Here is a 72,089-nt window from a genome sequence, read left to right as displayed (position 1 = left end):
TTGGGTCGTCTGTTACCCACTGGTGTGGAGGTAGTTAGACTGATACATTCCTCAATAACCACGTGCCCGTTGGCTGAACTTGAGCAGAACGTGGAAGAGAAAAGCATGGAAGTGCCACCTAGGATATGGGTAATGGTGGCCACACCAAGAGTCCCTCCCCGATACCTTTTCCCATGGCAGCTTAGGTATTGCTTGTTGTAACACCCTTTACCTGTAGCAGGCAGAGAATGGTGCAAGGCACGTTATAGATGCTGGAGTTCAATGTTGAGGGCTTCAGTTGTGTTGCATCTGGAGAAAGGGTTAAATGCCTCCGAGGCCGCCCGGCTTCCACTGTCTCCTGGATCATGTTGTCTAAAGGCAAGGCTCCCTGCACCACGGCCAACCGAAGAGGTATCCTAATGACAGTATAATTAGAAGTATCATTGTGGTAATGATTCTTTTCATCTGGAGCACCGGCTGCACAGAGAGGGCCCCTCATTCAGCTCCTTCCACCTGCCTGTCCTTTCGCTCTCCCGGTGTTTCCCCCAGGTCAGCAGCATGGGGTTAATACCAGGTGTTTGACAAGTCCTCAGACTTGGGGCTCATCAAACTAATTAAAGAGAAACACATCCAAATTCTAGTGAATTATTTGACTCTAAAAAATGCCTCCCATTCATCTGGCTTGGGGGGTTTGATTAATGAAGATGACAAAGGCACCCTTGTCCCTGCAATCCACAGCCACTTGGTTCGGGTTCAGTGGGCCCAGGCAGAGGCATCCAGGCCTAAATCTGGTCTTTCTTACCTACTTAAAAATCCAAAGGGTTGAGAAGTTTCTGATGTTATCAGACCCGCTGAGGCAGGAAAGGAAAGACAAAAACATCTTGATCCACTAAGTTGAGGCGGCCAGGATTTATTTGTTTAACTTAAATACCCCTTAGAAGACTTTCCCAGTGTTTATTTGTCACACGTAGAATAATCTGAGACATTGGGAAAACATTAGATTAATCAGTGCGTTTTAATATCCCTAAAACCAATAAACCCTAAAGGATGCCCTTCAGAGAGACCTGCTCAGTACCTATCCCCAGGCCCCCAGCCCCCCAGCCCAGGACTCTCCAGGCGTTCCCTTCCCCCTGAGCAAAGCCTCGTTGGTGGAATATAGGATGAACAAGGACCTAGGAGGATCTTATGTGAGAAGGAAAGCAGAGTTTTTTTAATTCTTAACGCGAGCGATTTGTTTTAATCAAAGGATTTTTCTTTCTTATGGATAATTAGGCGTCCAAAGTACACCTGGGAGAGAGTTGTTTGCTGCATTAGGGAGACACGTCTGCATAATTAACTAAGGAAAGCATCTGAAGAGAAATTTGAGCATTTAGATTACATTTAGATTAAAATGCATATGTTCCCGCCAGGTTAAAAATAAAATCCAACAGTCAGCTCTACCAATAAATGTACTATATTAAACAAAGCATGGATGTTTAAGATGTAGCTTTTAATAACGTTAACCAAATTCATCATGAGATTATGGCTTTAAAACCCATAAGCCATAAATTCCCTCTCCAAGTCTCCAAACCCTAAAATGCCAAATTATCCAATCCAATATCTACCCACCTGATGCCAAGACATTAAATGACATTTTAGGATTATCTTTAAAATAATTACGTAGGCATTTTTACATCATTTTTAATTCCATCATTTATCTGAACCTGAAATAGAGAAGAGACATTTCCTTTCGGCACGTTTCTCTTAGAATTTTGGAACTTATTTGGGGAAACTTCAATGTCTTGTTGATTAAAACTCTGTAATGAAAAACATCCCTTCCCTTCTGCTTTCAGGCCCAATGCAAATCCAGGCTTGTCGATACCATCTCCTCAGCTTTGACTAACAATGAGAATTATTGTGTACCTGAGAAATGAATTCATATCTGCAATCGACGTTCAACAGCTTTTAAATGCAAAGTTTTGAACTTAATCAGTAGATCCATATTCAGGTAATTCTCTTATTGATCTGGAAAGAAGAGCAACTCAAGAAATAGAGTCAATAAAGTCACTTAGGATAATGTGTCCTAATGGGGGTTTTAAGAAATGCCAACTCTGCAACATGTTCACTGGTATTGTGCCAAATAAAAGTAAAATTATTTTGCTTTAACGCATTAATATAAACTAAATTTAAAAATATATTGAAAAGTGAAAGCGTAAATAGCTTTAAAAAACATCCTCCAGGTAAGCAAAGCAAAGCAGCTTCCTTCACTACAGGACTTCTCAGGGCCTTTCCTATCCCAACATGCACAGGGAGTTTCCTAGAGGAACAGAAAATGAATCACATTCCAAATTGACCTCCAGCCCCTGGCACATCTGGTGTCCCTCTAAAATACTTGAGATACGTTGGTTTATGGCAAGTTTAGAGGGTCTATGGTTTCCACTGAAAAACTCTACCCCCAGAAGCAAACCTGGTGCCGAACAGGTTTATAGAAGGAAAGATGCTTAGGAAAAATCTCAGTTTGAAAAAATTCATCAACGTTTGAAAGGTTCCCGGTGTGAAGTTTACAAAAGAGTTTGGAAGCAGATTCTCTTGCAGTTGGTTTAAGTAAGCTACCTTGTTCTCGTTTGCGAAACTCTCCTTTCTCAAGTGGACTCAGGTTGTTCCAAAACCCAGGCAAGGATTTGCAACTGGCAAGAAAAGAACCCAAATGAATAAAGGTCTTGTTTCTTTTTTTGATCCTACCATTACCCTATAAAGTCCCTAAAAAACAGGGAAATGTGGCAATTTAGGTTTTTTTTTTCAATTGAATGTGAACACTGAAGGTACGATTGTTGAGGGTAAGTCAGCTGGAGGCTTTCGCAAAAATTACTCTGAAATTCCCCTTTGATTCTGGCTCCACAGTATAGAATCCAATCAGTGCCAAATGTCAAGTCCCGGGTTGCATTTCCCTGCTTCCTTTTAACGTGAAGAATTGGATTTGGGAACTCATGGGTTTTCTCCTGGTAATGTTGAAATCGAATTCATTGGTGAGCATGTTGTAAGACACAATGAGAAAACTATTACCTAAAGGCAGTTGTAAAAGTTAAAAAAAAAAAACACATTTTTTAACCTTTATTTTGTTTCCCTTTTTGCTATAGGACTAACAAGCACAAACTCCACCCCCTTAATCAGCCTCGGAAAGAAATCACTAATGTCTTAAAAAAAAAAAAAAAAAAACACCAAATTTTATCTTTCACTCTAATTTCAAAACCCAAGTAGTTCTTTTTTTTCTTTCTTTCTTTTTTCTTTCGAGAGTCTTCTTTTACCGCCTAGGGAACAAAATCCAACTGTGGATTCAAAATGACAGATTCTGTGGGTTTTACTTCTCAGGGATGATGTCATTTGTGGGGAATTGTTGGGTAAACCATACACTCTTTCCAGAAACCTGCAATTACCTCTCTGAATAAAGAGATCAATGTCATGTTTCTAGAAATAATGGCTAATGATACACCTCCCGAAAGGAAGTGGCGTTATTAATTACCTCACTGTGAGCACACAGTTTATAGACAGCTCCGAGGGCCGCTCGCCCAATTAAGTATAATGACTAAAGCTTCGGTTGGTCCATCTGCACGGCCTTCTAGGTTAACAAGCCCACAGCTTCCCAAGACGTGTAAGGCCCCTGTGCAGCGAGGAGAGCCGAGGAGCGCTCAGAGTCCTGGGGGATTGGGTGTCATTGAGCGCAGGACCGGGAAGCCCACGCCTTTGTACTTTCCATCCCTCAGCTTTGTATTGATATTGATCGCCCCTCCCCCCAATTTCCACGCCGAGGCGAACTCATTCATATTGCACGTTAAGCATGTATTTAAATGTGTATAAATGTATTTAAAGTTTTAATATTGCACTTATGCACTTATATAGAGATTACGTAAGTGTAAATATATAAAATTTAAAATATTATATTTATAATCTCATATGTAACTATTAAAGTACATAATATATAGTAATTTATATATAATTATGTCATAAATTTATATATAAATTATAAAGGTAATTACATAACTATATATACATATCCTTATATAAAAATATGGCACGTAAAAATATATTAACCCCCACTGCATATAAAGTGACAAGAACAGCACTGTATAACCCAAGGCGGCCAAGGTTAGAAGCTGAAATTTACCTCACTCAGGAATAAAAACACCAAAAATTTTAAAAAACATACTACAAATATATATGGACATATAGATACAGGGTGTCCCCCCAAAATGTATACACACTTGAACAGCTGATAGCTCAATTTGGAAAGTGAAGTGTATTTTAATAAACACTGCCTTTAAAATTATTCAAAGTGTATGTATACATTTTTTGGGGACACCCAAGATATAGGGACACCCCAAACACACACACACACATTTATTATTATTAAATGCTGTCATGCTTTCAAGTAGCCAGGTAGGCCGCTTACCGAGCCCCTGCAGTAAATCAGTGTTCCAAAGGGAGCTTGTCTTTTAAGGGATATGCTGTCTCCCGCCATGGCAGCATCAACATCATCTATCACAACAATCCCAGTTTGCTTTTCCTAATTGGCTACAGGGGCTGCGGGCTGAGCTCTGAGCGAGGACATGCAACCCTTAGGATGGGTTTTCAAGGACCAAAGCGGAGGACACCTGGGCCCGGGACTGGACCTCATTCCAGGCTTCCAGTGGCTTCAGGCGGTCCCAGAGTCGTGCTCTGACATGGGCCGCAGCTGGACCCAGCAGCATTTTTGCATTTTTGGTTCTCCAGCACTGAGGATTTCTCGGCTGCCCTGGGCTACCCAGCCCCCTGATTTATGACTTCCACAATGAATCAGCCCCTCCCCACCCCAACCTGGAGGTAATACCACCTCCTCCCTAGGGCTTGGGTGGATTAGGGAACCCTCTGTACAAGTCTCTTTGAAATCCTGCAGCGGAAAGCAGGGGGCTGGCCTAAGGTCTGGGGGCTTCCTGAGCAAGCACAGAATGGCCAGTGCCATGTCCTTACCGGAGCAGGAGGACGCCTGCCCTGCCGGCTGTTGCTTCACTTTAGGTCACTCCCAAGGTCAGAAACATGGTGATTCACCCAGGACAAGAGGCCATGCAAAGCCCTGGCCACCCCCTGCAGCAAAGACCCCTGGCGACTTCAGTCTATTCTTCTTCAGCTCTGCTACAAAGATCAGGACCAGGGTGCAGTGGGGCAGGTGGAGCTAGCAACTAATTAAAACTAAGCACGTGAACCTGCCGGAGTTTTGCTTTTGTTTTTAAGCACTGTCACCCATTCCATGTCTTCCTTCCTCCACACACACACACACACACACACACACACACACACACACACACAGATTTGCAGAGAACTAGCATGTGCCAACCTGTGAGAAGGAATGATGAGGCAAGACTGGAATCCCACCTTCACCACCCCGACAGTGACCTTGAACAAATTTTTCAACCTCTATGAGCCTCAGTTTGCCCGCCTGCAAAATGGGGACAACACTCTCTATGTCAAAGAGTAGCTGTGGAGATGAAATGAGATAACAAAATACTACATGTCAAATGCCTGACCATTTGCCTGCCAGTTAGGTACTCAGTAAATGTGTGTTCCCTTAGTCCTGCTCCGAAAGGTTGCTCAAAACTTTGTTCCTGTTTGCCACGAAGTAAGGAGGTGTCACACTCCACAGCTCAGGAAATGCTAGGCCCTCCATGGCTCCTGACTGGGCCAACAGTGACTTTTTCCTTCTGGCGGGTAGGCAGCTGGTGTTGAAGAGGAGTTAGCGATATTGTGTGTCTGTGTGTCAAATGACTATTCACCCCAGCGTAGATGGCAGGCAGCCCCTCCACTGTTTTAATTAATTTACTCCGATGCTTTCATCTGAATCTGGATAGCATGAACATGACCCAAACTTCTCTTCTAGAGAGACACTGGCATGTGCATCTCAGGAGACATGGACAAAATGTTCACAACAGCGTTGTTTGTGGAACAAAGTTTAGAAATGCCTGAAATCCCAAGGACAGCAAAGTTGACAAAGGGTCAGATAGTTCTTCAATGGGAGACTATGCAGCAATGAAAAGTAATGCCACGTTTCCATCAATCCTAGAAACAATATTGCGTGACTAAAGCATGCCATAGAATAATATGTAAGGTATGGCTCTGATATAGAGACGGTTACAGTGGCTCAGCTCACTCACTCCCTCAGCAAATATTTATTGAGCCTCTACCCCTGCTAGGTGCCAAGCACTGCCCTGCTTGCTGGTATCCGAGGGTGAGCAAGATCAACACAGTCGCAGACCGTGGCTAGCTTACAATCCAGCAGGGAAGACCAAGAAGAAAACAGACAAGCCAGCAGTAAATAAAAAATTACGCTTTCTGTGGCCAACAACTTGGAAAGAAACACAAAAGACGTGAAAATAGAGAATAACCAAATTGGGGAATAGTACACTTTAAGTTGGGGGATGGAGAAGGCCCCTCTCGGGGGGCTCTTTGAGTTAAAAAGGATGAGAAGGGCCTGGAGAAGTGAAAGGGGGAAGGTTCTTCTGAGAATTAGAGAAGAAATGCCTTGAGATGGACACATATCTGGCACGTTGGGTAAACTGAGCAAAGCTCTATGCCAGGCGTCCTCAAACTACGGCCCACGGGCCACATGTGGCCCGCCGAGGACATTTATCTGGCCTGCCGGGTGCCACTGCCTGTCCTGCTTAGCAGACGACTCGTCCCAGGCCCGCAGTGTGCACAGGAATTTGTTCATAGTTGTTTTTTTTTTTTAAACTATAGTCCGGCCCTCCAACGGTCTGAGGGACAGTGAACGGGCCCCCTGTTTAAAAAGTTTGAGGATCCCTGCGCCGTGGGAGGGAGGGAGGTGGGAAGGCCTGAGTGGGCAGGTGGACACGGTCCAGATCTCACAGCCCCCCTTCCATGTTGTGCAAGATCTCTCCCGGTGTATGGGCCTAAGGACCACGTCAGCCTCCTCCTGATGTTCTTGCCAAGTGGCGTGGGCCAGCACCAGAGGACCAGTCCTCTGCTCAGACTCAGAGGGGGCCCACCGGCCAGTCCTTTCCAGGCTACACAAGGCTCATGCCAGGGACTTGCTGACTTCCAATCTGATGGACACACAGCCTCCTGCGGGCACTGTCAACACTCTCTCGGGCCAAGGGCATCTAGATCCTTCCCAAATGTTATCTGGGGAGCTGATGTTCAGGGAAGGTGGGTAGACTGGCTAATCCCCATGGTCAGCAGGCCCCCAAGCTCCTAACTGCTCACCACAAATTCCCCTTATGGACACGGTGTCATCAGGAAGCAATCAACTGTCTCAGGCCCCCGTTCCAACAGCCCGGCTCTTCATGGAACCCGGAGGAGGCCCCGTGTCACGGCGGACCCATCTGGCCAGCTGAGGAGGAGACGATCCTGAGAACGCAGAGCTGTGAACAGAAGGAAATGAAGGGGTCTGTCTGGCTCCTTCGGGGCAGATGGAGAAAGCAATGCTTTACCAATCATACCCAGACCCTCCTGCTCTCTGGGCTGGTGGCTGAAGTCCCATAGTCGGACGAAGAGCACCTGAAGCAAAAGATCTTGATGAGAAGCGAAGAAATGCTTAAGGGCGGCTCTGACTTTTCTATTATGTTTTTTTTTTTTTTCCATTATAGACATTAAAAAAGTCATGCCATGGAATAAAGTGTAGGAAACGTTTTAAACTGTAATTTCACTATCCTACTAATACTGTCTTCTTTATGTAGTTACTTCTAGTCTTTCCTCTTAAACTTTTTTTACATAGTTACAACCATATATGCACATACTTGTTTTTAAACTTTATATTATGTCATAAACACTTTTCCATATTCCACCCAGACTTTATAGCCAACAAAATAATAACGGCATCGTTATATGACCAAATAAATGTGCGGTGATTCATCTAAACAATACCTTTCTTTTGGACCTTTGAACGAGTATAGTATTTTACCAGTGTGGATAACCCTGCACATGCACATGACTTCTTTCTCTCGAATTTTGTTGGAAATTTAATAGTGCTAATTTTTAATAGATTTTCTCATGCATATGTGATTGTCTCTCCTTTACAACCGTCTGTTTTTTTTTGTTGTTGTTATTTTTTATTTTTTTGTAGAGACACTTCTAAATGCAAGCAGTTGAGTGTGAAGCTGCCTTTTGGTGAAACATCAGCTCTCGTAATGACTTGTGATGCTAAAGGTACAGACGTGGTTTTGCAAACGTCCCGTCCTGACCGATCTGCTTTTTCTTTGTGGACGAGAATTTGGGGGAGACGGTATTTAGTCTCATTTCCTGCATCAACTTCTCCTTCTTAAATGATACCGTCTCTCCTTATGCAACTTCAGAGACTGAAGAAAGCAACCAACCTTCCCTTGGGAAGTGCGGGGAGTGGAAAGGGGCCTGTCCTTAGACGCAGTGGCCTGTTGCCTGGAAAGGAGTGAAGTCCCTCCGGCCAGCGTGGTGGCACCTGTGGGTTCTGCCCTCCCTGGAAACAGCCCACACGCACACGGTTCTTAATCTGCTGGTGAGAGGCATCCGCCCCTTAGCAGGCTTCAGACAAGGATAAGCAACTTCCCTTCCTTCGAAATCTGGGTTGAACAAATCCTTAGCACTTGCAAACAAGGGCACCCAAAACCCACGTATTCTCTTAACGGGCTTGCTTAGAGAATGTCCCTGAAGGTTTTTTTTTTCTTTTGAAGCAAGTTTTAAAAAGGAGGTGGGGAGGAGGTCAAGGGGCCGAAAGTTTCCCCTTGGACAATTCTGTTAAGATTACCTATGCTGCCTGGCTGGCATGGCTCAGTGGTTGAGCGTTGACCTATGAACCAGGAGATCATGGTTTGATTCCTGGTTCAGGGCACATGCCAGGGTTGCAGGCTTGATTGAGCGTTGACCTATGAACCAGGAGATCATGGTTTGATTCCTGGTTCAGGGCACATGCCAGGGTTGCAGGTGGGGGGCGTGTAGGAGGCAGCCGATCAATGATTCTCTCTCATCATTGATATTTCTATCTCTCCCTCTCCCTTCCTCTCTGCAATCAATAACATATAAAATACATTTAATAAGTAAACAAAAATAGGTTGCCTGCTCCTTTTTCTAGGCTCTCCTGCACAGATGGAAATCTAAAGCATGTCATTTCTGAGAATGACTTATACCAATCTACCCATAGCTATCAACAGAGAATTCATGTTCCTATAAAACAAAAAGTGCCAAGGAATTTACTTCTTTACTGTCAAATTGAGAGTTGATGGAAGAAACAGCCAGGCGATTAATTATATTTAGGAACCATGCATCTTGGCTTTGAAGTTAAATGTATTTCCCTGTGGCTTTATATTGAGAACAGCTTTTATTAAATTCAATTACTTTTCCCTCTGGTCTGCTCCATAAAGGTGCGCTCCCAAAGAAGGGTGGCTCTTAACGGAATTATTTCCACTGGAAACGCAGAGGACCGAGTAGGGTCCGTCACTAAAAAGCGTTAGTCCTTCATAAGCAGAATCACAGGTGATAGGGTGTGTTTACTTTCTCATCAGCTGGCAAAACAAATAAGAGAAAATGGAATGGTCTCCTTGCCTAGATCACCACCTAATGCTTCATCCTTTCCCAGAAGGGACCACCTCAACGCATCCACCAATCCTTGGACCATAAGACTCCTCCCAGGATGCTCCCAGAGTTATGGCTTGTTGGCATTGGAAAGAACAAAGAGCAAATGGCCCGGAATGGTCATTGGAGTGAAAGTCACCAATTCTAGACCGCTGCCTCTAGCCATCCGAGACCTGATCAGTTCAGTTCCCGGAACCTTATTCCTTTATCTGACCAGCAGGCACGATAACTCGTGCCCTCGCCATGCCATATGGCTGTTATGAGGATCAAATGAGATGGTGAGATAATAAACAAGTGATAATTGCAAAGCATTGGCAGAATAGTTAATAATAATTTATGAACCAGCAAATTTCTGTTCTAATGTCATTTAAAATAGACTGTGGCTTTGCTGATGAATTGTCTTGCCCAAGTATGCTCATTTGTATGTTGCTTTTCATAAAGAATGACTTTCTCTCCCTGAGCCACACAAGCAAAGCTGTTTTTAAAAACCTAATATAATATTTAGTTAGAAAGTGACTGCGAAAGCTGACTGCATCATCGGCCAATCAGGTGGCAGCTCCCAACGGGGCATTTTCTAACCAAAAGTATAATGTATTTCTGTAATAAAATGACCGATTTTACAAGTCCCAGGCATTGCTTTAAAAATGGTTGTATTAGGATCAAAAGCTTCAGCGCCACCTGGGACCAATAACTGGTCTGTTTCCTTCAGAAACGTCACCTACGTTAGCTCCAGTCCTACAGTTCTGGCTTAAGAAATTAAGAAGCATGAAAAGCACAAGGCAAGTCCATAGGGCCTGTAGAAGAATTATGTAGGTAAGATTCAATATTACAGGGAGGTAATTTCCTGCCCCCCCTCCCAGTTTGTTACAGAAAGAAGCCAAGGTTCCAGCTACAATCAGCTTCCCTTCCACCAGCAACACACTTTCAGATGCTCAGCAGCACAATCTACAAGTGGCCTGCCTCGGTGGCCTGGCCAAATGCCACTGGATTTGTTTGTTCAGAGTCATGCTGTCCTCCCTCCGTGTTCATCGTTGATACTATTGGGGACATGAGCTCCAAGCAATGCCGGTGTCGTCGGGCACATCATGACCAGTGCTTAGGGAAAACCTCCTTAATGACAGATGGCCATTGAACTGCCGCATCAGGACTTCCAGTGGATGGAACATATCTTCTGGCACTTTCTTTGGGTACCTTGGACCTGGCTACTCAGTTGGCTTGAGTGAAAAACTTAGACACTCAGATGTGCTGACATCACAACACAGCAATGAAATCACTGAAAAGGTGTGTGGGCCGTTCAGACAAAGGGATCAGGTGGGCACCGGGGACAGTTCTGAGCTTAATGAAACACAGTATGACCAACACGGAAGGAAAAGCAGCCACACGGGTGGCATCTCATCATTATCAAATGATTTTGTTGATTGTCTACCAAGTGCAATGAGTTTACCTAAGAGGCTAGGGAAAGACATAAGAAATCTATGGGGGTGAGCTTCCTTAGGCAAAGACCATATCTTTCCTGTTAACTTATGTCTCCATAGGGAAAAGCATAGGGACCAATATATACTAAGTGTTCAATAAATGCTTTATAAATAAAAGAATGAACGAACTACCGATACTTAGGATGTTAGGGGTAGGCCTCCTCCTCTGAGATGAAATGCGTACACATGTCTAACCTCTCCCTCCCAACTCCAATCGTCCAAAAATATGAACAAAAGCAAACCTCCTTATGGAACTAAGGGTGCCAATCCCTTACCAAACACCTCCAGGCCTCTTTCACCTGGAGGCTACTGAGACTGGACTGAAGGAGAAAATCAAGCCTCACTCTAACTGCACTTCTCGTGAGAGAGCAGCATGAGCAGGAAGGAATTGATGAGCCTTACCATGTCTCCATTGATAGTCCCCAGTTTGAAGGTCAAGGGCTCCTATTGGGGTCAAAATCATGAGAGGCTGGCCCAGCAGGGTTCCTTCAAGGGCAACAGCCCCAACAGAAAAGCTGAAAGCTGAGGTGACTCCCCAAAGGGTTGGAAGACATCAGTCCTCCCTCTAATCCAGATTTATGCAAGATAACTTCAGAAGGGTTCATATTAATGAAGATTCAAGAGGACACAGAATCTGTAAAAACAAATCATTAGTAATAAGCCAAGATCCGGAAAGAGTATAGGGACATTTAAAACATAATTGCTCCATGGGGGAAAAAATTTTTTTGATAGAATCATTTGCAAGAAACTCAATAATTTAAGAATTCAAATTAGCAACATAGAAGAAAAACTCAGTGACTGCTCAAGGCCACACAGCTAGAGTCAGGATTCAAATCCAAGCCATTGGCTCCCGAGTCCATGTTTTTAACCAATATCTTGTCTTCCCCATCATTCAGAATTCTCATGCCTTATTGCTTTCACTCAAATTTGGGGGGGGGGTAACCAGTTTAATAACTTCCCTTAGTCATATGACTGATGATAAAAGACGGTAACAAAGGCCAACAAAGAATAGGCTCTATTCTAAACCATTAAATATAAAATTACTCATGTCATACAGAAACACTGTGGGGGAAATGAGGCTTGGAGAGTTTAAGTAATGAGTTCAAGGTCACTCAATGAGCTAGCATGGAAGCCTGGGCTTGAACCAGGTCTCTTGAAGCCAGATCCCATAACCTTGGCCACTAGTCTATGGAAGGTTTATATTTTTTGGTCCCTTGATCACGCTTAGGTCTCTCTCAGGAAACCTTTCATTATGCTAGGGGTGCTAGGTGCCCAGTATTTCCCCAAACTGACGCATCAACTGGCTGGTTTCTTTGGAATCCAGTGTCAGATGAAACCATGAGATAGGAGGACTGGCTGGATTCTGATCTATGTAACAGAAGGCCATGATAAACTGGCTTTGCAGAAGAAAGAAAACACCCATGTTATATGCAGCATAAAACTAAGGTGTCATACGACATGCAGGGCACAAGTCAATGGAGTCCAAGCAAGATACCAAGTGAGGAGCATAATACTGCCATCTTAGAGCTGGGTTCAGGCATAATATTGCCACCTTAGAGCTGGGTTCAGGCATAATATTGCCACCTTAGAGCTGGGTTCAGGCATAATATTGCCACCTTAGAGCTGTAGAAATTAAATAACACCCAAATTAAGGAAATGCCATGTCAAGTGAGACAACGTGGTAGGGGAGGGAGCACGTGGCTATTTGTGAACCATGAAGTTCAGTGCATGTTTTGGTGGTGGGGGGTCAATGACTGTCTCACAATTGGCATAATCTTAACCCTTCTGATTCTGAACTCTAACCATTTCACCCCACCACCCCTCACTGTTCCTTTCAGTCACCCATCTCAGGAATGGCCTCATTGTCTACCCAAGTTCTCCATTCAAAAAATAGTTATTCTTTTTCTCTTCTCTTTTTCCCTCCCTGAAGTTTTATCTGCAAAGTCTGGCAACTCTACCAACCACCCAAGTAAGTCCCCTGAGCTATTCTCCGCCATGGCTCTTGTTTGTTTCCTCCACTCACTCAGCACGATGTTCAAGTGTATAGTGCAGCCTTGGGCAAACTACGGCCCGCGGGCCGGATCCAGCTGTTCTATCCGGTTCTCTTGCTCTCCCCTCCACTCCTTTACTTTGAATTTATATTAGTTCACACAAACACTCCATCCATGCTTTTGTTCCGGCCCTCCGGTCCAGTTTAAGAACCCATTGTGGCCCTCGAGTCAAAAAGTTTGCCCACCCCTGGTGGTATGCCTGCCTATTAACGTCTGTGTCCCCACCTACACTCCACGTTCTTTAAGGGCAGGGCCTCTGTTTATTTTATTCATCCGTTTATACTCAATAATTAGCACAGTGCCTAGCATATCACAGAAGCTCAATAAGTATTCAACAAATGAATAGACATGTATTATTTTAGCTCAAGTATCCTCCTCTCTTAAAAAAAACTTCTTCAAGGTAACGTGGCAAGTTTTCACTTACAGAAAGTACACTTCACAGACCAAAGCAGTCGAGTATGTAATCATAATCCATTTAGCCCAGTAATTAGACCTTAATGTGATGAAATTCAGCTGACGGTGCAGAAGAGACGAGGTGTTGAGTAATGCAAACACCACCTTGCCACCTTTCCAGATGATGAAACCACGCGCAAAATAAAACAGGAGGAAAGCAAGGATGAAGAGAGGCATAAAGGGGAACCCACAGCAGCAGGAAGTTCAGGCCAGAAGGTCAGGAGGGAAGAAAGGTAAAGACTGAGGCTAGTGAAATAGGAAACAGAATAATCCCCGGCAAGGGGGTGCCAGGAAGAAGCTGAGAGCACTGGGCCGAAGCAAAGACTATAGAGAGAGACACTTTGGAAAATCAAAGGGTCATTAAAAAAAGCAAAAGTCAAATAAATAATAAAACCTGCACTGGTATCCTGATAAATGTAACCGACACATCCCACGGAAAGGTCAGCGAAGGAGGATGCTAAGAGACAGAGAAAATAGTCAAGGCGAAGAGGTTTGTGTTCAGAATCTGATTTGCTTGCTTATTTTTAAAAGGAAGGTGAGCACAGATGTTCAATGACATCAATTTCCCAGGAGTGGCTGGTGCCTATTTGCATACCCTCAAATAAAAATAAAGAGAACTCGCTAAATTCCTGCCCTATTTAACTGTGGCTTTTAAGACGGAGCAAAAAAACATGCTCTCACTGAGCAGTGATGGCATAGAATTTAGTATCAAATCGTCAGTCTTGCTTTTGAAATGGTCTTATCATTTCCTGATGGATGCGGGGTTGTTGGGTTGTATCTGTGGTCTAGGGGGAATTAGTTTAGTTACAAATTCACTCTAAAGAACACCTTCATCCAGGGCTTGCTATGGAGGATCTATGACGCAATGACTTTGTACTGGTTTGTAATGTACTTGTAATGCCATAGGAAGTTCTTCAAGCAAATGTATATACTGCTTGGGCCAAGCAAAATATAACATTCTTATGTCCTAATTTGGTCCACATGTCACCACCATACCATGTCATCTGTGTGCACACACGTGTGCACATGTGCGTTACATATTTTGGGGAGGGATGGTACTTTAAAATGCAGAGATTTGAGGTGGTCATATTCAATTCATAGTGCACTACTATTCCATACACTATTCTTTTATGCATGGCCCTCTGTCTTGTATTTTTAAATTACATCATTTATTCCTCATTCTCTACTTCCAACACCCATCCCATCATATGCAACCACTCCGATTGACTGCTTTTTGTTTGTATGTTTTCTTATGTTTCTGTATATTGTTAAGTTCCACAATTGGTACTGTCACATAGATCTTATTCTGTTTCTTGTTTTTTTGGTCAAGACTGTTGTGTTTTGAAGTCAATGTCTCTTGCTGTGGAGCATCTTAGGTATGCTACATAGCTTCCAGTGCTGCAGAGCATCTAAGCAGGCGTCCTCAAACTACGGCCCGAGGGCCACATGCGGCCCACCGAGGACATTTATCCGGCCCGCCGGGTGCCGCTGCCTGTCCTGCTTAGCAGCTGACTCGTCCCGGGCCCGCAGTGCGCATAGGAATTTGTTCATAGTTTTTTTTTCAAACTATAGTCGGGCCCTCCAACGGTCAGAGGGGCAGTGAACTGGCCCCCTGTTTAAAAAGTTTGAGGACCCCTGGTAAGGTATGCCCTACCATGTCTGGCCTGCCCACACTTCCAAGTTGCCTCTAGGACCAACTATGACAAACAGTAGTGCAATGGACATCCTCGTACCAGTTCCCTCATCCTTCGGGAGCCTTCAGAGCATGTGCTTGGGATAGACCTTGAAAGGCAGAATGTTGAGTCACAGGCTCACAAGCTTCCATGCATAGCACTGCTTGCAGTCTCACCAGCCAGTGCCAGGAGATGCCTGTATTCCCACATCCCCAACACTCGGCAACATCCAACTTTGTTCTTCCAGCCTAGCGGAAAGTGAGACTCCATTGCTCTATGAAACCCAATCAGTACATCCAGAATGACACAGCCATTTTTCTTGGGAAGCTCAAAAGGCTTTTAAAACTCTTTGGTGTTCACCTCAGACCTGAAAGGTAGGTGAATCTCCGCATGTTAGAGTCGACTCATTACACCCCGAAAGACAAGACCCAAATCTTTGAGACTTACGCCTCCTAAATTCTGACTTCCACCTGCTAGCAAGGAGGGGTGAGGACTGCCTTTCTCGGCATTGTGCCTCCCCTTATTCAGCTCAGCCATCTTATCACTAGCACATACTTCTTGGGTGGGAACGAGACATACTTTCTAGTGTGAGGTTGTCAATTTCATAAAAGTTGTATAAATAGATATCCAAGCCTAGTTTTCAAAATGACCCTTCTCAAGTGACTTTAAAAGAAGAAAAAAGAAAAAGTGCCTGGCTGGCGTGGCTCAGTGGTTGAGCATCCACCTACAAACCAAGAGGTCAAGGTTCTATTCCTGGTTAGGGCACATGCCTGGGTTGTGGGCTCGATCCCAGTGGGGGGCGTACAGAAGGCAGCCAATCAATGATTCTCTCTCATCATTGATGTTTCTACCTCTCTCTCCCTCTCTCTTCCTCTCCCTTCCTCTGTGATACCAATAAAAATATATTTTGAAAAGAAAAAGTCACAGTCTCAATTTGAGATGGAATACCCTCTGGACACAGAGGTCACTGTATACTAACAAGAGAATAATGTGATTATCTGCTCCAGGCCTGAATGCTACGGCCTTATCATCAGAGAAGTTATTTTCTTTCTCTCTAGAATGCTATGATATAATCCCCTAACACGGAGGTACTTAAATCCCCCGCCCCCCTCGAAGAAGCAGGAGTGATTATTGTGGATGATAACAAATTAGTCAGCATTTAGTGCACCAACGTCACTCCCATCAACCCACAGAGAGGCCTGCCTGTGGGCTGGAGGGGCTCAGCTGCTACTGAGGCCCCGGGCTGTTGGGTGTGTGGTGTGTTTTGTTTTCTATTCTGACATCACAAGAATATTATGGGTAACTTAATATTTGCTAAAATATCGAAAATCCCTCTAATTGAATAAAGTTACTGGAAAGCTGCATAGATTTCAATGGTCTTACGAGTCATTTACTAGAAAAGATTGATTTCTTTAAGAGGATCCAGCTGTAACTTGCCTTGAGCACTGTGCAAATTCTTTAGGGGAACGGATGGCTTTTTCCCTTGTCAGTCCAGTTGAAAATGATACTCAGTGGTTCTATCAGTGGGGAAAACTTGTTTAAACACATTCAGAATGCTGCTCCTGTTTTTATTGAATCTAATCCTCCTGCTTCCCTTGTTAGGAAGGTTTTAATAAAAACACAACCAAATTTGTTCTCTGTGAGCTGTTCAAAACCAACAGTGATACAAAGAGGACCCAGATAGTTCTGCCTTCATTCGTATTAGAAATGCAATGCTACTTATTCATAGGACAGAAAGCTAATACCCGAAGGGATCAAAAGGAGAGTGAGGGAGAGCTCTGCTCCCAATTAAAATGAATACAATTGAATTTCATAAGCCTAGACTGCAGGTTGCTCGGGACAGAGACCACGTCTTAACTTTCCTTATAAACCCATGTCCTGGGAATGAGCCTGGCTGCCCACAGATACCTGTTGATTGACTTATTGGGACTGCGGGGGCCACAATAAATGACACCCTTTTCTCCCCAACCTGAGACACATGGAGGAGCCCGACAACTTCAGACAAAAATACCAACTTTATTAAAGATAGAGCTAAGTTAGAGGGCATGGCTGTATTGTGTGTCTAGAGTGGGCTTCGAAATTCTTCATCCTGAACTAGACGGGGTTGGCCCCTCGGTCAGGGGCAGCTCTGGCCAACTACAGGCTCCCCTACAGATGTGGGGCCTGCCCATGAGCCCACTGCATGACTGCGATGCCCCAGGATGCATGCATCCTGCCGATAGGCCACCTGGAAGGATGCTCAGCTCCCTTCCCAAACCTGCCCATCAGGTAAGCTTCTGCCAGGGGAGGGTCAGACAGAAGTTGAATGTGTTCCAAATGATTTTCCCTTCAGGAAGCACGGTGATCGTTAGAGCCCTAGAGCTGGGGAAGTGAATGCTTAGTAAAATGGGGGAGAAACGTGGTTTCAGAATGATGTTTTATTATCTGTATGGGCTTCACCAGGGCTAGACTTTCAACTCTATTGTTATTGTGGTAGCAGAGTCTAACTGTTGGTAAATAGCTCTAACTAACTAAAATTCATGTCATTACTTAGATCCATGTTATATTTTATTTTTTTAAACATATTTTTATTGATTTCAGAGAGGAATGGAGATGGGGAGAGAGATAGAAACATCAAGGATGAGAAAGAAGCATTGATCGGCTGCCTCCTGCATGCCCCACACTGGGGATGAGCCTGCAACCCGGGCATGTGCCCTGACCGGATGGAATTGTGACCGCCTGGTTCATAGGACAACATTCAACCACTGGGCCACACTGGCTGGGTTAGGTCCATGTTTTAAATCTTCCTTCTATGTAGATTAAATTATGTTACTGTCAAAGGAGTTACTTGATCAGACTTACTTACGAGCTTGCAGTTTTCTTCTGTTCCCTGACAGGATTTGGTATATTCTTTTTGTAACCTGTTGCTGGGGCAACTCAGTAGTTCTAAGCTTAGGCAACTATTTGAATCGGGACAGTGTTCTCTAATGACCTTAATTGGCTGGAAAGAAAAGTCCTTATAGTGCTTTCTATTCTGTTTTGGGTTTCAGAATTTCCGGATGTGTGACAAATATTAAACAAACGACCACTTTGATTTGGGCTTTGGGGCTCAGATCAAAGTCACCATCATCAAACACCGAGGGAGAGGTGATGAAACCAGGCCCTGCGGTGGAGGGTGCAGCCGCGCAGGCATGGGCGTCCAGGGGTGTGTGCGGAGTGGCTCCTCTGAGAATCAGATCAATAGGAAGATGCCTGGGTGTTGACGCTCTGCAGGTGTCTCCCCCACACTCTGGTCTTTTCATCCGATTCGTTTTATGTTATCCTGGCCCTGGGTTCAGATCAGGTCTGATTACTCAAAACTGAGCTACTGGACTTATGAGAGACAGAAAGACCTCCTCGTGGCGTTTAAAAGGCATTTTCTTTTTTTTTTTTTCTTCTTTTTTTTTTTTTAAATATATTTTATTGATATTTTACAGAGAGGAAGGGAGAGGGACAGAGAGCTAGAAACATCGATGAGAGAGAAACATCGATCAGCTGCCTCCTGCACACCTCCCACTGAGGATGTGCCCGCAACCAAGGTACATGCCCTTGACCGGAATCGAACCTGGGACCTTCAGTCCGCAGGCCGACGCTCTATCCACTGAGCCAAACCGGTTTCGGCTAAAAGGCATTTTCTAAAAAACAGGGGAAGAAGGTAAAACCCCAGGCCACTGTATTTTAGAGTAGTGGAGTTTTAGGGCCAGTGGAGACTTTAGAGATCATTGAATCTGCCAGCCCCTGACCCACTTCTTTGTTTTACAAAATGGGGAAACAAAGGCAAAATATGTCTAGGAACTTGAGCAAAATTACAAAGCTCATCAATAACTAGGGTGGGGCTAGAACTCAAGTTTTTCAGATTCTCTATCTTTATTAGTCTCTGCTTCTCAAATGTTGCAAACATTGAGAAAGAATACCCAGGAGTCAGTAGAAGAAGGTAGTATCAAGGCTCCTTGGTTACCTGTATTCCATGTGTAATGCCACTTTACTGGAATAGTTAACTAAAGCCCACAATGAGTTACAAATAACATGCTCTACCCGTGGTCGGCAAACCGTGGCTCGCGAGCCACATGCGGCTCTTGGGCCCCTTGAGTATGACTCTTCCACAAAATACCACGGCCTGGGCGAGTCTATTTTGAAGAAGTGGCGTTAGAAGAAGTTTAAGTTTAAAAAATTTGGCTCTCAAAAGAAATTTCCATCGTTGTACTGTTGACATTTGGCTCTGTTGACTAATGAGTTTGCCGACCACTGCTCTAGCCAAAAGCATGACTATCTTTTGGTTCCAAGAAATTTCTAGCTTTCATTTCTCTTCCCAGTACATCTTACACTTTAGTCACTGGACTGACCATCCAACCTCCACGGGCACATCACGGCTCTAATCTGGGAAATCCAGGTAAGAACTGATGCATAAATTTGCTCCCTTGCTTGAGTGGACCCAGAACGTAAATCATTCAATGGCCTCCACTGTTGAGAATTTATTTGTTTTAGGTGTTGTTTGGGGGTGTCCTAGGGATTCCGGTGGAATGATAGGAAAGGTTTTGGCGTTAAATTTCAAAGCGTGAAAGTGAAAAGGTCAATAAATGAGGGTGAGAAGGGGTGGGGAGGGGGGTGGCAGGAAGGAAGCGGCAAAGGCACCCTTTGCCACACAGGCTCCTGCGAAGGGAGTGCAGGTGCCTGACAACACCTAGGGGCACCCCCCTTGGAAGCTAGATCTGGAAAGGCTCGAGGTGGTCTCAACGGGCCCTCCCAGGTTCTGAAACAGGCCATCGGCATTCCCATCACAGCCAAGAGCTGGGCACCTGGAGGCCACAGACCCAGCTCCGAGGAAGGGGGGGCAGGAAAGGCCAACACTCCTGACAAGAGACTCATGACAGACCCAGAGGGGAAAATGGGAAGAAAAAAAAAAGAAAAAACACACCCAAAGAGGCCCAGGAAGAAAGACTTTGCCAGGTGGCACCACTTCAGTTTAATTAGACAAAGGCTTAGGGGTGGGCCGCGAGGTCTGAAAGCAGAGACACCTGGGAGTGAAAGAAAAGGGGGGTCAGGGGCAAAGGTTGAGAAAAACAAGCCACCTGGGACTCTGATTGAAACACTCCTGCCAGAGTGAGGTGTAAAGGAGGCAGGTCAAGGAGGCTGCAGAAACCCGAGCGGAGTGGGAGGAGAGAGGGGCAGGGGCAGGGGCGGGTGCTGCCCATCAGACTGCCTGCTGTCAGTCAAGAGAGGGCACGTGACCTGGGGAGGACAGGGACGTTAGCTAGGGATGTCCTCAACTGGGAATGACAAGGGACACATGTCAAATCAGGAGGGATGGCAGAAAGGAAGAGAATCCAACCTTAAAAGTCTTTTTACTTCTTAAAAAATTTTTTGCTATAAATATCTATTTATAAACCCTATGATTTAATAAGTCAAGGCATATTTTTCTCCATTTTTTCTCTTGAAAAATTGCTAATTTATGGAAGAGTTAAAAGAACAATGCACTCTGTACACGTATATCCTTCACTTCGATTTACAATTAATGCTACTTTTGCTTTAGCTTTTGAGCTATATTGCAGCCATTTTAAAATAAGTTGCAAAATTATTTTAAAATGCTTCACTCCTAAATACTTCAATGTGCACTTCCTGATAATGCAGCCATTCTAGTATACACTTGGAAAAATTAACATAAATTTTATTTAAAATTCCAACGGACCAAGAAGGGTTTATAAAAAGTCCTATTCTTCAGAAATAACCACTTCATATTCAATTTTCTCAATTACCCCCCCCCCAAATATCTTTGTTTTGTTGGCTAAAAAAAATTCAGAATCCAGAATTTGTACAGTTGGTTATGTCTCATTAGACCAGGGGTCGGCAAACTCCTTAGTCAACAGAGCCAAATATCAACAGTACAACGATTGAAATTTCTTTTGAGAGCCAAATTTTTTAAACTTAAACTTCTTCTAACGCCACTTCTTCAAAATAGACTCGCCCAGGCCGTGGTATTTTGTGGAAGAGCCACACTCAAGGGGCTCAAGAGCCGCATGTGGCTCGCAGGCCGAAGTTTGCCAACCACTGCATTAGACTATTTTAATTTGTAGCTATCTTCTCTGTGTTTATTGTTTTTCGTGATATTGAAGTTTTTGTTTTGTTTTTTTTTAAATGTTTTAAATACATTTTTATTGATTTCAGAGAGGAAAGGAGAAGGAGAGAGAGACAGAAACAATGATGAGAAAGAATCATTGATCGGCTAACTCCTGCATGCCCCCTACTGGGGATCAAGCCCACAACCTGGGCATGTGCCCTACCTGGGAAATGAACTGTGACCTCTTGGTTCATAAGTAGCCACTCAACCACTAAGCCACGCCAGCCGGGACATGGAATTTTTTAAAGATAACTGCGTAGAATACACTACATTCTGGATTTGTCTGATTGCTTTCTCATGAGTAGAGTCGAGTTAAATGTCTTTGGCAAGAATAATACATACCTTAACAGGTTCCCATCTTACCTATGTGACAGAAAAAATCCTTATCCGAGTGCCATTAGCTGGTTCATTTCTTTACTGTTGACGCTGATGTCATGGCTTCTACAAAAAGAGAGAGAAGGAGAGAGAGAAACAGAATTTCAGTAAATGTTTTTGTCATAACCAGATCAATAAAAATACTTATTAAACACCCAGTTATGAATTGAACACTGAATTGGATGCTAAGATTTCAGGCAAAAAAAGCAAATTGATAAAGAAACTGAATCTAGACTTGGCTGTCCAACTCATTCAGAGAATGTGAAAAGCAACTCCTGGACTGAACTCTGTAAGAATGTGTCATCCGAAGCATGATGGGCATGTCCCACTGGCATTCTCCCGCAGCGGCGGCATCAATCTTCAGGGACAGCCTGGGTCGCAGGGATGCTGTGCGCTCATGGGAAGGGCCCCATGTGTTCTGGATGCCAGATGTGCGAGTGGGAAACTGACAGTTTTGAAAATGGAGGAGCCCAACTCCGATTCTTGGCCAGACGGTGAACCACTCACCTCAGTGGGGAAGTGGTTTACTTGAGGCTATTTATTATTATCCAAATACAGATCCCCAAATTACATAGAGTGGCTAAAGTCTAAAGTCAGAGAATAGTTAAATATTCCTGAAATGGGTCAAAAGATGTATCTTATTTAATTCTGCAAATGGCTTGTGCATATGCTGGAAAATTCAAACAGACCAAGAAGGGTTTATGAAAAGTCCTATTCTTCAGAAATAATGACCATTTCATATATTCTTCCAGGAAAGTTCCAGCAAATACACACATAGCCACACATATTTTACTAGGCAAAATCCTGGAGCACACTATACTTTTCTGCTGCCTTTTCCTTCCCTATTACAAGGTATCTTGGCTATTTTGTCATATCAGCTTTATCTCATGCTTTTTATGTGCCGCATCGTGTTTTTCTATTGAATACCAAGTATGGTTTAACTAGTCACCAATTTCGGGTGTCTTGTTATTATCAATAATGTTGCAGTCATCATCATAGCAAGTGCATGCTTGTATACATTTCAAAATATGTGTAAACTCCTAGATTAAAATTGCTGAATCAGCATGGGCACGCATAAGATATTAATAGGTATTGTGCAATTGCCCTCCAAAGAGCTTGTCTCAGGTTATATACATTCCAAATGCCCTAGGACAGTGGTCGGCAAACTGTGGCTCGCGAGCCACATGCGGCTCTTTGGCCCCTTGTATTTTTAGCAAAGGCCAGCTTAGGAGTACCCTAATTAAGTTAATAACAATGTACCTACCTATATAGTTTAAGTTTAAAAAATTTGGCTCTCAAAAGAAATTTAAATCGTTGTACTGTTGATATTTGGCTCTGTTGACTAATGAGTTTGCCGACCACTGCCCTTGGAGCGTACCCGTCCCCTTCTCCGCGCCTGTGTGTTAACAGCATCGAGCAATCTGGTAGGTGAAGAGTAGCATCTTCTTTGCTTATTCTAATTTGCAGATGTTTAAAAGGCTTTGGGGATTTCCTCTTCTGCCTGTTTGTCTTCTATTTTCCTAATGGTTCATCTTTTCCTTATGGATAAATATAGGGTGTCCAAAAAAATGTATATACACACTTTGAATAATTATAAAGGCAGTATTTATTAAAATACATTTCATTTGAAAAATTGAGTTATCAGCTATTAAAGTATGTTTACATATATGGCTCATCTATAATAATAAAAACGTAATATGCTAATTAGACCGAGCGTCCTTCCAGACGTCCTTCCTTCCGGACAAAGCCACAGCGGGCGGGAGCTAAGGCCCTTGCACAAATTTTGTGCATGGAGTCTCTAGTGATTATATAATAGAAAATTAGACCTTGTCTGTCATATATGTTGCAACCTTTTCCCCGTTTTCTCATTTGCCTTTTGACTTTGTTTATAGGATTCTTGGTTGTTCACATGCTTTAAAAGTTTTATGTAGTCAAGCACATCTTTTCCTTCATTTAGGTCTTGTGACTTGAATTGAGAGGCTTTCTCTGCTCTGAGATAATTATTGAGAAACAAAACAGAACAAAAACTCCCACGCTTTTTTTGGTACTTCTCATATTTTGTTTACATTTTTAATCCATATAGAATTTATTTTGGTACAAAGAGCAAGATATGGATTGGGATTTGTATTTTTCCAGATGGCATTCAGTTGCCTTAAGTCCATTTATTGATTGACCCATCTTTCCCCCCAGTGCTTTGATGTTTGTGTTTTATCTTTTGAAGGTAATTATTCTCAATAAGAAGGCTAAATCAAACATCACTAGGTCCTGAGTCTGAACAATTTTCAGTTAGTTTATTCAATTTAGAAGCTACAGGGGGAAAATCCTTTTATATGCACTCTTATTCCATCCAGTGGTTTGGTACTTTTTTTCCCTTCAAACTAAAGAACTCATGTGTCATAATGTGGATGAGGGTTTCTTAAATAAAACTGAGCTTCATTAATCTTTCATGTCTAAATGACATGGTTGGCATTCCACATGTGGAAGGACAGGAAGTTCTCTGCATTGCAGAAAAGGGTAACAAGAGCCATTTGCATCCTTATCTTTAATTATAAAATTCTAGAGGTAATGATGTTTTTCAGTTTTACTTGGAAACATCTCCCAGGTTTCACCCACATTTTTTTTTCCAAATTTAAACTCATGGGTTAATTATAAGAATCATGGAAAAATTGCAAAGGCACTCATCATTGGTTCTTGAAGCTTTTGGATAAAGTCAGTATTCCTCGGATAACGTAAGGTTCTACCCTCTCGAGAAGATAATATTGAATTGCCCTCAGTAGGTGGTGCTGCTATGATTAACTCAAGAGCACTTAATTGGTTGCTGCAACTTCAGTAGGCCTTAAAAGATCCAAAATTGTTCCTTAAAAAAGTGGAGAGGTTGAGCGCATGGACTTCCTGAGCGCTTAGTAGACAATACTCATCACCATTTCCATTTACCCATCTTGTTCAATTCTGTATCATTAGAGTTTAGAACAGTGCTTTGCATACAGCAGGCAATGAATTTGTTGAGTGGAAGGAAGGAAGAATGGATGGATGGATATTGGATTGGATCAGTGGATGGATGAGAGAGACCAAAGGAATCTTCACCAACATCCATGACACAGCAGCGACTGTTAGTTGATCAATTAACACCCAAGATGAAATCTGTTTACCATGCTGTCCTGAGGTTTTATTCTGGACTCGTTCTTCCTGACCATTCAATGAGGGACATGTATATACAAGACAAAGCACTTCAGTCAGAAAAGCCGATCTTGCTTAGTGGCCTCCTCGAAATAATTTATTTTTGTATCATGATATAATTAAGAAAACTGTTTTGTATCTAGAGTTTCCATAAGACTCCCAATCAGAATGTGATTGATGTACCCCCTGTTTCAATTAGGGAGCACTCGAGGTTTCTTTCTCTCTCATTAATTACAAATATAAGTCAAATTAAAACGGGAGCTCCTCCCTTCACCGAGGACAACAGAAAGTGTTTTTATAATAATCCTGGTTGCTGCGTTTTAAAGTGCAGATAATTAAAATCTCAGCATGCTGCCATCCAACAAAAAAGTAAAACCTTCTTACACAGTATTTCAAAGAACCTGCCACTAAACTCCTCCCTCCCCTCCTTTCTCTAACATGCATTTCCTGAGGGCTGGAATGTGACATGTGACCTGTGAGTGGTAAAGAAGCAAAGTGAGCAGCTATTTTATTCTGCATACAGCCGAGCAGGTGCAAAGACAAGTAAACAAGGATCTGCAGTAGGGTATGATAAGCCCTCACTAAAATAGAATCAATGAAGAAGCTGATTAAGCAGGTTTCTCAAATTTTGGTAGACTGCCTATAATTTGAGATGAACATTTATTTCTGTCTGGCAATGTCTTTGAAGTTATTATTTCTCCTCTAGGTTCAACTTCCAGTGCCTATAAAAAACAAACGAAAAAACCTCCTATTTTATTCATTTTAAAGGGGGCTCCTTTATAAGAAAAAACACCATTTTATAATAGATATTCATAGCAATCATACAGAACTTAATAAAAATAATCCAATACTCATTCAACAAATATTTGAGCACCAACTACATCCCAGGCACAGCACTGGGTGTCAATGTTGGGGCTACGATGACTAGAGGCTCAAAGTCTTTGCTAGGAACTCTGTCTATTTTTATTTTATTTCATTTTATTTTCAACTTGTTCAGTGCTTTACTGAAACAAGCCCCTAACAGATGACTCACCAGGGCCTTTGTATATTAAAACAAACTATTAGACTCCCAAACAAGGCCAAATAAATGTCCAAGATGGGGGTTGGCTGGAGGTCAGCAAAGATCAGATGGGGGACTCTTCATGGAATGGAATGCGCAGGATTGGAACAAATGTCAGAGAAAAAATATTTATTCATACGATGCTCCATCCCACAAAAGATCTAAGGTGATGGACAAAGATAGAGACAATGCAAAAGGATTAAATGAGTCAGGGCAAGGAGAAATGTAGATGTAAAAATAATGAAGGTAGGGGGAAATGTACCATGCAGAAATGCACCCTGAAACTCATTTAATCACTAGATGCCAGCTACCAGGGCCTGCAAGACTGAAGAGTGTCTCCGAGGAAGCCTGTCCCACACGCCACTCACGCCACAAGTGAGAAGAGCTTTGCGCAAAGACAACGGACGGGCATTCATACAACTATTGGGAGTCTGTGGGGATCAACAGAAGGCAGAGTCCCAAATTATTGGAGATGAGTAATAATAAAAAGTCTGTAATAATGTAGAAAGATAAGGATCATAAAAGCGGTTAAAAGGATAGGCTAATATCGTGAAATAGTGATACCTATGCAATAGCCGATGAGAAAGGTGTGGTACACACTGCTGTGATCTTAGAGCTTTAGACAGACGTGCCATGCCCGTGGGAGGGACACTCCTGACACGGAGACCAGGAAGTAACAGGCACTAAAAAGGGAAGGTTTGATTCCAAGGAACTTGTCTGGTTTAGGCATCAAAACACAAGCGATGAAAGCAGTTAGAGAACGGAGGCGCCTCTCGAGTGAATGGCAGGGTTAAGACACCCCTTGGTGTGGTGGGAACCAGGTGTTGTCCCGTGCCGATGCCCTCTGGGACATTCTTCGAGGAGGCACCATAATAGGTGTCCAGGCTACAGCTCATCAAGCGGTGTGACCTTGAGGTAACAACAAGCCTCCTGGGAGTGCGCTGGGCTCCTGAGAATCACTCCCAGGCTAAAAGGTCTAAGCATCCAGGCTGAGTAACTTAGGAAATCTCAGTTTTCCTCACAACACGTGATGGGACCCACACAGGACGCCAATCTGCCCCCATCCTCCACCAATTTCGAGGGAAAAAGAAACACACATCCTCAAGCTCTAACGGGATTCAAGGGTTTTTCAAGGCTGGGATTCCAGTCGAGTCATAGCACCCAGATCAGTGATTTTCCAAGGCTACCCAACTAAACCCGAGGCTCCCCCAGGGAGGACCCCAGGACACCGAGGCACGGCCTCCCTCTCTGTCCTGCTTCACAAAACACGCACTTACTGTTCCCCTGCCCCTGACACGGCTCCCGGCAGTAACTTCCCACACTTAGGGAAAAGCTCTTCTAGGCGCAGTTCTAATTAGTATTAATTCCAATATTTTTATTTAAAGTCTAGTCACTTAAAGTCAAAATGACAGCTTAATGCCATCTCAGCACAGCAATTTGCCCGGAATCAGAAGAGAGCTTCGTTTTTGGAAAGACTTATTGCTAGATTTCAGGCAACATCTTTTTTTAATTAAAATACATGGATTGTCTCCGCAAACTCTTCCTGAATATTTCATGTGTTCTGAGCTCTATTTGCTGTACATTATCTTCAGAGTGTGCATATTATTCAAATATTCCTAACAGATGGTCTCAAGTGCTACATATTCCATAGCATTAAGTGAATAGCTTGGTAAACAAATGAGTCAAGGATTAAAATATTTTACAGCTTATAAATCATGAAAGATGTTCAATAACAGTACATTAATAAAAAAAAACTTTAAATGTAAACATAAAAACATTAAATGGTGCCATTGGATCAGTCAATGGTTTAAGACAAATGAATTCTTTCCCAAAAAGAGGTGCCCACCCTGGATGATCTGAGATTACAACCTGACTTAATCTGAGGTTGACAACTGGTCTACCTGTGAGCCTGGCCTACTGTCTTCTCCACCCAACCCCAGGGCTGTTCTCTGCCATTTCTCCTCGTTAACGCCTCCTTCATCACTAGGAAAGGGAAGAAAAGGAAATTCCTAAGCCAATTTTGTTACTCTCTAGCTACACTTTACCTGGAGACATTTTGCTGAAAGAGGGTGAAACTGCATCACTCAGGTTGAGGATTCTGAACCAGCTGTGATTTTGATGATCTGAGTTCTCTTTCTATGACAGGCTAATGTTGGACATTGAGGCTTGGCGTGATGATGAAAACAAACACAAATTTGAAAAACCCAAACCCACCAACTTTGGCTGGTGCTCCGATGTCTTTCCATTTTACAGTTAAGGTTCTAGCCATGATTTCACTGAGGAATAAAAGCCAATGATACACTCTCCCGTTCTCTCTCACGCCACCCTTATTTGGAGTTACGTTACTTAACCTAGTGTGGAATGGCCTTTTCCTAGTCACCGGGTGTTTCTAATATCTGTACAAGATCTGACAAGACTTTTCAATTTCATCCTCGATTTCCCTAGAAATGAGCACTCAACCCAGTATTGTGAAAAGAAAGTAAACTTTTTATGAACTATTTGCTAAAATGATGGTAACTAGCAAAGCTACAAGTGCCTGTTAAGCAAAACCTCTCACGAAAAGTCACAAGTTGGCTTTATTTGTTATATTAAGGCTCATTACCCAATTTCACACATATATTCCACACTCTGTTCTACCACATTCCATGTGTGGCTGCACTCTCTGTTTCCTCTTCCACACTAACATCTGTGACCTCAGGTAAAGATCTCTGGGAAGCTGAGAAAGATGCCCCCCTCAACCAAACATGGCTCACCCGCGTCAGAACAAAAGGAGGACATTCTGGCAGCTCTTTATTAAGGCCCATGCATGCATTTTCTTTCTCAATCATAATACCCAATCTTACCTTAGCGAACAAAACATATCACGCCAATGAATCAACAGTATTTATGTATCTACTCTGTATAAGGCACTGTGCATATCTTATGAACATTCTACCTTTATGAAGTTTCATCATGAAGATTAAGTTTCTCTAAAATACAAAATATTCATGCCCTGGCTGGTGTGGCTCAGTTAGTTGAAGCACTGTCCCGCACCAAAAGGTGACAGTTCGATTCCCGGATAGGACACATACCCAGGTTGCAGGTTCAATGCCAGGGCAGGACAGGTACGGGAGGCAACAGATTCATGTTTCTTTCTTACATTGATTTTTTTTCTCTCTCCCCTCCTCTCTCTACAAAAATATAAAAAAGTAAATATAATATGCATTTAAAAACTGAAAAAGCAGGTTCAAAAATAAACTCAAGAATGGCAAGAAAAGTTACATTAAGTCAAGAAAGGATTCTGTAAAGTACATTAAGCTAAGAAAAAAATGGGTGTGTGTGTCTCTTTTTCAATGGTTCTCAATTACGCATCTTAAACAGATGGAGAGCTTGTGAATAGAGCTGAGTCCTACTGTCTGTCCCCCCTCCCATTTCTGATTCAGTAGGTGTGGAATAGGGCCTGAGAATCTGCATTCAAACAAGTTCCCAGGTAACAATGACCTTGCTGCTCCGGGGCAATACTTTGAAAACAAGTGATCTAAACCATCCACCTTTCTTGATCAAAAAGTGTGGTGGGATTTTAAATGGTTGATGTATGAAATCAAACTATGGAAACAAAAACCACTACATTTTAATTGAAATGTGTACTTTGTAAACTAAAAACCACATGAAAACATATTAACTTTCTATGACTGGGAATTATCATACACCACATGTCATTGGACCTGAACACAGCACAGCATTAATATTGTGTGCTAAACTCATCTTTAGGACACTGGCGATTTTTTGTACAATTTTTATCAGAAGGCAAGATCATTGTAAATATTGAAAAATCGTCATTACTACAAAGAAGGTTTGGAGCAGATCCTGGGATAACAGTCAGATGTGCTAAACAGACTATATTCCCTGTACTGTTCTCCCTCCCAAATGCACTGCAGTCACTCAGGAAGAGGCATACTGGAGAATGTCTTTTCCCCCCTAATTGTAGTAAGAACATTTATCCTAACCTCTTAACAAAATGTTTAAAAAATATTTTTATTGATTTCAGAGTGGGAGAGGGAGAGATAGAAACTTCAATGATGAGAGAGAATTATTGATCAGCTGCCTCCTGCACACCCCTCACTTGGGGATCGAGCCTGCAACCCAGGCATGTGCCCTGATCAGGAATCCAACTGTGACCTCCTGGTTCATAGGTCTACACTCAAGCACTGAGCCACACCGGCCGGACTTAACAAATGTTTAAGTGTACAAACAGTATTGCTCACTACAGGCTCAGCTGTCCAGCGGATCTCTAGGACTGACTTGTCATGCATAACTGAGACTCTGTAACCACCGAATAGCTATTCCTCCTCCCCTCGCACAAGAAAGTCTGGAGCTGGGATTCTGCCTTACATATCTCACACATCCCATATGCCCCGGGCCAACCCAGATTTTGAATAAACACAACACCGTTTGTGGGAGAAGTAAACAACCACCATACCTGACTTGTTCTTCCCACAATGATGATGATGATGATGAGGAGGAGGAGGAGGAGGAGGAGGAGGAGGAGGAAGTGAAACAGGAGGAGGAGGAGAGGATGACTGGTCATCAGAAACAGTGACTCACTAAAGAAGAGATTGCAAACTGGTGGCCTCCAATTTTTTGTTAAAAAAATAATTAAGTTTGCAACATTTGGAAATCATATTTCATAGAAATAGCTGTATTTTCAGTTTATCTAGAAAGATCACGTTTAGCAACCCTGGCCGTGCATTCACTGCCATATGGCCTCGATGAGCCGGAGCTGCACAGCTGTTGCCCACTTTTATGGGGGAGAACAGGCTCCCCAGATTGCCACTGTCCCCAGGAAGCCCTCCTCTTCCATACCTGGCCTGCCTCCTTATCCGCCGTACCTGCCTGGCTCCGTAAACATTTGAGTTTGCAATCCCTGCTCTAAGGTTGTAGCACAAATAAGGTAATTTGCTGGGAACTGCCAATAACCTGTGGTCTGTCTCACACACTTTACGTCACTCACCAGTGTGTAGTAGAATATAACGTTACAACAGCGTCAATCTTCCTCTGTTCTAATTTATTAAATAAATAAATCATTGGCAAACTTTGGTACTGGAATGAAAACAAACTGGACCATATCTGCCATTTGTCCACCACACACCGTAATTGAAAAGCTCTGCCAGAGAAATCTGTTTTTGTGCTGCCCAGCATCCATTCTGACTTTGGAATATGCCTAACAAATGATGAAACCACTGAAAATTTCATTATCGAATTGTAGGCTGTGAGGAGTATAAGACAGAATTCAGTACTTCTAATTCATGTAATTATAGGTATATAACTCTGGCCACCATAAGAATGTGAAAGTATGACATTTGTGCCATCATGTAACATTATTTGGGGAGAAAATGTAGAACGTTGGGCATCCAGGCATGGGCCCATTACTTTGAAAAGTGCACAGAAACATTTCTGAGACAGGCAGTGCATTAAAACAAAACGTACGTGGAAAATGGTCCTTCTAATAGAATAACTCCTCTCTACTTCCAAATGACTCCCAATATCTTTGTCTCAGTAGACTGAGGAAAAATAAACGTGTGTGCCAGGGATAGGTAGGAAGGGAAATCTAGAGATATACTGGGGAAGTGAAGGGATAAATTGCATGGATCCTCCACATTTGAGAACAATCAGAGACTAGGAAGGTGTTCAAGCCTGCAGAGAACTCCCTTGTTCCAAATGCTTATGATTTATGTCCAAGGCTATTACATATGGATCACACCTCATAATGTAGAACACAACTGCCTAATACACTGCCACACACACACACACACACACACACACACACACACACACCACACCCTAGCCCGGGTCCTTAGGTTCCTGTTTCCCTTGGATAGACAGGTGTATACCTAGACACTATATCGAGAAAACACTGGGCATAGGCCTTAGCCTATATATAAAATTCTCAAATGTTACTTCTCCCAAACTTGAGCTCTTTCCCTATGAGGGGACATTGTATATACAGAGGGCATTCACACTTTTGTTGACTGTCCCCTCTAAGGTACTCGGACACTCGGCTCTGCATGAATTTTCAGAATGATGTGTATAGGGAATGGGTGTGTGGGTCTTACAGAGTACTTGCTGCAATGCGTCAAACAGGAGGCATCCTATTTTTAAAGGACAAGGAGGACTCGTGTATAAATGCACACACCACACTGTTTTATCTGCAATAAGAAATTAGACAACGGAATTAAGATTAAACACTTTAATCAACTATAATAAATCAATATATATTATACAAAAAGTCTGATTCATGCATCAGATTACATAAATTATACAACTGTCACATTATGCAAGGCTTACATACTTTTGAGTTTGTACCGGTAAAAATGTATACAAGTGACTAAGAGCATTTTACTTAACAAGTGTAATACTCTTCAGTTATAAATAATGCTTGTGTCTTTCAAATACCTGCTAAATATACACATTTCTAGATCTGCAGCATTCTTTTGTACCTCAAAATACAAACCATCTGGAAGCTTCAAAGATTTATAGGCCCAACGTATCATTTGTTACAGACTTCAATTCCATGGTAAGAGCGGATTTTTTCTGACATAGAAAAGAAATGAAATAAAATGCCAACTCGAGTTTAATGCTTGAAGAGCTTCTCCACTCCTTATTAAATACATCAGGAAACCCTTCAGATGCAGATGAATTAGTAAAGGTGCCATCTACTGCATATTAAATACTTCCAATCGCTGCATCTGGATTATGAGAGTTATAAATCTGTGAAAATGGGGGCTTTCGAATGTGCGCTGACAGACCCTTGCATCTACCATCACGAACCAGCAGCACTGTGATCCTTTACCTCTTACTTCAAAGAGATCAAGTGAGCGAGCATGCTTCATACTTCACTTACACACGCACAGTGACACCTAGCATATCTACAAGACATATGAGCACACGGACATCAAAAAGTTCCAGCCTCACTTACAGACCCGAGGCCGGGAGATTTGCTTGAAAAGCTGGAGGAAGAGAAAAGCTCCAGTGTAACAAGTACGAGATATATTAAAGCCAGTTCTTTAGTGTTTTTTTAGATTCTCCTTGCTAAAGAGTAAGCACCCTCATGGGGGTGGGGGGCGGGGGGTGGGAGGGGAGGATGAGGGCAGAGGAGTTGGTGAAGGCAGGAAAGCAGAGCTGTCACTAATGAGCTGGGTTTTACTTAGGTTTCCAGTCCTGAAACCCTTTTCAATACAAGGCAACATTTTCACAGCTGGAAAATTACAACTAAAGCTTCATTTACTGCCAAAAGCAATAGATGTAGTTATGTATAATCTATGGGTAACACTACGTTCACGGGAGAATGGCAAAACTAGGCTAGGCTCAAGGCAGAATAGAGCAGCCAAAAGCAATACTTAAACGTCTCTCATGAATGGGTGACACGTTGCTTATATACAATTCTAAGATATGACCCTGCTATCCAATGAATGAAACGGAGGCCTAAGTGGAAGGACAGTATGTTCAATATTTTCAGAGCTGAATTTTAAAACTGGGAGGGAAACTGGTTATAAAATAAGGCTACTTTAAAAATAATAAATATTTTAATTATATAACAAGTATATTAACTTAAGATAGGTCTGAGATAAATATCAATTCTGTGGTTTTTTTTAAAAAATCCTCTTATTGGTGGAAATATTTTTGATCATGCATTTTAAGCATAAATAAAATCCATTTACAAGTCTATAGTGCTGTGCATTATTTAATGAGTACATATATTTTATTTCAATTTCTAAGCTACTAATAAAATACACCATTAGAATATTAAAGGTTACATTTTGGAAAAACAAACTAAGGTGACTTTTGGCCTTCCTTCTACAATGCTAGCAAATAAAACTAATCTGCATGCACTTCTGCCCAAACGCAGGAAACACTGATATGTTTACTGGGGAACTCATTTTCACTTTTTGTTTGTAGTTTATTATATTGACAGATTATGAAAACAAATAACTTGTACTCTGGGTCATGAGGAAAACTTCATAAACATTCAAACAGAACATTTTTAGGCAGTGACAAATGCAGGATGAGTTTTCAATAGAATTCTTGTCTCAGATTTAAAGATAAAAATATTGAGTCAGTTATAACCAAATTTCTCACGTGTGGATAAACCTAACTCTTAACAGTTTTTATACAAGCAAAGAATGTCCTTAAAAATGAATCTCCTCATAAAAAGAGTAGCAGTTACTTGAATCATACTTTGTACTGATCTCTATTCACATAAAACATGTCCCCAATACAAAACTAATATCTTGGTTCATTCTATAAGGAGCAAATTTGGCCAAAGCATATTAAAATATCTGTTAAGTAATCTGTCATAATAGTAAAAACACATGGATTTTGATATTTTTAAAAAGTGTAAGAGCCTCAATTATACTAACACCACAAAATCAAATGCTAAGAATTTTGTAAATATTTAATAAATGTTAATTAAAATGGCACCATGTTAAAAATAATTAAGACTTCAAATGGAAAAATAAAATTCTACACCAGATTTGGAGGTTTAGGAAAGATATATATATATATATATATATATAAAAAAGAAGGAAAAAGTTGGTAGCGCTATTTTCCCTCCTCCATTTCTTCATTTCAAAAATTATTGAATTTTTGTATTTGGGGAAAATTTTCACAATTTCAAAATGTATGCTCTCATAGAAAAACTAAAGAAACTCAGAAAATACAAATAACAGGGATTTTAGCTTATGAACTAAATATAAACTTGGCCAAGTATTATCTGATTCAGAATATTAAAATAAGCAAAACGATTATATCTGTTTTGTATTTAACTTTCAAGTAAGTCTTAGTAGAGATGCATATTAGACAAAAATGCACTTCATTAAAAGACTGAGAAATATATGTCTCCATGTATGGTTTGTTTTTTTCATTTTAAATTCAGAAGAAACAGATTCAGTGTTTCATAGTAAGTATTTTAGATTGTAAGGTAAAAAATAAGCAGTAATTAATACTTTTATAACCATTGTTTTTCACTTTACATTTCAGACTACTTTTGTACAACCAATGAAAGATGATCCATGGAAGTATTCAACATTTTGGGGAAGCAGACATAAAAAAAGTGGACATATAATTTGGTGATAAATCAATTCTTAAAGGGTAGATGCAGATTAATGTGTAACGTCATGCTAATAAAGATCTGTTCTAAAAACTCACTCTTTAGTAACTGTTATTTTGGTTCAAGACCCAAATGCAACCATCTGTTCTATTATTTATGGAACTTGAAACCAAGCCTAATTCTTTATTCCGAGAATCTGCCCACTGTTTTGGGTTATCAGGCATCAGATGATCACCTACTTTTACCCTCCACGTTATCTTCAGCTTTAACTTCTTACTATTTTCTTAGCTAGTGTTTTATAGGCATTCAGAATGGCAACAAAACCCATTACATTAGCTTATCTCCTGCTTGTAGCTTAGACAAAACTCAAATGTTACGCTGAAAAAGGAATTCGAGAAATCCGTGCTGTTGTGAAGTTAATGGACTTTCCTAAAATACGTCATTCTTTAACAAGGCCTTTGGAGCATTACTTTTGGATAAAGAGCAAAAATCTGATGCTGGAGTAACATAGTAGCAGCTCATTTTGAAACCAAGGTTCAGACTCTAGAGCGACCTGAAGCAGCGCCCCTACACACACGTAATACTGCAGTAGCATCGATGCTTCGTTGAGCGCACATACACTTCCCAATTAAGAAACTGGTATCCTCATTTTAGAGGAAACCGATTGATTTTAAATGTCCTAAAAACACATGTATATGTGAGGTATATGCATGTATTTTATATGCAAAGATACATGAACTTACATTCATGTACATACATATGTATATAAAATATGAACTGTTTTTGAAGTAGTGTTTATAATGAGCAGTATTCCTGCAGCTAAATCGTCTACAAATCGAATGCTCAAGTACCAACCACAGTATCTATTCTCACAATGTCAAGTCATGAGAAATCTTCCTGAGGAGCGAGCCATGAACTTCTGAAGACAACCCTGGGCCTCGGGCAGGTGAGTGGGCTGGCCAGCACCCCAGTGAATCCCTAGGAGCTGCTTACTTAGCTGGAATCTGGCCCTTTCCCTTTCAAAGTTTTAATTATTGAGCTCACTTCAAAGGTCACTCTTGACAGTCCCCGCTCACATTTACAAGTAAAACACCTTTTCCCAACGGACGAGCGTGGACTGAAACCTGAAAGTGCAGGTTCTTCCGGTAACAAGTCTTTCCTTTTCTCTTTCCTTTTCTCCCCCTCTTCCTTCCCCCAATTATCAAGGCAGCACAAATGGCTCGTTAGCTGTTGGAGAACTTGCCAGCCTTCCTGGACGGCTCGTAGGGCACTCGGAGGATGCTGGGCGTCTCCTCCATGACCCGCACGAGGAGGTTGTCGATGTAGTCCTCCAGCTCCCGGATGTGGGTGTCCTTCCTCCGCAGGAGCTCTTTGTGCTTCACCAGCTCCTGCAGGACCTCCTCGTAGGTCAGGCTGCGGTACCCTGCAGTGGCATCAAAAGGGTTGCTGTCCTAGAACAGGAGAGAGCCCGGCACTTTAGTTCTCAGGAACAAAATCAGAATTATTTCGAACGTCAGCTTTTGGTTTTCCTCTGTCCTTGGCTAGAAGCAACGTGACAGTTCACAGAACGGCTAGTCAGTTCTGAGGCCAGCACTGGGTCAGAGGCATCAAAGCCCTTACTCTAATTCTAAATTCTTCTACAATCATGTCTTACAGTGCGGACAATGTCCTAATAAAAGAGACAGACATACAACTTAAGATTAAGATAAAATGTTCTATAATAAATATAGCTGAATAGGTAAAAACTGAAGATCCCTAAGAATTAGCTTGGAGGAACTATAGGAAGCTGTTGAAAACTATACATTTGGACATTAGTTTAATTCTCATCAAACTACTCCCGCTGAACTGTAGTTTCATGCTATGCTTTTGACTTTATTGAAGATCGGTACAAGCAGCAGCAAGATCAAATCTGCTTCTTGCTATGAAATGTTGAAGGCATTCAGAATTAAATCTTATAAGATGATCCTATGGGAGTAACTTCTGATTTAATGTAGAGGCAAACAGCTTTTCCGCCCCCGAGTAACTAGTTCATTTCTATCTCATAGTAGCAATACCTATATACCTTACCTTATTTCCCTTCTTGCCCTTCTTATCAGGAAACTCAGAGTTCAACTATGAACACGTTAATATTTAGTGTCAGTATATCTGCATTCTCTTCCATTTCACTATTGATTTACTTGGTGGAAGTTATTCCATTAATGAAAATTCTTTTTACATTAATGTATAAATTTAAAAAAGAAAGAAAAAGGCATTGACCTAATTTTCATTACGAAGCATTCTAATATTAAAAGAAAAATATTTCTCAGGAATTTAATAAAATATGTTGTCATCTATTTATAGTGGATAGTAATTAGATTTTTCATTATGTAAGATATAATTCCCAAACATAAATTAGTATTTTTATGTCTTTTTATACATAGTTCTATCACTAGACTCAACAAATTTAAATGGTTTTCATCACTTTCATTCAAAACATTTCCATTTGGCTTTAAGGAAAATAAAATACTGGGGAAATTGGTCTTGCTCTTTCAGACTCCAGCATATAATCTATTCAGTGGGAGACAGAGAATGGGGACCAATGAATGCAGAAAGGTTCTTTTTCCATTTTTAATGGACATTACATTTGTCTTTACTCATTTTCAGGATCTACTTTAATTTGCTATGTGTCTAGAAGTTTTCATGAGTAAAGCCGAAGTGTAACTTTTTTCCCCTCTTCCCGCAGGCACCAAGACTGCCAACACCAAAAATCAAGCTTGAGTACAGGCATCAATTTGATGGGGATGTTATCCAACCACAATTTCTCCTCCGGGATAACAAGACACATCCAGGAAGGAGAAACTCTTCCAGCCCCACAGAATCTCTCAGGTTCTGTGGAGAAGATCTAGCTTGCACCAGGTGGAAATGCAGAACGTGCATCTCAAGCCGTGGCTCCATTTGTTAAAGGAAGAAGCAAGGCTGGAGGCATGGTGGTCAAACAGCTCATCAGTACAGAATGGCCGGCAAGTAAGGTTCAGGATGGGGAGCTGAGAGAGGCTGAAATGGCAGGTTCCAAACAGACCATCGAGGATGGTCAATGCTGTCATTAAGGACTTGTAGGTTTATTGCTGCGGGAGATAGGAAGCCTTCGAAGGTTTCCGTAGGCAAGAAAAATATGATTAAAGTCATGTCCTAGGACAATGAAAATGGCAGCAGTGGGGAAAATCACTTGGAGGGGCTGAGATTAGTTATAAAGCTATTGAAATATCACAGACAAGATACTGATGAGGGCCTCCACCAGATCAACAGAATGAATAGGGAGACTGCTAAGGGGAAGTGATTAAGTTCTGTAAGATACATTTCAAACACCTTATTTTGTTTTAACATTAGAAACTGGGTAGATACAACTTCATGCGTTATATTACCTTTGTCTCTAAAAACATTTCATAATGTTACTTTGCAACAGTTAAAGGACAATTCTGTTAATCTACTTTTATTCTCTGCTCTCTCAGATCAATTAACCTTTTTTAAGATTAAGTCTCAATGCACACACCTCTCATGTATTGAATAGTTTAATTGGTCATGAGTAGAGATATAAAACATTATTATAATTTCCTAGCCACATTCTTATTAAATAACTATTATATTAAGCAGGTTACTATAGAAAAGATAAAATACACTGGAGAGGTAAGTATATATTTTTTTAATTTATTAAAAATAAGCTAAAATTCCTCACTTTAACCTGAATAATTTTGCACAAATAAGACAGAGACCAACCTAGCTCTCACTCTTCTTACTTGACAAATGAGATGTTCTCCAAGGTCCCTTTTAACTCTAAAATGTCCTGGTTTACATAGTGATATTTCTGAACTGCATTTTTAAAAAAGTAATACCACCCAACTAATGTGATTTCACCTTTCTAATAAAATATTTACTGAAAAATAGGGATTCTGGTGAGAACTGCAGGGATTCGTGAAATTAAACTAAATGGGATTCATTACTGATTGGTTGACTCTTACGTTTTTCTTAATTTAACATAAGAATCACATGTTTGAGTCTCTCTAATCTTAATCAAATTATACTGACTTTCACAAGCTAATTAAGCGATGAACACAGTTAAAAAATCACTTATATTGTTATATTTAGCACTATACCAGTAATACCAGATAATGTAGCTAAAAGTTTTTTTAATTTTTCTCTAAAGACGATGAGGATGAAAAATGTCAAAATATTCTTATTTTGACATAGTCTAAATTTTATTCCATGACATAAATCTAACAATTTAGTCTCAAAATAATTAGTTATTATCCTGGAATAGTGTTACACTATACAGTCATAATCTAAAATATACAGATCCATTACTTATTTTGTTCCCCTATAACCTTCTAATACTTGTGTATAGGCAGATTTCCTGGAAATACACTTCTGACCTTTTCAATAAATTTTCCATTTGTCCTTTTATGTGAAAATTTTACCCCAAATTTCTGCATCAAGTTTTTAGGCAGAAAAACATCTTAGAAACACACGTACTATAAACTATATTCTGAAAAAGAATATAAAGTAATTAAAAAGTTTTATGCTTAGTTCCACATTTTATCCCATATTTGAAAAGCATGTGAATACCTTTTACTTTTAGGCATAAGATTCTTAAATTGATACACTCAATAAATATATATCCTTGTTTGTTGATATAATTCCAAATAAAATAATAACAAGTCATATCAATTCATATGTACAACAGAAAATTAAAATAAGCAAAAAATTATTTTGCTTAAAGTGAAAAACTCTCAGGAAAATATAAATTATTGGTATAGACTCAAGTAACCTACATGGGACTCCTAAGTACTCAACATTATTTCCTCCAGCACTCCATACAGACAGCACATATGTTTTTAAGATGTCTTCTTATATTGAAATGTAAATTTTTCTTCCTTCTTCCTCTTTCACAACCAATTCTTTTTCATTCACACCCAACCACTGTTAAAAATTTCCATATGCAGATATAAGGAATTAGGGGTTGGGTGAGAGAATAGAATTATCACATGAAGTTTTCTAATCGAAATCTTAAATAGCATAGTTGTGCAAAAGACTTTGAGAATCACTAGTGATCTATTTTTGCTTTACACAGTCTAGCCTTTTAAACTAGGAAATGTATATATTTTTTTACAATATTTAAATTTGGACAAAAGCAAATTAGCAGGACTCAAAATAACTGAAGATTTAAAGAAAGGTTGTCCTGGTAACCAAATATTGGTGGAGCACTAACTGACATCCAAGGCAACTGGAGGAGAGAGAGAGAGATAAGAGGAAGGCTTGGCATTCTCTGATCATCTCATTATTGTTCTAATGAGGAACTTTGCTCTGGGAATATCATCTCAGCTACTTTCACATCTTTTGTCCTACTCCCTTCATCTCCCTTTCAGTTCTTAATTAGGACTTAAAGAGCTCACACTGCCCTTTCAACTGGCTACTGCTCCTGTTTAAACACTCTGCTTTCACAGACAGGTGTTGGCACTAGCATATAAGACATACAAACTTAATTACAAAATACTATGTCCAGAAGGGGGAAAAATAACTTGGTGGATGGCTATAATCGGAGAACTTAATGTAAATTACTTCAAACATCTTCTAATCTTCAACATAAAAATTGTTCAAATGCTTTTCATCAAAAAACGATCAGTCTGAGGATGGGTTCCTTCTCCTAATTGTATCTTGCAGCAAATTAACAACACCTAAGTAATCCTTTAACTGTCCTTTAGAATACTTAGTATTCCAGAGAAAAATAATCACACATCAAGGATTCTTTTATCACTTTTAAATCCTTTAACTAAAACAATTTTCACATTTTATTTCTTTAAAGAATTCTAAGGATGCTTTTACAGCAATAAATTACAAGATTTGGAAAAATACATTTACAAGCACATAGAAATTGTAATTAAGGTTACTTAATAAACAATAGCTACACATGAAATCGATTTTTTGATGTTTGCATTTTGTTTGAGATTAAGTAACTTGCCTGATAGAATTCATTTTACTATTTGATCAAAGGCTCACTTCAAATATTCTGACATTTCTCGCCAGACTGCATCTTATAAAGACTGGCGTATTTATGAAGCATAAAAACTTACAAATCATTTACATAAAACAGCAAGAACACAGCACAAAGCTTCTATAATGTTTTCTATAACTTTAAAGAAATAACTGCATTTAGAATGGTTTATACACTAACATAGCTTCTTCTGGGCATAGATCATCATAGGAAATTGTGATACGTTATTGCTTTAAAAAATTCTTATTATACATCTGGATCACACACATTAAGGGCAGATGGTTCAAAGAGCAACCACCAGCGTCTTGGAGTAAAGGCTCCACTTGTTATTCAATGAGAACTTAGTTTTCTACCAAGCACACGTGCCCACATTTTGGTAAAGTAACCTCTCCCCTAGGTTTAATATATTTAGATTTGACTGAAGATGCAATGAAACTCTGAACAGAGAGCCAAAACTGGATTTCAAATAACCACAGCATGAAGTTAAGACACCTGAATAATCTGGATATGTGAGCTGACTCAGCTGGTGGCTACACCACGCCCGCTAATATGGATGGTTTTGTTCTGACTGGGAAGGTTAGTGTCCTAAAGGTTCTTGCAAATGCACTCCTGGCTAACTGCATTTCCCGCCAGGATGCAAGATTGCTGAACGTTAATAAGAGGTATTATTCTTTCTTCAATATTTGTCCCAACAACAAATCGTTCTCTCCACATGCTCTTATTTCCTAACAATAATGTTGACCTTGCCATACAGCTTTCATATTAATTTTAAAACAGTCTGCAAACAAAATATGTATATTCTAAGCAGTCTTCAATTATAATTACGTTTACCTGAAATTCCATTAATTGTATAAAAGTCACACCCTATCACATATTAAAAATAAAGATTGGGTTTTGCTTTTCTTCTTTCTCCCCAAATCATCATGCTAAGCTATAATCGGTAGGTAACAGGGATTTGAGGGGACGGGAGCCTTTCTAGAAATGTGTGCCCGACAGAAGGCTGGCTTGTGGCTTGCTTTCTGCCTCTCTAACCCCCTCTGCAACTTACCGGGATTTTCCTGAGGTCTTCACTGCTTGTCGGATTCACATGAAAACTGAGCAATAAAAGACAAAACATAAATGTTAAAAATGTATCATAGTCCACATGGGAGGAAACATAAAAACAGGACATTTTTAACCAATATTTCAGTAACAATTTCTAAAGCCCTAAATCACTCGGATGAGTGAAATTTAATCCAGGATGTAGAAGAAAACCAATATTTACTCAACATCCAAAAGCAGCTACAATTTTAAGCTTTGAAGGAAAACCCTTCATTTATTATCAGAACTGAAAAACTTCACCTCCAAATATGCAGTTTCTAAACATGAGCGTTTTATCCAGTGAGATATTTTATAAAACTAAATTTCATAACGTTATTATTCATTTTACATACATACTCACCTTAGTCCTCCTGATATAAAATGATGGAGAATTAAATAAATTTAGGATGGAAAGACTGTAGCATAGAATAGACAAAGCAAACTTGGCAAAAAAAAAAAAAAATTCTACAGCCATTAAAGCAATTATCTTTTACATTTTTAAACATCAGGCTATCACTGGAACACATTCAGAGTGCTAGGAACCATTTCTATCAGGAATGTGATGTCTAAGTAGCTGATCTTCAAAATTCAAATACCCAAATGAACCCCCCCACCCCCCAAAAAAGGAAAGATTTCTTCGGTACAGAGGGTAAGAAAATACCCGGCTGAGTGCTATCATCACTTTCTTCTCTGAAACATGTCCATTAGAAAGGGCATTGCAACCAAAAAGAAGCTAAACTTCAAAGCCATCTGATGAGTCAATATTTCATCATTGCTATTCAAGTTTAATTTCTACCCGGCACTTAAGAGTATTAGCCTTGCTAACCACTACAAAGCATGACTGTCCTAGGAACCTTTTTATACCTCCCCCAAAAGACTTAACAGTAAAATATATTTTTCACGTTATCTGTGCTTTATCAGCCAAATCATTGGAATCCTTTGAAGAAATTCACTTTCAAAACTTTGGACTGTGTGCACGTAGTCTGGACACTAGATTATAACATCCGGAAAATAACCTATTATTACAGGTACACATCCCTAGCTGTAAAGCTGCAGAGCATACAGCCATGTACAGCCACCTCAAAGGAATTTCTCATAGAGCCAAGGTTTCACTTGTTATGACTAAGACTTGTAGTGCTCGCTTCCAGAACTGGTGGCTGGCCTTCGCTAGCTAGGACGCCTAATGGGTAAATTGAGCATTTCAGTGGAGCTGGGCGATCTGATAGGAAAGACTGGAATATGTTTTAAATATCTACGATGCACCATTTACAGGCAGAGGCGGCTGACTCATTTCCTGTATCTCATCATTTTTACTGTGTTCTATATGGTCCCAGACTAGACCACTGTATCGGCAAAGTCTCACGAGTCTGACAAAAAGAGTGGCTTAAAAGAAAACAACAAAAAAATCCAAAAAGACATTATTCATGGAGAACTCATCCGCCTAGGGTGCCATGGTAGCAGCTGCTAACACATGGGGTTCCCATCCTCTCGGATTCTCAACCCAACGTGGTCAACATCAGGGTTCAGTGGGACGAACCTGTCCTTTCGCCATTCTCTCATAGCGAGCTGTCTTCCAACAGCCTCTCTCTCCATCCGACTGTGACCATCTCCAGGACAAAATGCCCGACATCCAGGTTTCACAGTACAGCACAGTGCGTACAAGCAGAGAAGCGGTTGGGGGCCCTGGGACCAGGAGGTGTGAATTCAAATCCCGCTTCTGCCCTGTAATTGCTGTGTGACCTTGAGCAAGTTTCTTAACTCTGACTGTCTGGGCTCCTCCCTCTGTAAAATGGGGATCTCCCATACAAGACCACTGTGAAGACTGACTTAGTTAACATGTCACACACTTAGCACAGTGACTGGCAGACAGGACATGTTCAACATATTATTTTATTTAATAAATATTTACATAGCGCTCGAACTGTGTCAGCTACTGTGCTAAGCACTTTCCCAAAATTAATTCATTTAATATTCACAGCCCTTAAGGTAGGTTGTACATTCAGAGAAATTAAAGGACAGTTTCAAGTTCTCACCAGTTTATTTGTTTTTATACTCAATATTTGTTCTACAAAATAAATCAAGAGTGGATGTTATAGGAGATACTAATGATTCCTTAAAACATATTTCAGTCTAATTTCAAAATTTAAAATTAGTTTACTTAAAAAAATTATTTAAATGTGGAAATACCACAGAGTACATTCAGAAAATAGAAATACTGGTGTTATATTTATTGTGATACAATGATCTTCATTTTTAAAATGAGGACACGAGAGCCACAAAGAGGTGTGGTGACTTGCGTGTGGTCACAGTTGGCAATGGTGGCGTGTCTGGCTCTGGGACCTGTCCTCCTACCTGTGGCACAGCCACAGCCCTGGCCCCTGCCCACAGTGAGCACGTGTTACAAGGGGAAGCCCTGAACGTACCGGCCACATGGGTTGACCAGAAAGTGCACCTCACATCATTCTGGGCAAGTGCATGGTCCATCTAGCTGCACTTGAGGGAGGTTGGGGACAGCACCCTTGCAAAGTGACATTTTCAGACCATGTAGTGGGAAGAAGTGCCCTATTGCAGCCATTGGTCGAGGAAGGCCTGAGTTAACGGAGAAGTAGGATTTTCAATGACATGAAGGATCGGTTTGGCAGGCCAGAGAGGGGGGACTCTCAAAACAGAGGGCACAGCCCGGGGCCGCTAGAAAGTGGTGTTAACGTTGAACATCAAAGAGACTGGAACACAAGGCAGCAGGGGGAGGAGCCCTTGAAGGGTTTGACGCAAAGATGAGGCTCTTCGACCTGATCCAACGGGCAACAGACAATGTTTTGTACTTTTAGTCTTCTTTCGTAAATGTTATTTAAACATTTCATGGGCAGTAGCATTATCCGTCCCATCACACCCTTGAGGAATAAACAATATTGAGACTGTATAAACTGCATTATGCCTCAGGAAGAAATCAGTGAACTAAGAAACAGCAATACTGGTATTAGATTTATTGGGATAAGGGTTTTTAAGAAACAGACATGTAGGACAAAGGTTTTATCAAAATCATAAAACTAGCAATACGTAATGTGCGATGGCTGTGGCCTCTGGAACTAAAGGGAAACTCAGTGACAGCCTGAAGCACGCCTGAGAATTATTAGAAAGATCCAACTGAACAGGTCGCAGCGGGAAGGGAAAAGCGTGCCGGGTGCAGCGAGCCCCACTATTTCCCATCCTACCTGCATGTAATCGGAGCCCTCTGCCACTCAGCAATCCCCAGTGCAGATCTGAGCTCAGGGCAATTGTATGGGGCATTGTCTCAAGTCTAAAGGCAGAACCCCTCCCTTGTGGTCGGCTTTATAGTCACACACTGATGTGTCACACACATGACGGACTCAGGCATTCACGCTGCTTTTTTTGATCCTTCCTTAAGGGGGAAAAAAGAGTTAACTGAACTGGATTGAATTAGCTTGGTGAAAAATAAAATGTCTCTATTTACTGGAGTGTGGCACCAATTTGTGATCTCTCTCCCTTTGGACTGCTGTCCTCATGTCACACAAGATATTGAATAATACAGCCTGACTGCTCAACTGAGCTGCTGACAGGTTAAGGAACATGGTGTTCTCAATCAGGTAGAAAATGAACTTAGACATGCTCACACTGAAAGAACGTCAGGCAAAGTTAAACTTCACAATTAAAAGAAATTGTTTTAGAAATCAGAACTCAAGGAGTTTGGGGGCAGCAGGGGATTTTAAAGTAACTATTAAGCTGATACAGATATTTTAAATTCATATTTTAAAAAGATTTTTAAACTAAGAAAATGCTTTACCTTAACATACTAAAGTTTTTAAGTAAAAACTTATTTTTCAATCCGTGATATTTCCAAATTTAAATAATTTTTCTAAGTAAACTCTAATTTTAAATTTTGAAATTAATAGTACTTGTGTATATTTTAAGGAATCTTTAGTATCTCTCCTATAACATCTATTGATTTATTTTGCAGAATAAATACTGAGGAAAGACATAAGAAAACGGGTGAGAATTTGAAACTGTCCTTCGATTTTCACTATGGACTAGTCTCCTACCGATCTGTCAGGAAAGCAAACTGAGCTCAAATAGGACTGGCCACTGCAGAAATCACGGCCGCATTTGGCAACGATCAGAGTCTTTGTCGTTTCTTTTCTCTTCTAGAAACATAAATACAATCATTTGGAGTGAGGATTCCTAAGGCAGGGATGGAACTAATGAGAGTAAAAGGAGTATGAAGTGCTTGTCAAGGTAAAAATAAAAACCCACAGAAGAACAAAGATCTAATAAAATGGATTCACAGTCCTGTTAGTATAAGACAATGGTCGGCAAACTCATTAGTCAACAGAGCCAAATATCAACAGTGCAACGATTGAAATTTCTTTTGAGAGCCAAATTTTTTAAACGTAAACTTCTTCTAACGCCACTTCTTCAAAATAGACTCGCCCAGGCCGTGGTATTTTGTGGAAGAGCCACACTCAAGGGGCCAAAGAGCCGCATGTGGCTCGCGAGCTGCAGTTTGCCAACCAGTGGTATAAGACAATGCAAACTGTGCAGGTTCCTGGCTCTAGGAGTGTAAGTCCGTCAATGAGAAGTCGCAGTAACGACACCGGAAGCTCTCTGGAAGGCATTTAAGAACAGTATTATTGCATCTTCCATAATGCCTCTTTCTAGGCCCCATAAAGGTAGGTGCATTTTGGTCTACAAACTTGATCCATTTTGTATTTAATAAGTGGATTCAAGTTATTTGAAAACTCCAGGAGGCGTCCTACCTGGCTGGGGACGATGAGGGGAAGGAGCGGGAGTAACGTTAAGCACCAGTCATTCCTTGTTGTGTATGGGGATAAGTATAACTTTAAACCATCACAGAAGAACTCCTGACATTAATTATGTTCAAAGGGGAGTATCCCATTGATCTTCCTGTTTCACTCAGAGAGTGGGCTCTGGAGACCTGAGGCTTCACTTTGGTGACAAATGTAGCGGGGGGAGGGGTATAAACAGAACTGGAACGTAACATAACAGCACCTTTAATGAGTCTGAAAGAGGAAAAGGAAAATGCCCCACTGACACTAACGCAAGGGAGAATGAAAAAGACACTAGGCCTGACGACAACTGATATTTATTGGACTTTTAACTGTGGTACCTACCAGGTGTCTCTCTGAGCACTTTAATGTTAATGTTAACTCAATCCCATGAGGGGTTACTTTTTACTTCCATTTACAGAAGACCAAATGGCACAAAAAAGTTAAGAAGCTTCCTCCAGGTAACATAATTATTAAGTTATCAAAGGAACAGTAATCAATAAGGTTTTATAATATACTAGAGGCCTGGTGCATGAATTCATGCACAGGTGGGGTCCCTCGACCTGGCTGGTGATGGGAGCCAATCAGGGCTGGCCGGCTGGGGGAGGGACCGTGAGAGGTTGGCTGTGGGAGCGCACTGCCCACCAGGGGGCAGCTCCTGCTTTGAGCATCTGCCCCCTGGTGGTTAGTGTGCATCATAGCTACCGGCCGGTCATCTGGTCATAACGGTCGCTTAGGCTTTTATATATATAAAGGTGGACACATATCATACATTTGTCGAAACTCATAAAATATACAAGAATCCTAATGTAAACTATGGGCTTTGTAAAATTATAATGTGTCAATATAGGTCAATCAATTGTGACAAATGCACCACTCTAGTGGGGGATGTTAATTATGGGGGAGACTATGCATGTGTGGGAGTAGGAATACATGGCGAAACTCTGTACCTTCCACTCAATTTTGCTGTAACCTAAAACTGCTCTAAATTTTTTCTTAAACTTTGCCTTTTGTGGCCCTGGCCAGATGCCTTGATTGGTTGGAATGTCGACCCGTATACCTAAAAAAGTAGCCCGTTTGATTCCTGGTCAGGGCACATACTGAGGTTGAGGGTTCGATCCCCAGATAGGAGGCAACCTATCGATGTCTCTCTCTCTCTCCCTCTCTTCCTCCCTCCCCTCTTCCTTCCTCTCTCACTAAAATAAATTTTTAAAAAGTCTGCCTTTTGTGGATCTTAATCCCTGCGTTCCCCACCCCTTTCTTCTATAAACTCCTTGAAGAAGGAATGATATCTCATTAACCTTTTCTGTCCCAGCACGTGACAGTACTTAGAGCATCATGACAGATGCTTAACAAAGGTGTGTTGACTAAATGAATAGTCAGTGCTTAGTAAAAATGTGTAAAGCTGAGCTAAGAGTTGACTGAGTAAATCAATGGAAGGTCGATAAAAGTTTCAACAAGATATAAAGTGGCCAGAAGAGAGGAAATGATTTTTTCTGAATAATAACTATTACTTACTGTATATCTAAGCCTGATAATATATTAATGGATTTTTTTCAGTTCTTTTTAAGATAGGAAGAATTATTCTGATACAACTGCCAATATGAACTGAAAGGTGACACCAATAAAGTCAACTCAACTAGCCAGTTTATCCATTTCACCAACCAGGTTTACCAGTTTAAGTATCTGACCGCAATTCTTGAGATTTTTCTGGAAAATACTAAAAACATTTATTCCATAGAAGTTCAACAGAGTTTAAAGAAGTTAAAGGAGTTTAAGAAATGTTCTTTAGTGATCCTCTTTATAAAAACCCAAAGAAATGAAGTGTCCAAAGAGAATTTCCACTAGTAAATACAACCTTTTGTATGTTTCAATTAGGTTTATTTCACATGCAGACAGGGCGTAAGAGGTAAGGTGCAACTCCATATTGTCTTTTTCCCTTTCTTTTTAGGAAAAAAAGAAAGAAGTCAGTACCAAATCAAATTATGATATAGATTAAAGTACTACATACATTATCTCTCTTGGGTCTGGGCAAGCATACTAAATACATGAATAGCAAAACAGAACCTAATATGATATGTCTATGGGGATCAACAGTAAATGACTTATTAATAGTCTCACAGGACATCTCTCAAGAGATCTCACAGACAAGACAATTAATGACTGTGGTCAGTGACACCAAAGATCATGGACAGCAGATCCAGACCCAGCTGCTTTTCTATCTTAACAGTAACAAATATATTTATTGGACTAAAATGTTGAACAGGCCCTAAAATGTAATGATATCAAGATATTTATGAAATTAAGGCATTATATTCAATCAAGTTTAACTTATTAGTCTAGAAAAGAATTATTTTAATCAATCAAACAATTCACAAACTGTCCAACATAAGCCCTGTGAGTTCCAACAGTTCTCAATTTATTTAAAACTAAGCTTCTCCTTTTTGTCTTTTGTACCCTAATACATGAGAATACACCTGCAACAAACATAAAATTTCCTTGACATCTCAAATTTAACTTAAAACTTCAGGTACATTTTTGCATTTTTCACTCTAACTACAATCATATGTCTTTCTCTTGATAAAAAAAGAATCTTTCTCCCCAAATCTTTAGGAATACTGTCCCTCGGAGAAGTTAGGCTGTGTTCATCCTGTTGCTGAGGAGAACCTGGTCCACTGCCTGCCACAGGTCCACTAGTCTATTTGGAGTTGGGGATGGGGATGGAGGTGGGAATCAAGTTGTTTATTTTAGAAGCAAAAGTGTAAAACTGGACAGGTGTGATGAGAACAAGGCACCAGGCCCCTAACAGGGCCAGACCCCGCATAGGCTCTGTCTCTGTATGACCCAGGCCAACCCAGTGCCCTTGATCAGCTTTTTCCTGAGGAAAGAATGAGGACAACCTGAGCACAGGTAATTCTTCCATGAGGGCCCGAATGAGGCAAGTTGCCCCTGGGTCCTGCTCGACTCGGCACAAAAGGACGGAGGGCCCAGAATGCCCCTGGCCAAGAGCACCCCAAGCTGGCTCTGCACCTGAGACAAGGCCAAGTTCTGGAGAGGAAGCTATGATGCCCTCTTTCACAATTTAATCAGAGCTCAGCACGTGAGTTTAGGAAATAGTCAGCATGCTTTAAGACAAAGCCAGCCAAAACTGGTTTGGCTCAGTGGATAGAGCATCGGCCTGCGGACTGACAGGTCCCAGGTTCGATTCCGGTCAAGGGCACGTAACTTGGTTGCGGGCACATCCCCAGTAGGAGGTGTGCAGGAGGCAGCTGATCGATGTTTCTCTCTCATCGATGTTTCTAACTCTCTATCCCTCTCCTTTCCTCTCTGTAAAAAAATCAATAAAATATATTTAAAAAAAAAAAAAGACAAAGCCAAAGCTTAGAAATCTACCACACGCTGTCCTTACTCATGCTATGCAAGAATTTCTGAACACAGGAATTTATAGCAATAGTAGGTATAACACCTTTGCCTTGTATTGTGACAAAATAAATTTTCTACTTTTACTAAATTTCGATGTAGTTTGGTTTATTTCATCAAAGATTATTACTAAACATCTATCTTGAAAGAAACTAGAAAAATCTATCAAGTGTATTGTTTTCTTCCAATGTATATCCTTTATTGGTCAGCTCCTAAATTCCACTTGCATTTACGTTTTTTAAAGTTGAGGATATCTTGTTACTAATAATTTCACTTAACGTAAAGTGATTCTGTAGATGCTGTGCAGTAAAATCACAGCGAGAGCCACTGTTCCCAGACTCACCCTGTGGCAAACGCTACCCTCAGCACAGTGTTCATGCCCCTGCATTTAACACCAAGGTAGTTTTAGCCCGTGTAACCCTGAACAACAATGAGGCTCAGAGAGGTGAGTAAGATCAACCAGCTATTCAACAGACTCAAATCCAGACTGATTCCAAAACCTGAATATTCTATTACTACTTTTTTTTCATGTTTTACTGTAAAATCCCTGGGTGGAAGAATAGATCTTCTGAATCAAATATTAAATTATGGATGATTTACATTTTTTACTTAGTTTGGGTATTTTATTTAAAAATAATCTATATGAAAAAAATATAATGTACACCTCAAGTAAACAAAAGATGTGATTAATCTGAACACCCCCATTTGCACACCAGGCTCCGTAACAAAGAGGTCTCAACACAGAGGTGTGGCAGGGCACCCCCCTAATTGGCTCCTTGGTCGCCTAAAGTAGCAAACATACTTCCTTGGGGAATGACTGACACAGAGTATATATAGCTCCATGACTCCAACTAGAAAAGTGATGGTGAAATTATTAAGTGGTTGGTAAAGAGCTAATGATATAAGAGTAGTCCCTATTTATAAAATCTTCCTTCACATTTTAATGTGCGGCCACCAGTTCTCTATGAACCATCGCTTCAACCCACTCACCCCAGCCCTAATAGAGCCTGAGATTCGTGTTCGTTAAAACAACTCTAAAAACTGGCAATGTGAATTAAGTTTTATCTAGGCCAAGCTGATTCATGTAATTGCTATTTAAGAGGTATTAGCACTTTCGTCAGAAAGAGTTCTAAGCTTAAAAATATATATATAAAATACATAAAAACATGTATTTGATGTATAATACTTAACATGTAATAAATATTTATATACCTTAATATTTATATATTTCTATTTAATTATTGTTACATAATAGCATTATACTATATTATATGTAACACATCAAAGAGCCCTAATTTATCTTTAAAATTTAAGCTCAAGGATTCAAATGTCCGGATCCTAACATTCTTAAACACTAGACAAACGCAAAAAAGAAAAATCATTTCCTAGTCAAGTTAACCGCTTTATTTTCTACCAGCAGCAGCTTTTAGGACAGCCTGGCCACAGGTAACACTCGCACCATATATTACAGATATGGAAACGGTTCAAAAGTGAAAGCTTATTATTATGAAGAAAAGTAATCACAGGTGATACGGGTATAGAGCCCAAAAGGAAATGTTCTGAACATTGAAGCAGGGGGCCTGGGAAGGCTGGGTGCACAGAAGAAACAGAAGTCATTCTCTTAGTGAGAAACTAACAAAAGAGGGCCAACATGGGATTGGGTAAAGCCAAAACCACCGGAGAGAAATGCATGCAGTAATTACAGTGCGAGGGTGAACACACTTTAAATGCACTGCATCCATTAGCAATTAGAGAAATTTGCGTTCTTCTGTTCAAAGAAGCCAAAGTGTGTTTCAAGTATTAAAAACCAACCTCTCCAGAGCTATTACCATGTTGATATTAGCTTAACTTGTCTCGATCAACTCAAAACACATAAGTCCTATTTTCTAAAAAAACACACACACAACCTCTAAACAAGAGAACATCTCATTAAAAACAAAAACCTCGAACCTCTCCATCAAGATTAAAATGCCAAGTTTGATTCAAAAGGCTACAGACCTGACATCGCTGTAATAATCTTTACAATGCTGTGTTTCACCAAATGTAGGGCATCAATTGAGGACACACATCATTGGAATAATCCTCATTGTTTCTTCTCCTTTACCAATCCCCTCTCCTCCCTCCACATATGCACACAAAAGTAGAATGGTTAAGTCCTATTTTAGCCCAGAAAAATATCTCAGAGATGTTTTCTTCTTTTCCATCCTCACTAAGGGACTGCCATCAGCTTTCACCTCAGCCATCACACTAATTTCTAACTCGTTTTCCTGCCCCAAGTTCTTCACTCTCCCTTCCACTCCTGTCCCCAGCAGATCCCCCATGCTACAGGGCTATCTGTAAGGTATTACTTTGATCACATTACAATCCAATTTAAAAACCTTTCATGGTTCCCCAATACCTATATAATGTCCAGTCCTTAGCAGAGAATTCAGACCTAATATTTACATGCCTGCTTCTATGAGCTCTAAGAGCAGGATTTCAATCTTCATAATCTCTGGTTTCCATGCATATAGTAAATATTTCAAAACTAATGAAAATGAAAACATTATCTGATCACCAAATCTGAGGTTGGAAAAAAAATCATGTTGCTGGACTGACCTAGTCACACTGTGAGGAAGCAAGAGAATAAAGCAGAAGGCCTGCAAGGGCTTTCTTTATATACTTAGTCTTTATCTATCCTATCTAATAAAAGAGTAATATGCAAATTGACCATCACTCCAACACACAAGATGGCTGCCCCCATGTGATCAAAGATGGCTGCCCCCATGTGGACACAAGATGGCCACAAGATGGCCAGCAGGGGAGAGCAGTTGGGAAGGACCAGGCCTGCAAGGGAGGGCAGTTGTGGGCAATCAAGCCTGCAGGGGAGGGCAGTTAGGGGTGACCAGGCAGGCAGAGGAGGGAAGTTGGGGGTGACCGGGCCTGCAGGGGAGAGCAGTTGGGGGGGACCAGGCCTGCTGGGGAGGGCAGTTGGGGGGACCAGGCCTGCAGGGGAGGGCAGTTAGGGGCAATCAGGCTGGCAGGGAAGCAGTTAGGCATCAATCAGGCTGGGAGGGGAGTGGTTAGGGGGTGATCAGGCTGGCAGGCAGAAGCGGTTAGGGGCAGTCAGAAAGGCAGGCAGGCGAGCAATTGGGAGCCAGCAGTCCTGGATTGTGAGAGGGATGTCCTAGATTGGAGAGAGTGCAGTCTGGGCTGAGGGACACCCCCCCCCCCCCATGCACGAATTTCGTGCATCGGGCCTCTAGTATATATATAAAAGCCTAAGTGACCATTATGACTGGACGACTGGCCTGTAGCTATGATGCGCACTGACCACCAGGGGGCAGATGCTCCATGCAGGAGCTGCCCCCTGGTGGTCAGTGCGCTCCCATAGCCAACCTCCTGCAGTCCCAACCCCCACTCCCACCGCCAGCCGGCCAACCTCCTGCAGACCCCTTACCCCCAGCTCCAATCGGGATTGGGTGAGATGGCCCCAATTGGCCCTGATCACCGGCCAGACCAAGGGACCCCACCCATGCATGAATTCGTGGACCGGGCCTCCAGTGGAATATAAAATGTTTACAATAAGGGTTTGCTGATGTAGACGTTTTCTGAATCAAAATTCGATTCACACCCCAACAATTTCAAATTTACACAGGAAATAACTACATCAAATATTTGAAATTGGGACAAACAAGTCTCAGACTTGAAGGTACCACAGGAGCATGACTGGAGGACCCGTGCGTATTGTGAAAAACCAAAGTGTTGAAGGGTAGTCTCTTTTCAGGCCTGGATCCTGACAGTTTTCACGTGGATGAGAAAAGTAAGGTCAACTTGGAATAGGCAATTTTAAACAACAGGCCAGAGATGAAAAAATAGAGTAATAAATATCCAAAACAATGTAGAATCATATAATTTTTGTCTTTCCAATGTATTATTCTTAAAATACACATGTTCACTAATGACAATTAACAAAGATTATTAATCTACATTTAAGAAGCTTTCCTGTTTGTTGGATTTGACACAGAAATAATCCTCTCAAATAATATATTAAAAGTTAAACCAAAAAAATTACGTATTGATTCACGAAACTTGGTGAGCTGGGGTCACTGGAATATAATTTTAATACTTTCCTATCAGAAACCTCAAGAGGACTTCCATGCTATATCTTGTATTTGATCATATCATAACAACCTGTTCTCTTTAACTATTGGACTCACTAAGTGTTATCCTGTGTCCAGTGCCTAAGAGCTCGTTAATTACCTAAACTATATCTCCATAGGTCTTGTTAATTACCCGTCTCCTGTCTCAGAGGACCTTGTTAATAACTTGTACAGTCTCTCTAAAGAGGTCCTAACAACACATTAAAATTAAAGATGCTTTTCTTTTAGCACCTGTCAAGCGCTGTAAATTGAGAAATTTTCACATCAGTTTATTAGCCTACAGTAGTTTTTGTGGATTTTTTTTTTTTTTGGCTTGTTTTCTTCTCTCACAGCGTCTTTCTGTATCTCAATCTCTCAGCTCAAAATAATAACAACTTAGCAAAGTTTGTCTTTTTTGTTATAGAGCTTTTTTTGTTTTCAATTTTGAAGTCTATAAATATCAATATGCATTAGTGAGTTAGCCAAAGGACGGCATGGTAGGTATCTGCAAATTAACCCACTGGGAGATGTGCCAATTAATGAGAATATTATAATGAGTATTAGGACCACAAAGGGTAAAAAAGTTTCAAGTACTATCTGGGGAGTTAACATAAAGTTCTAGTTAGTGGGAACTAATCACACTGCATACTTCATGTTCCCAGTCATGGCTTCATTGGATACATTCTGTAAATCCCTGGGCATTAATGGATTAATGGATCTAAAAAATCATCTCAAAGTTTTTATTTTCTACCTCATAAATAAGGCTACAAATTTTCAGTTGTGTAAAAGATTTATAGCCTGCCATGAATGTCAGGCAAATTTTCTTCAATATTAGACAAATATGAACAAAAATATTAATATTAAAATAAACCTTGTACGTCTTAAGGTTTATTATGCCAAAGACAGAGCTTTAAACTTACACAAGAAAAGAATCTCCATAAGGAGCATTATAAAAAGGGAGGTTTTAAAACTAAGAATAGGATCTTTTCTTTAGGATCATTTGTTTACTATAACTTTTAAAATGTAAGCCTATAGTAAACAGTCATCATTTTTTTATGGACATGCTATATAACTTCGTAACAATGGTTACTTACTTTAAGCCTATGGTGATTTTTTTGATTTGTGAAAATTAGAAACACATTTAAATGCAGTCTAGGTAACCAATTTTTATAGCTTCTAAGAAATGTATGATACAACCACAGACAGGAATTGACTAGTGAAGGAACAAAGGAAAGGAAGGAAGAAAGAAGAGAAAGAGGGAAGTAGGTCAACCTGATCCCAAAGGTCAAAGGCATACTTGTCATGCAAAATCATAAAATATCAGTGATAAATATGAGGTCTTGATCTTGGACACTATTTCTGTACTGCCCTAAAAAATAACTGGTTGGCCTAAGTTCATCAGCTAAGTAGAAGATATGTTTTTGCACAGCAAACATGCAAATGGAAATATATGCATATGTGCTCTAATAAAATCAATAATACTAAAATAATATAAAACTTACCACTAGGTTATCATAGAGCGACTAAGAGTTTGCTACATGGTACTCACAGCACAATGAGGTGGAAAAGAATGTTCTTTGTGCAGTCACAAACAGAAGGATATTCCCAAACAAAATTAGCTGGTAAAAATATCTCCCATAAGTTCAAGCTCTCCAATAAGCTGCTCCTCTAATATCAAATATTAGCTCATCTCTCACGGTATGCCTATATTATTAACTACATTATTTAAATTTCAGAGGAAGATATACACAACCAATTTTCTCCTATATTAATTAATTCCCTTAATTAGGTGTTCTTCAGTCTTTCCTGAATCCTGAGAAATAATCCATAGATGTCATCAATATTTAATAGTCGGACATTGCTGCCCAGCCTTCAATGCCTACTGTAACTCAGATGTTCCTTAACTACTCGGCCAAAGCTCATACTCCTCTCCACTTGCCTGGTTTCCTCAAGCTGATCTTACCGTGCCCTCTACCTCAGTTAGGACCTGTGAGCAAAGCTAATGTGACTAAGTTGTCTGTTCAGCTATGAGGATACAAACACAAGTCCTGATTCCTATTCATCATTATATACTTGTGAAACAGATGATTTAATTTAGATCAGCAATGTTTACACCTTAGAACCAGTGGGAAGTTTTTAAAATGTTGATTTTTATTTCAGACCCATTCACTAAAGATTCTAATTCAGTCTGAGGTAGGACCCAACAAATCATAGTTTTTAACAATCTCCAGGAACTCTTGATGCTTAGCACTGAGGACACGCCCTGCCTTGGGTTCTATGGGCACTAAAGACTCAGCCCAACTAAGAAGCTTATATACCTTAGTTAGGAAGACTAAGACCCAGACACAACAAACATAGTGCAGCATTATGTCCTCCTGGATCAGCAGAAATCCAAAGAAGGGAAACATCACATTACCGATCAAGAAAGAAGGATAGGAATTGAAGAGTTTTTAGCATCAAGGATAGACAGGCTTAGGACATTCAGGTGGGCTATGAGGAAGGGCGGGGTGAGGGGGTAGGAGAACAACCAAAGGACTTGTATGCATGCATATGAGCAAAACCAATGGACACAGACAGTGGGGGAGGGGGGGCGTTGAGGGCTTGTGCTTGGGGGAGGGGATGGTGGGGGAGAGGTCAATGGGGGGGAAAAGGAGACTCATGCAATACTTTAAACAATAAAGAATTTTTTTTAAAAAAAGAGTACATTCTACCACTGAGCCAAAGAATGGAGATGGGAAGGCTTACAAGGGCCTCAGGGTAGAGAAGTAAGAAAATTAACTTCCCAAGAACAGAGAGGACAAATAGTAAAAGTTGCCCAGTTGAGAAAAGCCTAAAATACAATAAGCCTTGAAAAATAGAAAGCACAGTTTGGTGTTGCAAATGAGTGGTTCTTAGCTTTTTTGAAGGAAGCTTTCTTGAACAGAACAAAAGGTACTACGACTCCTGTGCCCTAAGTGCTAAATAATAATAATGCTAAGTGCTATGATAAATAAATAAAAATTGCAGTAATTTAATACTCTGAAAGTTCATCATTCAGGCAAGGCTCAATGGGTGTCCTTGGTTAGTGGCCTTCCATGCATTCAGGGACCAGCTTGCTCCTATCTTATAAATCTGCCCTTCTCAAAGATCTCCCTTCAGCTAGCACAGGGTTCAGCAAACTATTTCTGTTAAAAAAATAAATATTTTTAATAAATATGCAGGCCAAACAGTCTATACTATTCAACTAGCATAAAAGTAGCCATAAACAACTAGGTCAGATGTGCTCCAAGAAAATGTTATTCACAGAAACAGGTAGCAAGCCAGATGGGGGCCCTGAGTCTTGTTTGCCAACCCCCAGTTTAGGTATGGAGAAAGAGAGACAATGTGGCAGAGTGTGGAGGAGGTGTTCATGGACAAGCCCTGGAAATGCTGTACATCTCTCCCACTAATTCTTCAAGAACCCAGAACTTGGTCACAGGTTCTTACCTAATGGGGTCTATTCTGTGTATTTGTTTAAAAAAAATATCTGGGATGTCGTTTAGTGAACACACCACCCACTTCCACTTTTCAGTGGAAAAACAGCCCAGTGTTAAAGAAAAAAATGGGTGTGAACACATTATTGAAAATGGTATAACGAACATCTAGGTATATTTGTTTTTGGAAAACGATATTCTGCTGATGCAAAAAAGCAGAGCTTTACAAATTGTAGGGTTAATCATATACCAAATTAGTTGATCCTGATGATGCTAAACTACCTGTGATTTATAATTAAGAAGCAAGAGTAGAAGCAATTTTAAAACACAAACAACTCAATGTCAGTAAATAAGCTGATAATTCCAAGTGTACTTTCATGTACTTGTGCACGTAGTAGGAGTTTTGCAGCATGCCAAGTGTTAGCATGCAGACTTCTTAGAACTGGCATCTGCAGCAAACAGTACTGTGAACGCCCCGCCCCCAATTCAGCTTCCTCAGAGGCATAGCTAAACCGGATTTCTTAACTGGCTGTACTGAGGCTGGGCCAGGACTGAGCTCTGGCCAAGGGGACATATGGGAACAATGCACACCACTGCCAGGCCTGGCACATAAGGATGTCCCACATGTGATCCTCCACTCTCTCTCCCTGCTGCATGACCTGGAGGACATGTATGGAAGGAGGAGCCTGGCTCCTGAATTACTGTACGAAGCAAAGCACCCGCCTCCCATCCCCAGCTTAGTGAGTTAGGTTGTGACAACAATGAACAATAAACGTCCACTGTGATTAGCCACTGACATCTGGGAAGGTTTATTACAGGTGGTAACCTATCCTAACTAATCCAGAGTTCCTAATAAACTCCAGAAATGTGCTACTGAGGGTCTGAATATTAAATTTTAATGGTCCTTAGAAACTCACTTAGATTTTTAATGATGTTTTGCTGTGCAGAAAAATGCACCCATTTGCCGTTTTGGATCCGTTTTCAGCCTATCAGAAAGATCTTCACAGCCCACGCTGAGCGGCGAGCAGGAGGCTACGGGAATGGAAGTAGCCTTTTAGGAAACCGGTCTGTTCTACTGCGTTCAGTTATTCAAAAACGTTTTCCTAACGCCTACTACCTACCAAGCGTCATGCTGGAGAGTAAGGGCAGAAAGATGAATGAAATGCAGGCGCTGCCCTCGAGTTGTTCATGGTGGTGGGAGGGGACAGAGGGACTGGGCTGGTAGGGAACGTGATGCCAGGCAGGGGAAGTCAGACACGTAGGGAAATTCTGCATCGCAGGTACACTACCTCCCTCCAGGAGGAGGGGCCTCCAAGAGGGGCCTGAAGAGGATGGAGACTGAGTCACCTCAGGGAAAAGTGGTTCAAAGGGCCCTGTTCTCTGTTGAAGTAACCCCACAAAAACCCCAACTCATTTTCTTATCAGCTCTATGCAAGACCATGCGATCTATTCCAGAAACAGAAGCAAAATACAGGATTTCTGTGATTTACAAGGTGATTTCTTCAGGTGGATTTTACTGACACTAAGAAATGAAAAGGCAAACTTCTACGAAAGTGTTTCTCGGTACTTTAGAAATTTCTGGCATAAAGAAACTTCTCCTATTGTGATCGAAAGCATTACTCACTCAGAGGGTAACAGCACAGTTCTCGGGCACCTGCAATCACAGGTGAGCCAGCTGACCCAGAGAGCAAACCCAGCGCCACGGCCATAGATATTACCCTGACTCTGTCCCCGCTCCCACAACTTCAGTCACAGGAGTCCAGGACACTCTGCAAAGAGATCTATTTAGCACTACTGAGAAAAAAATGCACAGCATGTGTCCTAGCCATGTGAGTCTATAGCTTCAAAAGGCACTTGTTTTAGATGCTAATGTGAGAAATGTAAAATGTCCCCTCTAACTGAGGGATGATCCTGGACGATAAACGGGCATGCGCTGTTCTGTAAAGACAAACTACCTCCACGGTATCCTCCCAAATTGCACACGAGGTAAAGCTGCTTCCCCCGAATGTGAATGGCATGCTCTCCCTCGATCTGTTTATATTCAACCTTATTCCTTAGAACTACTCTATTGTAAATGTTTTAAATCTACCACAGAGGTGATTTCTGACACAAAAAGAGTAACTTCCCAAGAACCTACAAATGTTTCTGTCCTCACAAAGTATGAAGAGAACATAAAAAAGAGAAAGTCTTAAGGTTTTAAAACCTATTGTTTTTATATGCTTGCAATCATTTTATACATATAACATGAAACAGCTCTAATTTTTACAGAAAATGCAGTAATACGGAAGTAACCCAAAAACAAAGCCTAAATCTGGCAAAATGCCACACTCACTTTTAAAACCAATGGGAGACCACGTAACAGTCCAAGTGCAGGGCAAGTAAAGCTTTGAGGATACCTATTTTCCATAATTATTTTCCTACCATTTCCCATTTTCTTTGACTCTAAAATAATATAAATTACCCAGTCTCTAAGTTATCTTAGACAGTTGTTTTCAACAATCTTCTTCAAAAAAACTTCAGTAAAGGAAGGGAAAAAATGCAAGTGGATTTCTATTTACCCCCATAATTTAGGACTTAATGCAATATGTAAAGTACACTATGTAAAGTCCCAAAATAAAATATTTGAGAATAGCATATCAAAACTATGGACTCCTTATTAAAATATTAATGCCATAAGATAAAATTGAATTTTTTTCTATAGTCTATAAAGAAAACTGACCAAGACTTTCTAAAGCCACAGCAAATACCCATTAATGAAAGAAAATGAAGAAATACACACTTCCCTCTGAAAGGTTTAAATGCATGTTTCAATGAATCGTTAGATTATGGAGAGGTGGGAGAGCACAGCCTAAGGGGCTAACTGTCAATGCTGTAGTTTATATTTACAGTGGGACAAAATTAAGCACTGTTTAAATAAAATATAACACAACAGTATATACAACATAACAGCAGCCACCACTTATGGGTTCCCTATTTGGAGCCTGGCTTTGTACCTTATACTTTATTTATCATCACTCAATCCTACCAAGTAGGAATTCTTTTCTTTGTTTCAAAGGTAGGGATGCTGAGGGTTACAGAGGTCACAGAGCTACTAAGCCAGGATTCCCACTCAGGTCTGTATACATTAGAGCCTTGGGGAAAAACCACCATGTTACACGGCAAACATTCTACCATGCATTTCTATGATAACTGCTTACAATCACAATAGATACATCTTATTCTTTGTTTGAGGTTGCTTCACTGGCTAGTCCATCTTTCACTTCTGCAAAATCCACAATCTTAAAGGTGTATAGTTCCAACTTGTACTAAGAAATGGGAAAAGTACCATTACACAACTGAGAACTCAGATTTTGCAAATCTAATCTCTATGATAGTGATTATTTCTATGACTATAAATGATTATATAGGTATTTTTTTATGTATTTATAGTGCCCAACAAGGGTCCCTGAATCCCAATAAACATTCACAAATAAAACTACTTCCACACAGCCATTTGATGAGGACAGTTAACACCTACTATGAAAACCATTAATACCTAAGCCGGTATTTATCACAGAATAAATAATAAATGGGCTGCTATAGGTCCCCAAAGTAGAAATAAACTAGGGTAAGGAATAAGAATCTTTCATCCTTCTAAGATCAAAAGTTCAAATCCAAAGATGTCCGCAACATTTGCTGACTCCATAATTAATTAGAAAAATAAGATAAACATTTTTTCCAGTAAAATAAAAGGACTTTAGAATATTCAAGTATTTTTAAAAGGGGTATTTGATACTTTTAAGTACAATATTTCTCAAATAGCACAACTTACCCCATGGTAAGCTTACCTTGAAGATGGCATTATATTTGAAGCCCTGAATTTTGTTGTAAACGGATTAGTTGACTCATAATCAAAATAGTCCTGACGATTTTCACTAAACGCATTAGGTGATTTCAAGTCACAGGGGCTATGGGCTGCCCCGTTGTTGAGTTTATCAGACCTCCTGCCGTCTTTCTTTCCGGTCACTCTTTCAAACAGGCTAACTTTCTCCCTTTTCTCCCTTTTATTTTCTTTTCTTACTTCGATTGATTTGGAAAATAAAGTCATGCTGCTATCCCAGGATTCACTGCTTTCTTCAAATGGATTTTTCTTCCTTGGCAGTGTTGCAAATTTTTGGGGTAATGAAGCCGTCACATTTGTAAATGGGTCGTTTTGTCTTCCGAAAGATGGTGCGCCTTCATCCACACTGCGGTCAGGCTGGTTCATTTTAGACGTATCAAAGCTTAATGTTCTTCTGTGTGGAGATTTGAGACTTCCTGCAAATAATTTTGTAGTCAGTACATAATCAGTGACACATTACATCACACTATGACACATTCTGTGTGCACACTGCTGCTTTTAGAATGAGTGCAATTAGCTATTTAAAGATTTAACCTTTAAAATAACCAAAGAAAACAAGCCTGAAATGCTATGGTATAGCAATCTGGAGTATGTAGGCTAATAATAATTAGTATATTGCTAGACAATCAGGAATTTACTCAGCTCAGAAAGAAAAAAACAAACCATAATGTCAAAGCTTAGAGGTTCTGCTTGTCAGGACAGTGCTATAAATTCTCAAAGACTTTTTTTTCATCATTAGTATTAAATTTACTTTCTTACTTATAAACATAGGTTTTTTTTCTAGAAGCGTTCTGATTAAATGGAATATTCATTTAATCTTCAGGTTTTCCAGACAGGAGAAGCAACAGAAAAAAATTAAGCCAAGCCCTGGCCGGTAGCTCAGTTGATTAGAGGGTTGTCCCTACACACCAAGGTTTCGGGTTTGATCCCCCATCAGGGCACATACAAGAATCAACCAATGAATGCATAAACAAGCAGAACAACAAATCAGTGTTTCTCTGTTTCTCTCTCTCCCCCCCATCCTCTCTCTCTCTAAAATCATTCAATCAATAAAAAATTATTTTAAAAAAATGAAGCCAGGCCATGAAAAGTGACTGGGACTCATTTTTTTATCATCATCTAATACTGAATGCAGACAGGCTCTGTCTTTAATAAACTTACCAATTTTGAGGATGGTAGGTATTCAATAAATATTTGATCACTAAATTTAGAAAATACTACCAAGAAACTGTAATTTTATTTTTTAATTTTAGAAGTTAAACTTTAAAAAACTAAAAAGGGTATTTCAGGCCACCGAGGATACACTTAGAAAGAATGTGTCACCTACCACCTTCTGGAACGGCTCCGAAGGGATCTGTCTGGCGTCCGAGAAGATGCGTTTGACCAATGGTGCCGGGCTTCAGTTTCTCAGCAGACACGTGGGCCCCCGTTAAATCAGACATCGAATGCGCCGAAGAGAGTCGCTGAGGACCCAGAAGGAAAGGCTTTTTCGGTTTAGATTTCATCTGTATTTCACCACTTGAAAACTCAGAATTGGCAGCCGTCACGTGAGAACTTGGAATGATTGCCGAAGACGTATCAGAAAATGTCCCATCGTTTTTTCTACCTTTCATCTTATCTTTTAACTTTGCAAAAGGAGATCTTGTTTTGTCCTTCATTGATAAGTCAAACATACTTGCTGTCATATTGTTCCTCATGAATTGAATATTGACCTTTATCTCACCCCTGTTTTTGGCTCTTTTTCCTTGCTTGGATTCTAATCTAAACCACCTTAAAGAGAAGGAAAAACTGGGTTGTAACATGTAACGAAGAGAGGACATCAAGCGTGGCTACATACAAATATCTTCTCGGGTAAAGCTAGTGCCCACGAAGCTATGCCATGGAGATTTTGTCCGACAGAGTACTACTGGTTTTACTCATTGTTCAATTATTAAAAACTTACCACTGTCTCTGGGATGTTATGCATATTGAAGAAGTAGGTTTTCAGTAAGTTCGAGAAGGATTTCAGATAAACTTTTCTTTCATGATTTGAAAATCATTCACATAAAAGATTCTTACCAATGAGAGCTGTTATGTTTCCATCTGGGGTAAGTGTTGCTAAGGGCCTAAAAACATTTTTTAAAATTAAAAGACACTCAAGTACAGAATTTGAAAGAATTCATTGATACACACCATTTTGAGGCACTATAAAAATGATAAATGGCCACATTTTTAATAAAGGACTAAACATTTAGTTCCATCCTCAAATTTCTTCCATAAAAACTATTAAAGTAATTTTGTTACTATTGGAGCCCACTACATGTGGCTTTTTAATCATGAAAATTGCATATGATGTAATTTAGATTAATATATAATGGGTCAAAGCCTTTTCCTGAATAAAAAAATGCAAAATGAATAAAAGGCAGGAAGTGACAAATAGTAATAAATCTTATAAAGAGTTTCTAAAGAAAAAAACAAAGCCTAAATACTTCCTGTTAGAATCTTTGTTTCATTTACTATTGCTACTGTGACAATACTGAAGAAAAATTATTTTAATTGGAGCCAAATCTTATGCTGTTAGTCAACTCGCTGTGTGACATTGCCCACAGTTAAATGATGTAAAAGAAACAGAGTTTATTTTGCTTTTGTCCATAGTATTTTTATCCATGAGAAAGTCTCCAGTTGTCAGTGTCACAAGTGATCATTCTATAGGGCAAACAGCCAAAACACTGCAAAATCCAGTCTAGAAGACAGTCTCTACAATGTTTTCACATTACTTAACAATGAAGCATAATATCCATTCCTGCAGACGGGTTATTATTTAAACACAGCTCTAATCAAGTGTAACAAATGTTCTTAGGTACAAAGGAGCTCTGGTCTAATTTTACATCAGTGCGTTCGCTCATTGCTGCTAACAGGATGTGCCAGAAGAAGGTATATTTCCTGTACAGCACCGCGAAGACTGGTCTTTCCAGGCAGGAGAGAAAACTGGCACAGAACCGCCATCCCAGCTACACTTCAGCAAGTAACATGCAGGAGAAATACTTTCTTCATTAACTTGAAGCAATTCAGTCAATTAAGATCTAGCTGCACCCAAACAAGCAACTTTTAGAATAAAAGAATATCTCATCATGGAAAGCATCCACCTGATACCCTAAACTGAGAAAATCCTTTATCTGAGGCAAACGGCAGAATCTGAAGATGCGAGGCTACACCTGACAGCAATAAACTCTGTGGAATACAGAACCTTGAACACAAACGAGGGCACTCGAAAAGTCTGGAAAGGAGACAAGGTTATATGCCCAGTTACCACCTTAGAATTTGGAAAACAGAATCATTTGCAATGGGGGAGAAACACTTCTGATGAAGGATACTGCAGAAATACTCAGTAACATCTCAGACTTTACAGAAAACAGGTGAATACACTTTGTTAGAAATATACCAAAACAAAGCAAAAAAAAAAAAAAAAAAAAAAACACAAAAAAACAGGAATGTAGGATTTCCACACGTATAACAAGGCAAAGCAAACTGAGAAAAAAGTAAAACAATAACCCAAAAATGAAAGGGGGTAAAGGTAATCGAAATTCATAGAATTTTACAAATAAGACAAGTAAACCTTCTACTTTAACATCCTTATTTCAGAGATGATTAAAATGAGGCACAGAGAATATAAGTAACTTCCAATGTCAAGTTAAAGCCAATAAAGAAAATATCCGCAGCTGATGAATAACATCAGTTCTTCCGTATTTGATGAACCATATATGCTAATAAGATTAAACGCACAGCGGGTCACATGTTACGGGCACTCTATTTAGTCAAGAGAGTGACAGCCAAAGAAGGCAATGCATTCTACACCAGAGTGTAAGCTCCATGAAGGCAGCTCAGCTCATCTTGCACTAAATAAATGTCAACTGACTTATTTCTAGAACTGTATTTTAAAGCAACCAAGCTATAATACACTGTGTGTGCGTGTGTGTGTGTGTGTGTGTGTGTGTGTGTGTGTGTTTTGCATTGTTTTGCTTTAGACTAAAGACTTAGATGAGCTTTAAAGAATAAAGCAAGTCAGTGCTTGAATACAATCTGTAAATACTAGTATAGTATTTCCCAGCTTCCGCCCATCCCCTCCCCAAAATACTGCAAAGAACTTTAAATATACTAATTTAAAATACCAGCATGACAAATAACTTTAGGTGCTTTGTTTTGAAAGGGAAGTCTTAATGAGACCTTCAAAAATCGCCCCAGAGATAAAACTTGTTTTCCCAGGCTTCAAACAGATAAAATGAAGACATAGCATTTGGGGCTTAGTGGATTAATGGCTGATTTTTTTCACCTCTTGAGTGCTGGATTTAAACTGTATATGGCCTCTGTTCAATTTTTAGTGGGCACAGGTCCATGTTCAAAAACCACCACACATGTGGGAACTATTCCCAAGCAATTGGTGCTGTGTGGTCAGAAATGGGACAAGATTGGCAGTAAGGGTGCCAGAGGCCAGGACGCAGGTGCACTGCAGAGACACACACCAAAGTCCTAAAATCGGCATGTGTCTGAGTCAGACCTAACTCTGGGGACTCTGATTGTTATTACTTTTCATGAGCATTAAAAAAAAAAAAAAAAAAAAAATTCAACATCACCCACTTCTGTTGTAAAAAAAAAAAAAATCAATAGATATTACATAACAGCATGAACAATTTTACCATTCTATTATTAAACATTGTATTATTTCCTTAAATCTCGTGCCAGAACCAACCCAGACACCCACGGAAGGGGGGGGTACAGTTCTTTTTCCATGCTCCGCTCAGAGTGCACAGGCACTGGCCCCTTCCTTCCTCCAACCCTCCTTAAAAAAAAAAAAAAATGGTATTTAACTTCAAGGTATAAAAATAAGTAAAATAATCGTTTCCGCTATCACACTTCTTTGCCCATCGTGACCCAACTGGAAGACAAGCTGTAAATACTTGTCTTCAGTGTCAAGAGTGAAAAGTGTCACACCCAGCATTTCATGGGACTTCTTCCTCAGCTGGTAACCTTCATCATTCATACCAGTTTTCTAAAAAGCACTTGGGAATACGCTGACAAGGCTCAGCAATGTGCAGAATATTAAATATCTTTCTTGCAATACACCAGTGACTCAAGTCTGTCTCTTACTGTGCCACATGCACAGCTGTGCTGCAAAAGGAAACTATTAAATATATTAAAAATCAAGAAATATTACCAATAAAGATACCTCATCTAATATGTAGTCCCTATTTATCCACAAAGCAAGAAAATGTTAGGGATTTAATAACATGAAAATCACTTCGAATGCAATAACATCGCAAGCCCTGTTGATAACATTTTAAAGCATTTCCCCCAAAAAAGTTCTAACCAATTTTATATAGCAGCCAATAGAGAATTTCTATGGGGAGGCTACAATATGACTGTTTACAGCGAAATGTTGTATAATTGTGATGTTGCCAAAAATAAGGAGTAAAACAAGGAGAAACTTTAAAAGCTTATTTCATCCCCAGGATCTCTGGGTTCCCAGTTGGGCCCACTTTCACTTGGAAAATTTACATGTGAGGAAGGCCTGTAATGCATCCTTCATCACAGAGAAGTCCTGTCAATGCAGTATGAAACCTCAAGTTACAATACACTTACACGTTTGCACTCAAAACACTTGGAATATTACACAGTGTCATCCAAAATTGGTAATTTGAAACAAATTATTTGATAATTATCCATTTTCAATTTAAATTTGAGAAATCCCTCAGAGGAAACTCAATGCCACTTTGTAGATATCAAACAGTTTTATTAAAATCATTGATACATACTCAACCTTATACTTTTAAATGCCCTTTCTCTGACAATGTTTTCATATCCTTAACTAGTCTAAATATTTACCTTTGTTGGTCTTACATGCCTAGTATTCCTTATCTCTCCACCCCTTTACCCTGTGCAGTAAGTCTTAGGTCAAGATCTGATGGAAAACTTTTTAAAATAAAAATAAAAATTCCAATCAAGAAAAGCTTGCAGAAAGAAATGCATAGGAAAAAAAACAAGGGGTGGTCGCTTTAAAATAAGAAATTAAGCTAAGTGTCAAGAAAGTTATCATTATGAAAAAGTTTCTAAAAGCATAAATAAATTTTAGTTATCACTGAAATAAACAGCAAAGCTATTTTGGAAATTTCAATTCCTCTCATAAATTCAACCTATACTGATCTCTTATTAATTCCATCAATTATAATGTTTTCTCAGAACAGAAAAGTTATGTTTGAGGAAGGGGTAAAATACCTAGCTCTGAAAACATACTACTTTTCAATGTAAGACATAACATCCTAGTGTTAACTCATATTTTGGTTTTTAAAATTAGAATATATTTAGCCTAAGCTCGAAAGTCATAGATCAAAAGCCACATTTTCATTGGAGGTGTCATTACATCATTTCATCACAAGAATTTAATCACTGTCTCCAATCTGACGTTTAATATGATCTAAACACACTCGTTTTGCAGAACTAATTCTGAAGTAATACAGCAGCTCCAGTATATTGGAAATTCAAAGGAAAATGTCAGTGTGTTCAAGCTGAGGGTGTTTGTACATACTTTTAAAATTTTTTCTCTTTGAACAGCTTTAGGCACCATCAAGATGGACTTAACCTAAAAAAGCGGTTGCGTTCAAATAAAGGCCACTGTGGTTATAATGTTGAAATGACATACCGAGGTCTAAATTTGATCATTTATCTTTTAGCAGCCTCAGAGTTCAACCTAGATAGATGACATTATATTGGCAGATTTAGTTTTCTGCTATTCCATTTCCTGGAAATTTGTAATGTTTAAAGACAACAATTTACACACGTGCTGTTTTAGCTGGTCAACACTGTGATCCAGTCTTCTTAGAAGAAACAATGTTCATTTACTTACAGTCCAGTGCAACATATTCAATTATTTAAGATGCATACTTCGAACAAATGAGAGGAAGGGACCACCTGAAGGCTCCATTTAAAAAAATGTTCCTTCACAAGGGCTATTTTTACTTCCAAGTCATGCAGCTGTGGTGCTTCAAACTGGGTCATATTATAGTCCAAAAACCAGTGCCCCAGATACACCCATCATTTCCAAGAACAGAAAATCCATAAACACGGAGTGAAGCTCCCCCAAATTCAAAATAAATTACGTAACTTACTCTGTTTTCCTTCTTTGTTTGTCCTCAAAGATGTCATTGAGATTGATTGCCACCTGCCCTAAAAACTTATCCAGCCCCACCAGGGACCTGTGCATCACTATGAGGAAGAGAATGTACTTCTCGGGGCTCCCCTGCATGAGCAAGCCAGGCAGCTCGAAGGAGGCCTCTTCCTTCCAGACCGGCTCCAGGGTTTTCTCGGCTACGGAGGTGGAGTACTTCTCCTTGCCCAGCTGAATGATAGTGTACGTGTCATTGGTGCCACTTTTGCCTTTTGGCTTAAGATCTTTGGCTTGGAGCACTGTGACCTGCACGTGGGTCGGAAACCACTTTTGGGCTTGCTCGGACAGCATCATTCTGCCCTTTCTCTGCACCCAGTTCCCAAGCGCAGGCAGCGCCCCTCCCGGAGGGAGAGCAGGTCCCAGTCACCGCATCCTAAGGGCACTTAACGGGGACGGGCCAGCGCACAGCGGCCCAACTTCCCTGGGGCTGATGTCAAAGGGCCTCCCTCCCCGGGGCAGCCCGGGGGCGGGGGCGGGGGCGCGGCCGCTCTGGGGGTCCCCTGTCCTCAGAGGCACAGGGGCCCACCATCACCTGGCCTCGCCGACCAGCCCAGCGCTCGCACCTTCACGCCCCGCCGGCCCCAGGGACGAGCCCTCGGCGGCGGCGGCGGCGGCGGCGGCGGCGGGGGGCTCCCGGGCCTGCGGGCAGGTGAGGCCTGGCCACCAGGGCGCGGGCGGAGGGCTGCGGAGGTGGGAGGGCGCCCCCGCCCCGCACACAAGAGCTCGCCCGCCCCGATCCGCAGCCCCCGGCCCCCGGCCCCCGCCCGCCTCCTCGGGACCAGGCTGCCCTCGCTCTCTCCGCGCCTCCCGCCCGCCCCCGGCTTGCCCCCGGGCCCGCCGGGCTCCTCCTCCGACCCCGGTAATACGAACCGCCCGCGGCCCGCGCGGCCTCGCTCCCTCTCGCAAGCCTCTCCCTCCTCCTCCCCGCGCTCGGCTCCTCCTCCCCGGGCGGAGGCGGGGGCGGGGCGGGGCGGGTCGCCGGCGGGTGGAGTGGGGCCTGGGGCAGGGATGCGGCCGCCCCGGCGCCGGCGGGTCGCGGGCTGCGGGGCGGCGGGCACCGGGCTCGGCCTGGCCGGGCCGGCGGCTCCTGGCACCGGACGGGCGGTGGCGGCAGCGGCACTTCCGGGTTGCCCTTCTCCACGTTGCTCTCGGGAACGCGACGGGGCGGGGCCGGGCGGGGCCGCGGGGTCGGGGGTCAGCGCCTCCCTGGTTGCCGTGGCGACCGAGGGCGCGCGAAGCCCGCTCCCTTCCCAGGCTGGATGCTCCTTGGCGGGGTCCTCCCCGCGGCCTGACGCCGCGCTGGGCTCTGGGGACCCGGGGGCCTCCCCCGGCCGGCGGGGCGGCTCCTGAGAGCCCGGCCAGATCGAGCGAGACCCCGTCTCAATCTTGGAAGCCGTCTTTGCTGTATCCTGGATACCGTGTGCCTGGCACAGAGCCGGCCTTCCATAAACTGGGATGGAACAAATCAATCCCCTTCACTGACTGAAAACAGTTTTCTCAACCCCTCATCCCCTCTTCTTCTTTTGGAAAAAAAAAAAAAAGAAAAAGCTGTTAATTGCCTGGAATGACCCCACACACACCCAAGGAAAGTGAGGGAGGGAGCAGATAGATTCCAAAACTAATTCAGGGATGAATAACGATACCGGGAGGCACTGGGCTGGAGTCCTCAGGCCTGTTTCCGGCCACCGTCCGTCTGGGTCACCTTGGTGCAGTCACTTTCCCTCCCTGATCCTCACTTTCTTTATGGGTAATCAGAAAACTCATGCCTAAGACTCCATTGCGACTCTGGGGACTCCATGGGGACACACCCGCAGTCTGGTAGACCATCCGGTTTCTGAAGTCAAGCCCAGAGACCGTTCTGGTCACACACCATCAACTAAGAAAAGCCAGCAGCCTCCCTCCCCAAAAGCACAGACAATGCCTTAGCTGCGCCTGCGGGCCAGGCCTGATGCCCCGCCCCGCCGCCCCCCACCCCCCCACTCCCACCCCCGCTGCTGGAATGAAACGGACTTCCTTAAGAAAATGGGGATATGTTAACACTGTGCTTTACCCACACCAGCCTGATCTATGGGTAATGGCTGACGAGTCAGGAGCCTCGCTTGATGGTTTAGCTCTGCCAGAAAGTCAGGATCTAGCTCGTGGTGGCCACTAAGCTTCCTGAGGCAAGGAATTTAGGTAGACAACACAGCTAGTGCAGAGTTGGGAGAAGTATTCTGAGACGATGTATGTGTCCTAGCATAGTATGGCACATAATGCTATCTCCCTTGCCCCCCCCCCCCATTTCTCAATTATGAGAGACTTTTTTATGCTACCTTTATCGTTTTTATTTCCGTTCATGTCTTATTTTCCCAAGGAAATTCTAAGTCCTTCGGGTTGCCTCATGTACCCAGGATCATCACTTCACAGAGCTAGCAAGCAGTAGGCACTCAGTTTGTTGAATGGCAATGCTTTTTCTTTCTTTGACTGATTTTGAGAGTAAAACAATATGATAGATGTGCATACAACTTTCCAACTTAAAATGGCCATAAAAGTATCAGGTATTGTGCTTATTATTTTCAGGCACCGTTTAAAAGTTTTTCATTTAAGGAAGACATTTATGTTCTCCATGGGTCTTTTTTGGGGGGTGGGGGGGGGAGGTTAGCATCATCATGTCTACAGATTACTAGCTGCAGTACTTAAAACTCTAAAAACCAAAGGTCTTCTCATTAAATATTTTTTGAATGAAGGTATGTGAGGGTCCAGTGTACTATGTGTGACAGAAAAGCAACCAGATAGTTTAAAAACCTTCGCGGGAGAAGAGAGGGTCCCATTTACATAAACAACAAAGGCCTCAAAGACCACCCAGATTCCAGCATATTCTTTCAGGGACCCACTGGTGTTTATTAAATTTCCTTTTGTTTATTGGCATTTTTAGTGCTGTTTACACACAGTGGCTGGTGTGAGTTCTGGTGTGAGTTCTGGTGTGAGTAGGCACTTCAAAAAGGGACAACGGATTAATTTTCACTACCAAGGTCTTCAGGAAACCCAACTTGAATAACCCTGAGCTAGACACCATCAAGAATGGGAAGACCTGGTTTTAG

The 72,089-nt window shown here is 41.1% G+C and overlaps 1 protein-coding gene across 2 annotated transcripts; it reads right to left on the bottom strand.

Moving 5' to 3' along the window:
* Nucleotides 1-34,849: 34,849 nt before the first annotated feature.
* RAB11FIP2 (RAB11 family interacting protein 2) lies at nucleotides 34,850-69,929 on the bottom strand. 2 transcript variants are annotated; one of them, XM_080640003.1, is made up of 6 exons: nucleotides 69,880-69,929; nucleotides 68,951-69,255; nucleotides 63,139-63,581; nucleotides 61,759-62,227; nucleotides 42,105-42,150; nucleotides 34,850-36,482 (listed from the first exon to the last, which is right to left on the bottom strand). In XM_080640003.1, the coding sequence occupies exons 2-6, from the start codon at nucleotides 69,085-69,087 to the stop codon at nucleotides 36,255-36,257; spliced, it is 1,323 nt and encodes a 440-aa protein (XP_080496129.1). In that variant the 5' UTR covers nucleotides 69,088-69,255; nucleotides 69,880-69,929; the 3' UTR covers nucleotides 34,850-36,254. The 2 variants fall into 2 exon arrangements, with proteins under 2 accessions (XP_080496129.1, XP_080496128.1); XM_080640002.1 differs by lacking the exon at nucleotides 69,880-69,929 and having other exon boundaries at nucleotides 68,951-69,615.
* Nucleotides 69,930-72,089: the final 2,160 nt, after the last annotated feature.

The sequence above is a fragment of the Plecotus auritus genome (genome assembly GCF_963455305.1).
Source record: "Plecotus auritus genome assembly, chromosome: 9".
NCBI lineage: Eukaryota > Metazoa > Chordata > Mammalia > Chiroptera > Vespertilionidae > Plecotus > Plecotus auritus.
Note: the sequence above shows the minus strand (reverse complement) of the source record. Positions and strands in the feature narration are given on the sequence as shown.

What these genes read in the sequence shown, in the direction of transcription:
- RAB11FIP2 (XM_080640002.1), bottom strand. Translation starts at nt 69,303, where the DNA reads ATGATGCTGTCCGAGCAAGCCCAAAAGTGGTTTCCGACCCACGTGCAG. An exon ending in CGGAGCCGTTCCAGAAGGTG is followed by an intron (nt 62,228 to 63,138) that starts GTAGGTGACACA and finishes AATTATTTGCAG; the next exon opens with GAAGTCTCAAATCTCCACAC. An exon ending in AATATAATGCCATCTTCAAG is followed by an intron (nt 42,151 to 61,758) that starts GTAAGCTTACCA and finishes TTTATTGCTCAG; the next exon opens with TTTTCATGTGAATCCGACAA.